Below are 64000 nucleotides of genomic sequence, written 5' to 3'. Positions count from 1 at the left end.
TTTATGAGCTAATGATTATATTTATTTATAGGCTTATTGACATTATAGCAAGGTGTTTGACTTTTTTCTCTCTATAATTATTTGGTTGGGGACTCTGGATACGCATATGTTTTAGGATGCTCATATTTAGACATTCAGTCACTAAAGCACCCTGTCAAATAATATTTTGTCTTTTGCACATGAGGTTAATGTGTATTTTGTTTTGAAATGTACTATGGAATAATTATCTAGGATGGTAGGATAATTACCCTTACTATTTTATTTTAAAGTGTTTATATTTCTTTTAATGCTTATTCTGTACAATTGTAGATTTCAACTATATCCTAACTAAGTTTTGCAAGGGATTTCAACATTTCTGCCCCAGGGAGAGATTTAACATTGTGTACAAGTGCTGCTATGGAGATGCAAAAAATCAAGTAGTTTGGTGACATCTTTGAATTTGGTTTTGTGAGACAGTTTCTTGAGGCTTTTGAGAGAGAGAAGCCAAAAGATAATATATTCTACCAGTCAAGGTCAAACTATGCAACAGTTTTTCTGGGTTATAAAGACTGGGAAAGAGAGTAATATGAGACTGGAAAGATAGGTTAAGTCCATGTTATAAAAAGGATTTATAAGTTAAACAGAGGAGTTTTTATTTTATCCCACAGGCAATAGGAAACCACTGGATTTTATTGAGTAGGAGAGTAATATGGCCAGAGCTATAATTAAGGAAAATCACTTTGGCAAGATGAGTGGAGGATGAATTGGAGTTGGGAGAGACAAGAGGCAAGAAGACCAATTAGTAGGACATCAAAATAATATAGACAAGAGATAAGAGTCTGAACAAGGTAATGGCTGTGCATAAAGAGAAAGGGATCAGACATAAGAGATGTTAAGACAGATATAATATTTGACATGTGGATATGTGGGTTGAAAGGATATTAGACAAAAGGTTGTGCTTTTGATAGAAATTGGGAAGCATGGAAAGAGGGGGTGTATTTGAGGGAAGGGGAAGATTATTTACTGAGTTTGTGATATCTCTGGAACATCTAATTTGAAATATCCAAAAAGTAGTTGATGATGATGTAGAACTGAGTATTAGGAAACAGAATGGAAGATATATAGATTGTGAATTTTGGGAACTGATAAGGTCACCCAAAAAATATAGAGAAGGGAAAAGAACAGAGTCTTGAGGAGTACCCACAGTTAAAGGAAATAATATAGATGATGAACCAACAATGGAGTCATATGGTCAGATAGATAGGAGGAGAATCAGATGTTAGCATCAGAAAAACCCAGAAAGAAGAAAATACAAGAGGAGAGGGTGGTCAACAGTGTCATATTGTGGAGAAGCCAAGAAAGATGAGAATTTTAAAAAAAATCATAAAATTTGACATTTAAGAGTTCATTGATAATTTTGTAGATTGAATGATGTTGGAAGCCAGATTACAAAGACTTGAGTAAAAGGAGAAGTATTAGAAACAAATGTAGAGAACTTTTTAGGAATTTGTGAAAGGTAAGAGAGATAAGGATGATAACTGGAGGGGTTGGTAAAATCTAGTGAACTTTAAAGAAATTTCTCTTTTTTAAATCCTGTATTTAACAAAAAAGAATATTTCAATATTAAAGTAGATTGCCTTTCAAACCACAAATTTGTATTTTGTTCAGGTTGATTTTTTTAACTAATAAATTTAACATATTGTATTTAAAGATATATATTATCTTTGTTTCCTTCTGAAATTCCTTGAATTTACTTCTTTGCATTTTAAAAAATGCTTTAATAATTTTTTCTTTTTTTTAGCAGCCTTATTGCTAACACCTTTTTCCTGCCCATTCTCCCCCAATAGAAAACCCACAATCTTTATAATAAACATTGTGAAGTAAAACAAATCCACACATTTACCATGTCCAAAAACATATATCTCATTCTGCATCTTCTGTGCATCACCTCTTGGTTAGGAAGCAGTACCTAGCTTTCAAAATAGCATTCAAAAAGGCCTGCCAGTTTCAATCATTTCCTCTGTGCCTTAATGTATGTGATAAAAATACACTAAAGAAAATTTTCAGAGACTGGTCTGAGCAAAGGGAAGTTTTTTATTTCATTTTCTCAAGAAAAGAGAGGACTCTCAGGCACACCAAGATGGTGTCTCTCAGAGAGCCTTGCTAAGGCACAGCAAAATTGGTTTATATAGATTATATAGACAGAGAGATTATATAGATAGAGAGATATTATATAGATATTTTATATATATAATCGATATATGATATAGATTATATAGATTCTAACCATAATTCTCCCACCCTAATGCTGGGTATCCAGAGGTACAATCTATTCATGGAAAATGTACCCCAGTAACAGACACAAAGAAAGGAATATAATATTTTCAAAATATGTATCTCACCAGTTGGTGGGGTGATCTGTTACTGAACCCTCTTAGTTTAGTGGTCCTGATGACCTTCATAATTGTTTTGACTAGAAAAAGTGGTATTTTCATGGTCAGGATGCCTCAGTTAGCAAAACAGTCTTATTGCAAAAGCAGGATGTCCTGTGTCCCTTGGAATACAAAGTTTTTCTTGACAAACATTTCTTTATCCCTGAGAGGATTTCATCAGAAATTATTCCACACATTAGCAATCAGTCACTTTGAGTTATTTCTTTGTTCATGGTGACTGGTGAAGGGAGTGGAACCTCTGAAAGGTCGGAATATGCCTTGGCGTCCTGTCATTTCAAAGTTTGAATTTGCAGGCATAACAGCATTGCTATCTCTTAAGTATAGAATGGAACCACCCTTGGTATCCCAGCATTCAAGAGTCCACATTTGAAAACAGTACAGAATCAATAGTCTGAGCAGAAAGGAGTGACCTTTGGAAGTGACCTTCAGGACATCAGCCCAGAGGTCATTGAGATAAATCCTTATCTGTCAGAGATACATGTTTAGGCATGATCTTGGTGCTGACCAATGCTATCTATAGAGGAGCTAAGCTAAATTTTGAGCCTACTTCCCCCAGAGACTGATAGTGTGAGGGGAGTATGATCTTGAGATATTGGGGAAAAACATTTGTGTTTTATTCTTATTATATCACCTAAGAAAACATCCCTTTGTAAAAAGTAATTGATTGGGGCAGCTAGGTGGTGCAGTGGATAGAGCACCAGTCCTGGAGTCAGGAGGACTTGAGTTCAAATTCAGCTTCAGACACATAATTGCCTGTGTGACCTTGAACAAGTCACTTTACCCCATTGCCACAAATAAAAAAAAATTTTAAGTAATTGATGTTAAATTAAATGGAGCAAAGTGGTAGCAACTGGCCCTTAAAGATAGCAATGGGTTAGGGGAGGGGAAAGAGAGGAGGAGGAGGAGGGGGCCCAATTAGAGTAGAGAAGGGTCAATTCTAATCTCTCAGGTAGAACTATGAGGGGCAGAAATAGTAGCCTGGCCTTGAGAGAGAGGGTCAGTGTCAATAATATACTTCTCTAATCTGTTGATGTTATACTCTTTTATATGTGGATTTTGTAAACATTTGGAATTTTGTGGGGTTTTGTGTGTGTGTGTGTGTGTGTGTGTGAGAGAGAGAGAATTTGAGCCTTTGTGTTCATTGAATACTATCTATGTTCATTAGTTTCTATATATCATATCTCTGGTTTGTTCCACTGATGAACTTTTCAGTCAATAGTTTCAAATCTGACACTCCTTGGTCCTCTTTCTTCCTATTTTTTCTCTCTCTATTTCTCTTAAGGCTTTTCATGTTTTAATTCCTTCAAGTTGAATTTTAATATTTTTACCACTTCTTTAATGCAGTCCTTCGGTAGGTTATTTGATATGATAATAAATACAGTTAGTATTGTCATTTTTATGATATTGACCTGTCCCAACCAAGAGCAACTAATATCTCTCCAGTTATTTGGGTCTATTTTTATTTCTATAAAAAGTACTTTATAAGTGTATGCATAAAGCTCCTGTGTGTATTTTGGTAGGTAAATTTCTAAATATTTTATACATTTTGTAATTATTTTGAATGGAATTTTTCTTTTCATTTCTCCCTGCTGGGGTTTGTTGGTTGTTGGCTGCTGATTTGCCAATCGCTAGAAAATTGCTAATTGTTTCAATTAATTTTTAGTTGATACTCTTAGGTTCTCTTTATAGAACATCATGTTACCTACAAAAAATAATTATTTTGCTTCCTCTTTGCTTATGTTGTTCCAATTTCTTTTTCTTGTCTTATTATGAAAACTAGGTCAAATAATAGTACCATTAATGGACATCCCTTTTTTACCTTATCTTACTGGAAAAGCCTCTAACTTACCTCCATTACATAATGCTGGCTTTTTGTTTTAGATACTTTTTCTTGCCATATTAAGGAGAGCTTCATTTTATTCCTATGTTTTTGTTTGGGTTTTTTTTGTTTGTTTTGTTTTTTGCAAGGCAAAGGGGATTAAGTGGCTTGCCCAAGGCCACACAGCTAGGTAATTATTAAGTGTCTGAGAATGGATTTGAACCCAGGTACTCCTGACTCCAGTGCTTTATCCACTACGCCACCTAGCCACCCCTATTCCTCTGTTTTTAATAGAAATTGATCTTATATTTTGTCAAAAATTTTAGTGTATTTCCTGATAACATCATGTGAATTTTATTGGTTTTGCTATCAATAATCAGTAAAGATTTATTAAGCAGCTATTTAGCAGTGTGTCTGTTTTGTCTATTTAGTTTTCTTAATAATGAACCAGTCTTGTATTCCTGATATAAATCCTAATGAGAGAGCTAGATGGTGCAGTAGATTCTGTAAGACCTGAATTCAAATCTGACTTCAGATTCTGACTTGTGATCTTGGGCAAGTCACTTAACTTCTGTTTACCTCAGTTTCCCCAGCTGTAAAATGGATATAATAATAGCACCAGTGAAGTATCATTTGTAAAGTATTTGGCATAGTACCTGGACCAGAGGAGGAAATATATAAAGTTATTATTTATTACATAGCCTAGTCATAGTACACAAACTTTTTGATATGTGGATATGGCCTCTTGGTTACTATTTTATTTAATTTTTTTTGCATTGATATCCATTAAGAATATCAGTTTAGGGGTGGCTAGGTGGCACAGTGGGGGTGGCTAGGTGGCACAGTGGATAAAGCACCGGCCTTGGAGTCAGGAGTACCTGGGTTCAAATCTGGTCTCAGACACTTGGTAATTACCTAGCTGTGTGGCCTTGGGCAAGCCACTTAACCCCATTTGCCCTGGCAAAAAAAAAAAAACCTAAAAAATAAAAAAAAAGAATATCAGTCTAACTAAGACATTGTTGGTGGAACTGTGAACCCATCCAACCTTTCTGGAGAGCAATTTGGAATTACACCCAAAGGGCAACAAAAACATCCATATCCTTTGATCCAACAATACCACTACTGGGTCTATACCTTGAGGAGATGAAAAGGGTAAAAACATCACTTGTACAAAAATATTCATAGCAGCCTTGTTTGTGGTGACAAAGAATTGAAACTTGAGTGAATGTCCATCAATTGGGGAATGGTTTAACAAACTGTGGTATATGTATGTGATGGAATACTATTGTTCTATTAGAGACCAGGAGGGATGGAAATTCGGGGAAGCCTGGAAGGATTTTCATGAACTGATGCTGAGTGAGATGAGCAGAGCCAGAAGAACATTGTACACCCTAACAGCAACATGGGAGTGATAATCAACCTTGATGAACTTGCTCATTCCATCAGTACAACTATCAGGCACAATATTGGGGTATCTGCAATGGAGAATATCATCTGTAACCAGAGAAAGAATTGTGAAGTTTGAACAAAAACCAAAGACTATTACCTTTAATTTAAAAAAAAAACCACTGTTACCTTATTATATAATTTTGCTATCTTCTTATACTTTATTTTTTTTCCTTAAAGATATTTCTTTCTCATCACCTTCAACTTAGATCAATGTATACCATGGAAACAATGTAAAGACTAACAGACTGCCTTCTGTAGGGTGGGGGGGGGAGAAGCGAGATTAGGGGAAAAATTGTACAATTCAAAATAAATAAACAAATTTAAAAAAAAGAATATCTGTCTATAATTTTCTTTCTCTGATTTGAATTTCCTTGGTGTAGTCAACAAGACCATACTTGTATCACAGAAGAAAGTTGGGAGTATTCCTTCTTTTCTTATTTTTATAGTTTATGTAATACTGAAATTAATTGTTCTTTTGAAGTTTGATATAATTCATTTGTAAAACCATCTGGCCCAGGACTTTTTGTTGGTTGGTTGGTTTTTTCAGAGTTTAGTGACTTGATCAGGGTCACACAACCAGTAAGTGTGGAGGCCAGATTTGAACTGAATAAGTCTTTCTGACTTCATATCCAGAGCTCTATCCACAATGGTGCCACCCAGATGCCCAAAGAATAGGGTTAATAAGGGCATGTCTCCAACCCAACCACATTAAGGTATGATAGCAACCATTAAAACTATGTGAAGAAAGAATAATGACACTAGAAGAGAGAACTGTAGGTGGTTATATTAAGACAGCTTATTGTTTTTTTAATCATGAAAGTGGAAGGAACCCTTGTGGATAATGATGAGATTCAACATATAACCATCCTTCTGTGTGACTGAGATAAGAGTCCTAGAGCAAATCATAGGTTGAGAAGAGATTAAGGAATTGTAAAGGAGGAATTAGAGATTTTAAGGAGTGTCAACCTAATTGTTAAAGGGCAAGACTTCATGAGAAAAAAGAAAGTGACTGTGATTGAATGAACTGGAGACATGAATGTCTCCAGGGATGTGTATCTTCTGAGGAATACTCAGTGTGAGCAAAGAGAAGGAGTCTGAGAGGAAAAGGCCCAGAATGAAGAGAAGTTGGTTTAATATAGAAAGAGCATTCCAGAGGGCACATTGGAAGATGATGTGGATGAGAGAATGGGAAATAAGGGCTGGGGACATTTTGCTCTTTTGTAGTCCGTGATTAGTAAGACAGGGATAATGCTGAGATAATACTAGGCGTAGGGGTTAATAGTGGGTGGTGAATGAATGATAAAACTCACAGACCCAAAGGGGCATTGTTGCTGGAAAACAGACAAGGCCTAGGGTCACATGGTCACATGGCCTAGAGGTAGGGTTTGTCCCAGCATCAGTTTTAGGAGTTAGGTAAGCCTCCAGTTATTCAGTCTTCAGGTCATCCAAACCTAATTTTCCATCTTTTCCTGATGCCTACAGAAACATATAAACCATCCTTCTTCCAAAAAAAAAAACCCCAACCCTGACTTGACCCTCATACTCCCTCAAGCTATCATCCCATATTTCTTCTCCTTTTTAAAGCCAAGCTCTTAGAAAAAGCTGTCTACACTTATTTTTTTTCTTTTCCTTCATTCACTTTTTGCAGCTTTCTGACCTCCCCTCTCAAGCAAACTACTCTAATTACCAATGATTTCTTTGATCAGTCAGGAGAGCTCATAATCAATTTGGAGTTTCTTCTCAATCAACTTGATGAAATTACTGGGTATAGACTTTGCATTTTAAGGGAACTTTCCTTAGAGGTGGACTTGTGCACTGGTATGGGGGCTAACCCCAAATTGCTGGTTGCCCTTTAGCCCAGGAGAATATCCCCTCGTCAAAGAAACCCTCCCTTCCATCTGTATGCCACAAGAGTCAGCTGTGAAATGACTCACCCCTTTTCCCTTATCTTTTTCTCCCTTTCTCTTCCTTGGACTTCTAGACAAAAGTGCAATAAAAAATTAAGGGCAGAAATAGTGACTTGCAGGAGCTTCATATGATGACTGACATGTATTTTCCCAGGAGGGCCTGCTTTCTGCCTTTCCTTCTCCATTTCTGAGTCATAGACTAGCAATTCTGAGAATTGGTATTGCTAGCCTTAGGGATTCCTTCCTAAGTAGTCCTGAGTTCTAGAGCTCTTAAGAGAGTGAAAGTTCCTGAGCTGGGAATTAAGAACTGGTCTAGAAAGAGATTTCCAAATGAACTTGATGTTTGTTTGTTTTTATGTTTTGCAAGGCAATAAGGTTAAGTGACTTGCCCAAGGTCACACAGCTAGGGTAATTATTAAATGTCTGAGGCTGGATTTGAACTGAGGTCCTCTGGGTGCTCTATTCACCCCACTGCCTAGCTGCCCCCATGAATTTGATTTTTGGAAGAAGAAGAGAATTGCCAATAGTACTGCCCTCATTCCAAAAGGGGACAGGAGATGTAGACCTTGCCAACCGTCCTGGATATTGCTATGAGTTGAGTTGTTCAGACAACTCAGGTCAAAGTTGAGTGGGAAGAATTGCTTTAGCAGTATAGCAAAATTTCTTGAGTTTGGAGGCTGGAGATTGGATGTCTAATGGGATGAGTGTTTTATATTTCTACATTTGATGAAATCCATAGGTCTGGCTGGCTAGTCATGTTTTCTGTGTAATATCTTTCTTGGGATTGAAATTAGGTACAATGTAATTTAATTAGCTATAATCCAATGGGCCAGTGGGGAGAAAAATTATGAAAAAATAACGGATGTTGACACTTGAAGTAAGCAAGTAAATCTTCTCCAAAAGCCCAGAAGACACTGGGATCATTGACTTTCCTACATATAAAGAGTATTTCCCATACATTTTTTCCTCTCTCTATCTCTAGCTATTGAAGATTCAATTCCAGAATGCAGTATTATGCTTTTTAAAAAAAGTAAACAGAAATTCTTGGTTTCATATAAAATCCTCTTTGGATTGTGCTATGTATATACATATTTCTTTTGGGGGAAAGTATTTAAGTTCAGTATAAAAAAAATTAAAAAACAGAAACCACCAATTTTTCAGTTACAGACTGCTTGCAATTCTCCGCTTTTCCAGGAGATGGCAATCTCTCTCTACCTGCCTGTCATCACCCCATTAATATAAAGGAGAGGAATTTGATAAATTCTTAATCTATAACTTTAAATGGGGACCTTGGGAGAAGGGCTGTGCTCCAGTTTTATACCACAACAAGGTCAACCAACTTACAGAAATCAAGTAACAAAATAAATCCTTGGGATGTCAGTCCATCAAGCTTCACTACTGCTGTCTAAAAACATTTATAGATCATCTTTTGTGTGCAAATTTCCATTTAGGCTAGGCTCTGAAGATGCAAAGATGTCTCAGACCCAATCCACAGACTAGAGAAATGGTCTCCAAAGAGAGGGCTATGATTTCCTGGGTTCTGTGGAATTATCTCAACCAACTGGAAGATGGGAAGATGGATTGCATCCCTTTCTCCCCACACTAAGGGCTTGTCTTCAATACAAAATTATGGTCTGATAGCACCCATTAAACAAAACAATGTAAAAAATAATTGATTTATATTGAAAAACTTATTACTATACCAACTTTTCACCTGTTTCAACCCAACTTTCTCCCCTTTTACCTCCTCCCTACTTCTTATATGTCTGTTTGTTTGGATTTTGCAAGGCACTGGGGTTAAGTGATCACACAGCTAGGTAATTATCAAATGTCTGGTCCTCCTGATTTCCAGGGCTGGTGCTCTATCCCCTTGTCCACCTAGCTGCACCCTCTCCCTACTTCTTAACCAGGTGTTGTACTCTCAGTTAAGACTTAACCTGGGCAGCTAGGTGGCGCAGTGGATAAAGCACCGGCCTTGGAGTGAGGAGTACCTGGGTTCAAATCCGGTCTCAAACACTTAATAATTACCTAGCTGTGTGGCCTTGGGCAATCCACTTAACCCCATTTGCCTTGCAAAAACCTAAAAAAAAAAAAAAGACTTAACCTGGACACTCTTAGCAAAGGTTGTACAGATGCTGCTGAGAAATGTACTTATTCCTCCGTTTTATACTAATCCTCTCCTTCGAATTATCTTGTGGCAGTGGCAAGTCCCTCCAAACTAAGATCTGTGCTCTGGTTTAGTAATGTTTGAGTAAGAGACCTATTCCCCTTCTTTTTAATGTGGGGTGGGACAGGGTCAGGTACCTAGGATAAACAGTGATGGAGGGCTGGTAGTTTGTACTACCACCTCAAACTCACCCACCCCTCTTCCCAAATTCTCTGTTTCTGACTGTGACACCATTATCCTTCCAGTCACTCAGGTTTGCACCCATAGGTTAATCCTGATTCCTTGCTTTCACTCACTTCACATAATCCAAGCAGTTGCCAAATCTGCAATATCACCTGCACCATCTTATTTCAAATGGTCTCCTTCCCTTCAATTCTTCCCCACTCCAATCCATCTTCTACTGCCTGCCAAAATGATTTTCCTAAAATGTAGGTCTGACTACATATTACACTCTACTCAAGAAATCCCAGTGGTTTCCTTATTTTCAAAAACTTTAGTTATCGTTTAAAACTCTTCATAACCTGGTCTCAATTTGCCTTTCCAGTCATATTATTCATTACTCCCTTGGTTCCAGTTAAACTGGCTTTTTAGATAATCCTTGCAGTTATACAAAAACAAACTTAAACCATCCAAACATTAAAAGGAAACTAAGGTATGATGCTATTCATTTAACAGAACCAGGTTAAGAAAGAATGGATTTACATTGAAAATTTCAGATGTCTTGAAATTATAAACAATTTACTTTGCTTCTTTTTATGTTAAGTGTGGTGAATATCTGCCTGAATACATCTGCTGAAAAGCTGTTATTTTCCTGACTGTTATGACTTATCATCTATATATTAAGATAATATAAGGTTAAATACTTTAAAATGCTTTACCTAAATTCAATTGCTGACTAGCTACATTGACCAAGTTAACTAAAATTACTAAAAACAATTATTATTTAATAATCTGCTCTTTGCTTCAGGTTATATAGATTTTTTTTGGAAAATAATGAAACATTCAATCACATTCTCAAGAAAAGTTTTTTGGAACAATTAATCAAATAAATTTAAAATGTTTCATCTTTGTCTCATTCTTTTAAATTCATATTTTGTATATGTTTTTATCATATATCTGGCATCTTAGTTTAATTTCTTATTATTTATGAATAAACAAATATATATATTTTAGGATGTATATGCTCAAACATTTTTTACTGAAAGGAGAGGACGATCAAAAAAAATCTGTAATCGACTGCTCTACAAGACAAGCTGCTTATGATAAGTGATGAATTAATGATAAAAGGTAAGAAGTATATAAGTGCAGAGGATCTGGATAAGGTTATTAGGGAAAGCTTACATTTTTCCTCTTTGCTGGTAAAAAACAAAAATTTCAAGCAATTGCACTGATTAATCAATCAGGTGGTATTGTTTACTTTTAATTAAGTATTTTAAATTAAGTATAGGGGCAGCTAGGTGGCACAGTGAATAGAGAGCACTGGCCCTGGAGTCAGGAGTTCTACCTGAGTTCAAATCCAACTTCAGACAATAATTGCTTAGCTGTGTGACCTTGGGCAAGCCACTTAACCCCATTGCCTTACAAAAAAAACAAAACCTAAAAAAATATTGTTTTTTCAGGTTTTTTTTTTAACTATGTATGACTCTACTATGTATGACTCTACATAACCCCAACTGGAATTTTCTTGCCAAAGATATTGAATATAGTTTGCCATTTTATTTTCTAGCTCATTTTAGAGATAAGAAAATTGAAACAAAGAGGATTAAGAGACTTGCCCAAGGTCACACAGCTAGTAAGAATCTGAGGCAAAATTTGAACTCCTGTACAAACTGCCCTCCTGTATAAGTATACTTAGAATAAATATAAAGAAAAATAAGTAAAATTACAGTGAAATTTTAGAGGGAGGGCACTAGCAATTGAAATCATGGAAAGGGTAATGTACACAATGCATCTTGCAGGATTTTAGGAAGGGGTGGCAAGGAGCCAGTGCATTCTAGGCATAGTAGCCAGCCAATGCAGAGGCCACAGAGATGAGAGATAAAGTGTTATGAGAGATGAGAAACAGAGAGAAGGGAAATTCACTTTGACAATAGCCTATAGGATGGTCTGGAGTGGTGAGAGATATGAGCCCAAGAGACCAATTAGGAGGCTGTTGCAATAATCTAGGAAAGAACTAAGATGGTAACTCAGAGAGAGTAGAGGGCAGGGGTCAAATACAAGAGATATTCTGAAGGAAGAAACAGCAAGATTTGGAAACTGATTGGATATATGTGATAAAGACAAAAAAGGAATCAAGGATAAGGCTGAGATTATAGAACTGGGTCTTTGGAAGGATGTTGATGTCTTCAAAATAAATTAAGAAATTTGAGAAGGGAGAATTTGGAATAAAAGTTAAGTTGTTTAGAGTCTTTGATTTATTAATTTTCTGATTGTTATGACTTATCTATAAATTAAAATCATATGGTTAATTAAGGACTTTAAAATTCCTAACCACGTGACCTTAGGCAAGTCATTTAACTGTTTGTCTCAGGTTTCTCTTCTGTAAAATGAGCTGAAGAAGGAAGTAGCAAGCCATATTCCAGTAACTTTGCCAAGAAAATCCCAAATGAGGTCACCAAGAATCAGATATGACTAAACAACAATGTTGAGTCTGGTACATCTAACTGAAACTGCCAACAAACAATTGGTGATGTGGAACAGGAGCTAATGAGAGAGAATATGTCTGGAAAGATAGATCTAGGAGGCGTCTGCATAAAGATAATAATTGAACCTATGGGAGTTGATGAGATCAGCTAGGGAAAGTGTGTAAAAGAGAACTCAGCTTCCAAACAGATAGGATTTAACTAGGGAAAAGTAACACAATTGAATAACAATTGAACACAAATGTTCAATCTAAAACCCTCAGAAGTAAGTTAAAGCTTCTCTCATTTTCCCTATTACCCTGTTAGTGTGACTTAGTTACTTCTCTCCAAGACTAATTAATGGAACACTTAATTCCCTCTTTTCCATTCACTTCTGGGTAGAGATCTCAGGAAATGTCAGCAGAATGTTAGATACTCTAACTCTCCAGGGAAAGACCTCAAATTCATTATTATATATATAATAGAAATAGTCTGTATATTCCACTTCATTCAAATTTTCACTCCAGAGACACTCTTTTCCTGACTTCCTCTTTATTCTAACCTGCCTTTCTTAATATTTATAAAATCTCCCCTTTGAATAACAGAATAGTGTATTAAGTCTTTTCATGGACTCATAGAACTTTAGATGGGGAAAGGCACTGGAAACCATGTGTTCTAAGGGTTCTTTATTTGAAGTCTATGAACTTGTTTTTGAAAAATGTTGACTCATATTTCAAACTAGTTGGTTTTCTTTGTAATCTTATGCATTTTTGTATATTTAAAGCATTATTCTGAAGCTTCATCAGACTGCCAAACAATTTATGACACAAGAAAAGGCTAGGAATTCCTGATTCAGTCCAACTGTCTAATTTTACAGATGAGGAAATTAAATCTTAGGGAAAGTGATTTGTCAGAACTACAACTCAGGTCTTCTGACTTCAGTTAAGCACTAAACCAAGCTATCCCACTTTAGAATCATCTGATATCTCCCTTTCTAGACTCGGAGGAAACAATTAGATAAAAATGTTTTATCCTTCAACAGGGCCTAGCACAGGAAATAAAATTTGTCAGAGAACTTGACTGGCATAATTGGTGTGATGAAGGAAGGTATGGAAGACAATGGGGATTAAAAAAAATCCTTTAAATCTTGTCAGATTCCATGACTGAATAATATATTTCTTCATTACTCTCTGAAAAAAAAAAACAGCCCAAAACTCAATGAGGGAGGCTAAAAGCTGGAAGAAACATGAAAAAATAGTTTTTGCCTGGCACAAGGTAGTTCCTAGCCTTTATCTAGAATCTATCCATCTCTACTTCGCATTCATTTATTTTATTCATTCATTCATTCATCTATTTAGTACTTTAGATCTTTTGTGACATTATAAGCTCCTCTGAATATTTTTAAAGGCATAACAAATTAGTTAAGAATACAAAGGAAACTAGTATATTGAAATTTTTGGAATAAAGTTTAGAGACCCTAAGTTAAGAACCCTATGTGAGATGCTTTCCACCAGGCAAGAAAATCACTGTGTCGGAATACATGTGAGTATCGTTTCTTGGTCTTCAGAATCCCCAACCTCCCCCACCCCCCAGCCAATTCCCTCCCTTCCAGACTTGGACTTCTCAGGAGTCAGTGTCTGAACCTCTTCAGAATTACTAGAAGATACTCCCCAGGGACTTGGGGAAAGCTGCTTTGGTGGAGCTTAAGCCAGACTAAGTGGATTTTCTGAGAGCAAAGGGTGAGGCTCCCTTAAACAAAATTGTCTCCACTCATTGCCCTTGAAACCAAAGGATCTGGCATTCTCATTCTTATCAGGTAAGTGGCTCTGAGAATCCCACAGACCCTTCTCCCAACTGACTGCTTTCTGGGCTCCAGCTTCAGAGCAGTATGAATCTAGTTTGTACACAATTGTTTGATTTTTTTGGTCTCCTGAAACTGTTTTTGCCTTCCTTTGAAACTGGTATTTAGTACATTAATAAATGCTTCTTCATTTGAATGATTCAAGGAATCTCAGAAAGTAGTTTGCAAATATAGTATTCAGGAGTTCCTGTCAGTTCCTTTCCAACTTTGGTTCTACTCCACCATCAAGTGAATATTCCACACACAAAAAAAATAAACCTTTGTTTTTCTTTTTTTTGTTTTTTTATTAAGGGTGCTCTGGAAACTAATCAAGGAGGACCATTTCTCTTTCACCCAGTTGCTAAAGAAAGCTCCTCAGTGATGGAGGGCATAGTTGCAGTAGAGACCCCTGAGACAGACAGGATGCCTGTGATGCATGTCCTGCCCTGCTGGAAGCCAAGAATCTCAAGTCCAGCCTGGGGACTTCCAGAATCCCCAAGCCGCCAACGCCGTCACACGCTTCCAGCCAGTGAGTTCCGATGTCTCTCACCAGAAGACGCCATCGGTGTGTTTGAGATTGAGCGAGAAGGTAAGCAGTGGGGGATGGGGGGTTGGATCTTTTCTTTTTTTGCTCCTTGAATGAGATCCAAATCAATACCTTGGAGATTGTGAATATTGAGGCAAGTAGGGCCAAATGGTAGAGATGAGACATCTCAGATTTTCCTATGGGCAGATAACTGGATGATAAAGTGAGACAAAAAATTAACTGTCCAATCCCTTCCTTTTAAAGAAGAGGAAATCAAGGCCTAGGATCACAAGTGAGGGCAGAGTTGGGATAAGAACCCAGATCTGACAGTACTTTTTGATAGTATGCAGTTAAATGAGCCCATTCTTAAGCTCAGACTGGTTGGTCTTTACTTTTCAAATCATTTCGTATTGAAACATTACTGAATGAAGTACATTTCCTTTCTTTCCTCCCTTCCCCTCACAAATTCACCTTTATCTATTTTCTAAGTTGGCCTAGAGTTCAGTTAACTTACAGATGAATCTGTTCTGCCTCCTATCCATAGCTTTCATCTCTGTCTCTGGCAACTGTCCCCTGTACATAGATGAGATTCGGCACTTCCTGACCCTATGCCCAGAGATGTCCCTGGGCTGGTTTGAGGAAGGTCGGCTAGTAGCCTTCATCATTGGCTCCCTCTGGGACCAGGACAGACTGACTCAGGTAAAGTGTTGGGAGTGAAAAGTGGGGTAAGAGAGAATGGAAGATGTGGAAAAGCCCAATTCCTAGGAGAGGTGTCTTCTTACCCAACTTGGTCCCACACTTTTTTAAAATGATGGTTACCTGTCAGACATATTTATCCAGAGTGAGAAGAGAAACTGATTTACATATCCTCTCTCAGCAATGAACAGAGGAACAAACCCTTCCCACATCTTCAAATTTCCAAGGCTAAAATAAGGAAACTGGAATTATATCTTCTTGCCCCAATACTTAGGAGTACACTTAGGAGTACAATAGGATTCTCCAGAGATTTCCCCCCAAGAGATTATCCCAATTTCCCAATTACTCATGTAGTCCCCTAATTTTTGGGACACATTATTTTTCCCCCTACCCAGGGGTTTTGGTCAGATAAGAAGTAAAACCCTTAGGACTTGGTAGGGGGAAAAGAAGTGAGACAGATTTAATTTCTTCCCTGTTGGCCTACAGGAGTCCTTGACAATTCACCGGCCTGGGGGCCACACTGCCCACATTCACGTGTTGGCAGTACATCACACCTTCCGCCAGCAAGGCAAGGGCTCCATCTTGTTGTGGCGCTACCTACAACACCTGTGCTACCAGTCATCTGTTCGCCGGGCTGTGCTTATGTGTGAGGACTTCCTGGTACCTTTCTATCAGAAATGTGGCTTCCAGACAGTGGGGCCATGTGCAGTCTGTGTGGGTACCCTATCTTTCACTGAACTCCAGTGCCCAGTTCAAGGTCATGCCTTCCTTCGAAGGAACAGTGGTTGCTAAGTATTCCTTCCCTCCAATACTTTTCTCTTTCCTCTGAAACCCAGAGTCCTGGATCCTGGTAGATTCATATCAACCTTTTGGTGACTGGGAGGAAGTAGATTTTAATAGCAGCAAAGTCCAGTCACACAGGCTTTCCTATTATTCCCTCTATCCCTCTTCAAGTTCCATCCCAATTAAGCTGGTGTTCAAAGAAACATTAAAGGAATTCTCAATTGTCAGTGTTGGGCCTGGACCAAACAAAGATGGCACCCTTCCCTCTCCCAAGATAATTCAGCCCAGGTTCAAATGAGAGACCAATAGGAACCAATCTTGAAGGGATAGATAAGAAATTCTCTCCAATATTATATATTTTCCATCTCTAGGAAAGGCCATGAGATAGAAAATAGTAGGAAATGCTGGTTTGGATCAAAGGCAGTTTCCTGAACAGGAAGGGATAACTTTTTCATGTGCCATGACCGCTTTTGAATCCCCCTACATAAGTGGGAGTAAGAGAATGGAAAAAGAACAATACATTTTTAACTGAAACAGACCAGGAAGACAAACTTTTTTCCGTAACCTTTTCTCTTGGTAATCAAAAGAGGGCTCTCCACTTCAACCCTACAACTTTCTCCCAAATGTAAAACTTTTCAGGTCCTCTTTCTAGCAATGACCCCATGAGCCACCTCAGCTCCAAACTCTTCAGTTTCTCAATTTCACTTCCTGGACAAAATGGTTAAACTAATGTGTTCTTCCTTTTCCACTCCTCCTCCATCTACACCCACCTTGCTGTCAAATAAAGCAGTTAAGGCCCCACCAATCCCAATCATGGTTTAGTTTTATGCTGCTATGTCTCAGACTTCACTTTAAGTTTCTGGATTTAAAATAAACACTCTTCCAAAGAATGAAACTTTTACTTTGTTTTCTATAAAGAATATTTAATTAACTGGTGATACTGTGTCCATGACAGTTATCACTAAGCTGGCATAAATTTTAAAAATAATTCCAAAATGAACCAGTAAAAAAACAAACAAACAAACAAACCCAATTCTCCAAATCTGAATCAACTCTCCAAAGCTAGCCAGAATCCATCCTCATCACCAGGTATGAGGTAGAAAGCTATTGAGGCTGAGGAGTGTTGCTGAAGAATCTCAGTCATTTGAAGGGGGGAGAATGGGGAAGAAAAGGTTAAAGACAGAATCAGAGGAGGATCCAGTCCATTCCCAGCTAAACAGTATTTTTCCCCTTCTTAATCTTTCCTTCTTTCTGTGTCCCTACCCTTTTCTCTCCCTTAAGGGCATCCATCAAATGTTCTAGTATGGAATACATCTAAGAAAGGCTTACAATCCCAAGACAACTCATCAGAATCCCTGGGGGTAATGCAGTAAGGCAGGGGAGATGGGAAAGGAGGACAGTCCCATTGAAAATTTCTATGGGAATCTGGGATTGGGAGTTTCAGATAGGGAATCTGGCTCTTCATGGTCTAAAGTAGCTTTGGCAGAAGGAGAGACCTTGCACAGAAAAGGTTCTTTCAGGCTGAGAATGAATTAAAGATAGTGAAGGGAGAGAAGGCACCAGAACAGATTATGGCTAGGCATAACCAAAGACCTGGGAGGAAAAATCTCAGATGGTCTTTAACAAAGTAGCTCCCTGGGTGAGAGGGGTCGGGGTAAAAGATTACTTGGCTTCCAAATAGTGATATAGGGGAGTGAAGGGAATCTGAGTCTGTGTGAACCAAGTTCCCTAGGAGTTGGCTATCTGAGCCTCCCCGAAGAGACCTCAGTCAAGAACATGAGGGTTTAAAAAGTCCAAAGTACCAACGGAATCCTGAGGAGCCTCCTCTTGCCTGACCTATCCACACTGGTGAGTGCAACCCCAACCCACTGCCAGGAATTACCAGTGAGTGAATGTCCTCTGACTCCATGAGGATTTAACCACCACATTCATGTAAGCCTCCCAACAGTGGGAAAGGAGAACTCCATGGAGCTCCCCTAGGAGAAACCATGTTCTCCCTTTCTCCTCTATGGTCCAAAACTTTGGTGGCATTAGATACCCAAAAGGGAGCATCTCCTGGCTTCCCATCCTTTAGCAGACCTGGAGCCCAGGATAAGTGAGAGGCATCAGTGTAGCACTGGGTCCAGGTCATATTTTTCACAGAACCGGCTGGTGAAGGGGAAGCAGGTGAGGTATTCAATCCAGCGCCAGTTGATGGGGTAAACATACAGCCAGATGACAAGGGAGGCAAAAAGACCCGCAAAGACGACCAGAGACACCAGGATCATAGCTCGCTTGCGATACTTGTCTCCCGTGCCAAAGGTGATGTAGGGCAGGAAAGCAAAGGAGAGTAGCAGGCCACTAAGGAAACCAAAGATGTGGGCGATGTTGTCGATCCAAGGCAGAAGTCCACAGATGAAAAGGAAGAATACGATGCCCGACAGGTTCAGGAATGCCTTCCAGGGATTTTCTAGGAGTTGCCAACTCTGAATGAGCTCAACAAACAGGCAGGCAAGAACACCAAACTGGGAGCCTGCAGGGCCCACCTGGAGAGAGGAGGGGCATAGAAACATCACTCAGCCCCTTAAAAGGCTTAAGAGTCACAGGGTCAGCCTAGGCAGTCAGGGAGCAATCAAGGACGAGGTCAAAGAGTCCATAAAGGTTCTCAGGTGAGTCATCATCATCATCTGCTGCTCCCTCCCTCACCCATGGGGATTAGAGGGCAGTCAGCTAAACCTACAGGATTAGACATCAGCCTGCTAAGCCCTGAGACGGGGAGACCAAGGAGGGGAGGAATATGGGAGTCAACCAACCACAGAAAGGGGGTCTAGAGGATGAGTAAGGGCAGAAAGCAAAGTTTTCTAGAGAGAAGCACATTCCTCATGCATAAGTATGACTGGAATGAGGCACAAAAGATATGATGTAACCCTGACCCAAACCCTTCTCCTTTGAGATTCTCCTTCTTCCTGAAGCCAAAGCATTTAGACTTCATCACCTATCTTGAGATATTGTGTAGGGGATAGTCAGTCCTTCAACCACCCCAGGAATCAAGGGGACAGGATATAGTAGACTCTTTCCATGCCCAATCATTCTCCAAAAGAATCTTTGTCCATTTCCAAGGACAAGATCACAGAATTCAACTGGACAACATGTCTCTGGGTCTCCTACCTCTGCCCTATATGGGAGGAAGATGGCGCTGGCTAGGTTGCCTGTGATGCCACTGAGGATAAAGATGATGGCAATTCGGTGCCAACCTGCCAATTTTTCCAGGTCCCGCAGGATGGTCATTTGGAAAAGCACAGATACGAGACAGTGTCCCAACCTAAGACAGGAACAAAATATCTTTCTTCGTCATGTTGGATCTAAGAATCCCTAAAGGCTAGGATCCTATGAAGGACTCTTCTCCCAAAGATCACCATTCCAAATTTTATTTAGAACTATGATGGGTAGTATAGTACATGGAGTACCAGCCCTGGAATCAGAAGGACCAGAGTTCAAACCCAGCTTTTAGACGCTAGCTATATGATCCTGGACTAGTCACTTAACCTGCATTTCCTCCAAAAACAAAAAGTACTTTGGGGCTGGGTAATTTCTCTAAATTTTTACTTCAATATGACTTCCCAATCTACCTCTCATCACCTTGGGTTCTCAACCAATCCTACAGTCCTACATCCAACAAGTCCTTCCTAAGGCCCATTTCAATTGGGCTTATCCCCAATTTTAGTCCATCTACCATGTCCTACAAAATTCAGTTTTCTTCTCATCAAATGCACTTCACCCTCTTGAAATTTCTTGGTGTCCTCCCCTCATAAAAATCCTTTTTTTTGATATTCTTAGTTTTGTTCTCACTCTTGTCTCCTTAATACTTTGCATTTACTTATTTGAGGGCATGCTATATTCTTATCTGTAATGACACCCTAAAGTAGATTAGAGAGTCTTTGGTGGCAAAGACCAATTCATTTTTTGAATGAATCTTTCTTCATTTCACTACTCCTGGGTGAATGAATACTGCCAGGAAGTCATAAGAGCAAGCTGATCCCACCCTCTACTATCTTCCTGAGAATATACTTGCAAATGACCATTCATTACTGTTTAGCAATTTCATATACCATTCTCTGAAACTACAGTTCCAAACCTTTTTGACTCAAACCCTTAACCATATTCTCTGCTTGCTATCCCCCCACTAAAGTTCAAGCCATTTGAAGTTTCATCAAAGCACAGTATGTTAATCCAGATCTCTTCTTCCTTCCCTCTTCTGTCTTGGAAGAAGTAAAATTCCCCTCTTACTTGCTAAGGCTAATTCCCTTGTCTTTGCCTTCAATTTCCTTTGTTCTCACTTCCTCTAGAATCTCGTCCTACCTAGCAGAGAAGTCAGCCTCTCCTTTATGTATCTTAAATCTCTTTCCTCTTTGTTGGCTCCTCCAAATCTGCCTACAAGTGCATGTAAGGTCTCCCTAGTCCTAAAGAAAAAAAAATCTTTACCTTGATTATTCTATTCCAGTTATCTTACTACTATTCCATTTTTCTTCTCATTTGATGCTAAACTTTTTGAAAAATTTCTCATATTTAAGCACTTTATTGTAATAACTGTCCATGACTATCATGATCAATTTTATGCTGCTCATCTTCTATCAGAGAAAAGTGATGGACTCAGGGTTGCAAAATGAGACATATTTTTAGACATATGTGTGGAATAGTTTTGCTTGACTATGATTCTGTGTTTATTTTTTTCTAACATAGGAGATGGATTGAAAGGAAGATAGGAGTGAGTGGTTCAGAAATGAAAGTTATTGATGCAGTTATTTTTAATGCCCAGAGAAGAACAGAAAGAAGTACAGAAGGAAATAAAGACAAGCAGGATAGCTTTGAAAGTAACAGGTTAAATTTATTATTTTAAAAAAAAAAGCAAATTGCATGTAGTAGAGACTCAGTTTCATATATAATCATTTTTTTTTCTGTTCTACCTTGTATTTGGAAATATTCTTTTTTTGGTGGCAAGTTAAGAATAAAAATAAAAAGTTGTCTATACCTAACATCTCCACTTATTCATGACTTCTCAATTCCTTATAATCCTGGTTTCCTCCTCTACTACTCAATGTAAAGCACTCTTTCACAAATCAATAACATTCTCATAAAAAAAAAAAAATCCTTATAGCTAACTCCAGTGGCTTTTTTAGTCCTTATTCTCTTTTGATCTCTGCAGAATTTGGTATTGTTAACGATTCTACCTTCTTGGATCCTACTCCTCTCTTGATTTCAGAGATATCACCTTTTGTGATTTTCCTATTTCAATTAATTTTTCCTCCATCTTCTCTAGAAGATTCTAATCACGTTTTCAATCCCTTAGTGCGAGGAGTGATTCATGTTCTGTTCCTAGCCTTTTGCTTCCCTCTCTATTCTATCTTTCCCTTTTTTGTCTCTTATTTGATCCACTGACTTCAATTACTACTTCTAAGCAAACAACTCCTAAATCTTTACCTCCACCCTGATCTCTCTCTCTCTCAGGTTCTAGTCCTGAATCCCCAGTTAACTACAGGACATCTTTTCTAGCTGTTCTATTCCTATCTCAAGTTTAACAAGGGATGAGTTATCATCTCTTCCCCCAAAAATGTGCTTCTCCTTTTCACTTTTCAGTTCTGTCAATGGCGACACCAATTACCATGTTCAATTGTTTGATGTCAACTATGATTCTTCCATCTCTCTCTTTCAACTTTCAAACCAATCAAAATAACCATTCTCACATAAATTCTGTCACTGAAATAATTCTCCCACTTTTCCCCTGACTTCTATTTCCACAGCTACTAGCCTTGCAGAGGTTCTCATTACTATATGCCTATAAGTTTGATATAGCCTAGCCTTCTTACTAGTCTTCCCACCTCCACTCTTCTCCCCAACTTCTAAGTCCATCTCTTATATTTCTATTAGATATTTCTTCTGTTTAAAGATTTGATCATATAATTTTTGTGCTCAAATCCTTTCAGTGGTTTCCTTTTGTCTAACACAATTACTTATCCCAAAAAGGAGCCCTCAGAGAGGTCACTGTCTTAGGATGAGGGACAAACCTACAGTGGAGGAGAGACTCTTACCCAGCATGAAGGAATAGAGATAGCCAAAGTCTATAGAACTGATCAGGGACCTCAGGGTTCAAGAATGGCAGAAGCCCACACACTTCATCCAAGCAGTGTACCTGAGAAAGGAGAATTGGGCAGAAGGTGATGGGAAGATTGAATGAATAGCGAGTGGAATCAAAGGATACTATGGTCCAGCCAGGCCACTGGATGTATCTATAACCATGGGGGAGGTCTAAAGTGAGGGGCAGGGAGAAAAAAATGGGCTAATAGTTAGATCTGGGTTATCTTAGGGGTACCAGTCCAAGGAAAATGACTAGCTAAGTTTTTGGCTGCCGGAGGGCCATGGATGTCTGTCTCTCATTTCCTGATCAAAATATTCCAGTCCCCCTTTCTGAGGCCTGAAAGTATTTAGTTTTTGCTGGTCCTTGGAGCTCACCTGAGAACAGAGTGTTGCTTCTTCATGGAAATAGCCATGCATGAACTCACAGTATTCCCTGGTTGTGATCTCACAGCTAGATTAGAAGGAGTTAAGACCATGGTATAGTTTTTGCTTCCCTTTGCTTTCCAACGAACCTTTCTTTCCCACCCCATTTCCCACCCCATCCCCACCACTCTTCCACTCCCCAAGTCTCCAACTAGCAACCAAAGACAGATATGAAGCTGCCTCTTCAGCCAATAACCCTGGCAACCTTCTCTAAGGAAGGATTCCCTCTGATCCATCCTCTTAGACCTAGGAAAGTGCCAGGAATAGAAGAGGGAGAAGAGAAAGGAAGCAATTTTAAGAATAGAGAGCTTCAAAAATCCTGGGAGGAAACCGATTATCTCAGAGGAACTAGAAGGAACTAGACCTGGGAGAAGATCCCCTTAAAATTTGGTCCAAGTTGGAAAGAAAATGGTCATTGTATTCACCTGCCCTTTGTGCCAATGCAACATGGGCGACCCTTGATCTGGCAGTCCATGTGAAGGAAACCAGTGTGGTTATTCTTGGCCTGATCCGTGCAAATCTAAAAAACACGTATAAGAGATAGTTAAGAGTACATGTGCTCTCTCACATACATGCATGCATACATACAACCATTGAACCACAAGAAGTTACTCACTGGCCACTTGGTGATATCATCTGGCCAAATATGGGCACCACTAGAGGCTGGCTCCTCACATGTCCTATGAAGGAGGGAGAAAAAGAGACCTGAGTAGAATGACCACAGCACAGTCCTGTCAATACCTGAGGGCAGGCAGGAACCCAGGCCACATGCATGAAAGCAGTTTATCTGTCTTTGGTATCTCAAACAATAGTCCCTGCACCCAGTAAGCACTTAATAAAAGTTGAATCTAATGGCCAGAACAAAGAGAGAACATTTAGGGTCTTGTCTCTGTTCCTACTGCCACTTAGAAAACACAATATAGAGTACACATGTTCACAGCCTCAGTTCTGAGGGCTGGTCAAATTTGTACCTAGGGTCCTGGTGGCAAACAGGCCCTGATGTCCGCCTCAAGTTTGGGTCAGACTGGTCCAGGGGGAGACCAGTGTCATCTTGCCATTTAGTGAAAGTAGCCAAAGTCTCCTAGAACATAAGAAGAGGGGCAGTCATACCTAAGAAAGAGTCCCATCTTTCTTTTCCCAAAGGTTGAAGGCCATAAAAGGTCTAGACACTCAACTATAAAAGGAGCTCAATTTCAGGTTCTTTGGAAACTGAGAGAAGTTAAGCAAAACTGATGGATGAAAGACTCTTGCATGCAAAGAAAGCTCTGTGGTAAGTATGGTGGAGTAGGAAAGAAGACAGAGGTCTCAACTTGGGGGAAAGCCTCACCCAAAAAGGTAAGAAACACAACCAGAAAGACAAGAACATTTACAAAGAAAAAAGGGCAGTAAAATGGATACTGTTAATGATACATGTTCAAATCTTGTCTCTGACATTTACTACCTGAGAGACCCTAGGCTCTTTTCTAGGGCTTATCTCACCTATAAAAAATGAGAAGGTAGAATGAGATGGTCTCTCATTTTTCATCCAATCAGAAGTAATAATTCTACCTTACAAATACTAAGAGGAAGTGACCACTGAAGATGCCCAAATAATCTCTACTTTCCAGATCCCACCTCCACTTCTTCCCACAAGCCTTGGCCCAGAAAGGTGCTCCCTCCCCACCACTTTGCTCTCTCCATCCCCGTACTGAGCAGTCTGCCCGCTGGGTCTGGATGCAGCCCGAGTTGTCATTCTGGACACAACAGCCAGAGTCACGTTCCTGATCTCTTTCACGCTGGATCAATCTCTCCACCTGCTGATCTTTCCGGATACATGGGGAAAACTTGGCTCCCAAGTGGATCAAATCAATCTGTAATTGGAAACATGGAGATAAAAGAGAACTAAGCCTAGAGGAAAGAGGGGGATATGCCTGCCCTTATCCTTGAAATCTCTTTCTGGAAGGAAAGGGAATTGGATCTCGATTGGTCGATGCTAGACTTGTGAACCAGAGAGATCAGAGTTTGAATCCTGCTTCAGACACTTGCTAGCTAAGTGTCCATGGGCCAGTCACTTCATCTCTCAGTTGTAGAAAGAGGATAATGAGACTTCCCCATGGCAGTTGAGGATTTAGTGATAGAATATTTGTATAGTACATTACAACCCTAAAAATGCCAGACATTATTGCCAGATATAGTGTCAGACATTATTATTGTTGCAATTGTTATGTAAGAGATGGAGGATTTGGAAGATCTAAGGTTCTTTAAATCACCTAGCTGGGAGGAGATAACAGTCTTGGGTAACCAACAAGGGGAATCTTTGGTAGACAATTCATGGCAGAAAGGATCTTCTTTTGTCTCCCCAGTCAATAAAACACAACCCCTTGGTAAGTAGTCTCTTGAATGTGAATTGAATTCCAGTAACCAAGACCAGTGGTTCTGAATTTCCTACCGAGCCTGGGCCAATCCAGAAGTTCTCTTGTTGGATGTACTTTACACTCTCATACACGCCTTTATTCCTTAGTACCTGCAGGGAGAGGGTATTGAGAAGGGTTATTACCCTGCCAGATATCCTGGGGGGAGGGTGCTGGTTGAGATGACTAGCTCTGGTCAGCATTGTATTGCCAAAGGAAGGGCTACTTTGGGCAATGCAGCAAATTTTCACTGGTACAATAGGAAAATTTAGGACATTCAAGGGCAAAAGTTAAAACTGTCAACCCAGACCACTTTCCCCACTAGGTGGTACTGCCTAAGCCTGTACTCCAGTTCCAACTCACCAGCTGGGTGGTGACGTGTTGCGCGAATCCAATAGGGGCAATGCCATAGGTGCCAATCACCAGGAGTGTGATCAGGATGTGCACAACTGTTAACCAGTAAGTGAAATATGGTCTGGGGGCAGAAGAGTGTGTTGTGTGGTCAGTAGCAGTCACTGATCAGAGACTCCCCCCACCAAAGAGCACTGAGAAACCTCTAGATCACTACTTTTGACCTCTGCCCTAGACCAAGGGTAAGGGAGACACCAAGAAGCCAGAGATGAGCACAAACAATGAACAGAGGAAAAAAAGGAAGAATTTTTTTCATAAACTAAAACTGCCTGATTTTTATTGTTAGCAGCAGTTGTTGATTTTATTTCAATGTGGAATATATTTACATCACTAATTTAAAACTTCTTATATATATAAACTGAAAAAGTTTTAAATACACTGTAGTCTAAAATTAAGATGGGGGTTATTTTAATGAAAAGCATATATAGCTAGATGGTGGAATAAACTATTAGAATTAGAGTCAGGAGAACTCGAGTTCAAATCCAACTTCAGATACTATCTGTGTGACCCTGGGCAAGTCACAATTCAGATTACTCAAAAAAAAAAGCAAATAACCTATTAGAGGAAGACAAAAGTAAAGTTTCCAAGTGAGTATTTAGAAGGATTTCATTTACCCCAAGAAATCTAATATTGACATTATTATATTAATTTCATATGACTAGGATCAAGGAAGGAAGAAGGCAAGGAAGAATATAAAGCTTTTAGTCTTACATATATATAAGGTAGGTTTTTAATAAACATTTATTGAACAAAAGAGCTGTCATCTACTCTGACATTCTTATCTATCTTGACCCAAAATGGCAATCCAATGTCCTCAGTTGACTCTGGTCAGCCTAGCACAAACCTTCCATACACTGATTTGCCATGGTTCTGAATGGTTAAGAGCAGTTATATTCAAGTTTTTGTTTCTGTCTTGAGTAGCCTCAGCATATATATGCCATCCTGCCTTCCCTAGAAATCAGAGGTATCCTGGATCAGGGCCTGACTCTCCTCTACTTTCTTTGTTCATGGAGTGCCCAAGGTCTCTGCCGAAAGGGACACTTGTTCAATCTATGCTGACTAAAGAATGCTGATAGGTACTCATGATGCTCTGGCAAGGTTACACCCATCCCTTCTGCTTCTCACCGGTGGCTGCTGAAGTTCTCCAGCTGGTGCTGTATGGTACTGCTGATGCTACGCCGGTAGCTCCGGTTCAGCCAGCTCCCTACCACACCCAGCCCATAGTGTCGCTTTTTCCGGTCAAAGGCAAAGTGTTTAACTTTGGAGGCGATGCGTTGGCCCCGCCTGGTGACTGGGGCTGAAGTCTGGGTATATTCCTTCCTGGAGTAGGGAGGGAAGGATGACAATCAGATTTACAAAGGTTATCCCACCCCACCCCAAGCCCAGTTGTTCAGTGACAGCCACTGGGGTTAGAAGATGCTTTGGGTGAGTAGAAGGATCCAGTACTGTCCCCTTTTTTTCTGGCTATGTCCCATCTTGGAAAGGAGTAAGGGGGCAGAGTAACTGCCCTGGATAGAATTTTGCTCTACATCATTTATACTCTGAGAATCTTCTCTGGCTGTCCCTCATGCCTTAACATTTGCCTTCATCTCCACCTTTTGGCTTCTTTCAAGTCTCTGCTTCCTGAAAAAGTTTTCCCCAATCCCTTTTAATTCTAATGCCTCCCTTCTGTTGATTAGTTCTAGTATGTCCTATATATAGCTTGTTATTACTTAGTTGTTTCATGTTGTCTCCCCCATTAGACTATGAGGCCCCTTGAGAGCAAGTACTATCTTTTGCCTTTCTTTGAATTCCCAAAGCCTGGTACATAGTAGGCTTAATCAATATTTACTGACTGACTGACTACAGCATCCCAAACAATAGGATGAAGCTGGCTTCTGAGCAAGGGGCTTTGGTGACCTCACCAATCCCTATGTAGTCTCATTTCTTCCCTTCCACATCCCACTAACAAACCTCACTTACATGATAATTCTAGGATCTATACTCACAGGGGAATATGAAGCCCCTCAGGGGACTGGGGGGAAGCAGAGCGTGGGACCGCTCGGAAGTAGTTGGCAGAGAGTGGGGGTGACTCAAAGACATCATCAGGCATAGAATACATCTCCTGCATGTCGATCTGGAGGAGGGGTACAGAGCAGTGAGACAGGGTAAAGAGTCACTTCCCAATCCTCTCAAGGCAAATCCAGGACTAGGATTCAGCTAGGGAAAAGAACAAGTAGGATCTGCAGAAGAGACTAGAAGCAATGCCCCTGCCCCATTCTGAGTATAGAGATGGGAAGAATATTGCATGAACAAAGCTCAGGGTTCAACTGTTAGGAAAAGTCTAAATAGTTGACATACCAACCCACTGATTAATGGTCTGATCCTTTGGCTCTCTCTCTCAGGGTACCTTAGCACCAGAGAAAGAGAACCTTAAACTCCAAGTCCATCCCTCAGCTTCCCCCCAGGCCACTATCCCATGCCAGAGATAGGAGGAACCCAGACCCCATGCTTGCCTTACTAAAAAATGAGGAGTCAAACGTGTCTCCTCCATCCACCACATCCTCCTCATGGAAACTGGGGCAAGCAAAGCTTCGTTTGATCACCCGGCGCTTCTGGCCTGGGGGCTCTAGTACAGATCGACCCTGGTCAGGGGAGAGAAAAAGGATCAGCACATAAGCCTCAGAGCTCTCTCCCGCTACTATTCACTCAATGTCAGCTCACACAATATCTAGGCTTTTCCTTGCTCCTATTTACTCCCCTCTCAACCTTTTACATCTGTTTAGGAGAGTGCAGTCAACATCTTCCACCTGTAGCCCTCTTCTCTCATCCTGCCTAAGGAACTGATAGTCATTCTCCATTAATTAAACAGTGGCAACACTTTAGTGGATGAAATATGGTTGGAAGGGGGGAATAAATAGGGAGGTGGAGGGAGGCTTCTAGGACATCCCTCAAATATTTCTGGGGTGGACTGGAGGGGGACCACAAGGAATATTAACCTTGACAGTCATTCTGCTCTGTGGGTCTCTTTCCCCCATTCCTCCCCACCCCCCATCTCTCCATTCTTTCCCAGGCATTGCTTTCTCCTCCAAGAACTGATGCCACAACTTTTACTGGGTAGCTGGATGCACTACCACTGCCCACACCTGTTAAGGAATCCCCACAGTCCTATATTTCTTCATTCCCAAGATTGTATCCTGGCTCTTCCCCATCAACAACTGTCTTTTTGATGAAAGAATGGAAAGTAGTTATGGGAATCAGAGAGAGGAGATATCAAGAAGATATCTGAGAAGAAAAGGTGAGGAAGAACTGGGAGTAAAAGTTAGTGGGGGGAGAAGTCCAGTTACAAGATGCTAGTACCTCATTATTGCTGCCTAAGGATCTGATAACATACCTAGGGGCCAGTGTACAGAGTAAGCAACCAGGTATGAGACTAAAGAAAGAGAACAGGGAAGAGGAGAGTGTGGAGAAGGTGCTGACCTGAGAGAGGAAGCAGATTTTACCCAAAGAAATTTAGAGCTGGAAGGGTTCGAAAAGCCCTCAGCCATCACCTAATTTAACCTATATAAGGAAACTGACAAGGTCCAGAAGTAAAGTCACTTGGTTAGGAAGAGACCTGGAATAGAATCTGAGCCCAGATCTTCTAAAACTAAAATCCAAGGTCTTTCCACCACACCACAGTGAATCAAGGACCTGGCAGAGGGATGTGAAAAACTTACCTTGAGGATAGCAGCTGCAGCATGAAAGCTCATTTGGGCCACAGACATCCTCTTTCGACGGGGGAGGTGTGAGTAGCCTGACCGGACACTGGTAAAAGAGCTGAGGGATAACACACCTGGGGTCAGTGGTGGCAGTGGGGGGTGGTGTCTGTCCACCTCATCTGGGTGTCGGAATGCCCGACCCCGGGCTAGTGGATCCACAATCTGAAGGTGCAAAGAAAGCAAGTATGGAAAATTTAGGCAATTACACAATAAAAATATCACTAGAACCCCCAGAAAGACAGACATACACCCACACCCCCTCAAACTCTATTTCCATCTGGTATCTAATCTGGAAATTCTCTGCTCCTTGAACAAACAGTAAAACTAGTTCAAATGCAATCTCTTTGATTCCCTGATTCTTCCAAACCTCACACAGTATTTGCTCTTCTCTATTGCATGATCATATATTAGTGTGTATTATAGCTACCTGCATCTTTCCCCTCATGAGTAGCTCTCTACTACCTCTCAGATAAGAGACAACCTCATGAGTAACAAGTAAGGTCTTTTATAATCAGGTTCCGATCTCTCTTTCCAAGTTGGTTGATTCGACATTAATCCTCTTCACACATTTTATGTTCCTGATAAATTGGCCCACTTGATAGTCCTCATATGTAATTTGATCTCCTGACTATACCTTTGCACATGCTGTCTCTTGGATATGAGAAGCTCTTCCTCCCCTTCCTTATCTTTGCCTCTTTCGACCAATTGCTTGTATTTACTTTATACACAACGTTTACTTCATCGTTATCATTATGGATTTAGAACTGGAAGGGATCTTAGAGATCTACAGTCCAAGTCTTATTTTGCAGATGAGGAAACTGAGGTCCACAGAAGTTAAGTTGCCCACAGACCCAGAAGTAGTAAGCAGAAGAACAAAGAATCAAACCCACGTCCTCTGAGTCCTGATCCAGTTCTTTTTCCTCTGCAATTTTCATACATATTAACTTCTCCCAGGAGAATGTAAGCACCTTGAGGGCAGGTACTGTCTTTTGTTCCTTTTTTATATAGTTCTGGTACTTAGTGTCTGGTACTTGGTTCACTGATTGGTTCTTTAAGGACAGATCCTTTTATTTTTATCTTTGCCTCTGTATGCTCAGACCCTAATACCATGCCTGGCAAACAGAAAGTTCTTAATAAATGCATTTTTTAAAAATCTGGATTTTTTTTTATCTAGTGTCTTGCATTGATCTACTTTCACTTGAGATACTTGATAAACATTTGTTGCATTGGATTGTACCTTGGGCATCTTGCAGGTTTTGGGGGACTCAATACCCTGGAAAGAAGGCACCTCCTGGCTGGGGAGTTCCAGGTCTCTTTGGCAGGAGGCTTTCAGTTTCCCATAACGCACACTGCAGTGGTGGAGACTCTTGCGATGCCAATTCTGTCGCTTTCCATCCCAGTCCTCACTGACACCAAACCACTGGGCAGTGCCCCTGCAGGAACAAACACAGATCTGCTGCACATGTATACACAAGTCCCTTTGCAATGAGGTGTTTTGTCCCTCACTGATCCAGTTAGAAAGGTCTCAGGTGAAAAGAGAAGAGGAGGGATGCACATGGAAGAGTTTGTCTGTGTGTGTGTGTGTGTGTGTGTGTGTGTGTGTGTGTGTGTGTGTGTGTGTGTGTGTGTGTGTGTAGATAAGAGGGATAAATCCCTCCACAGAAGCTCTTCAATAAAAGGCTGACTCTCTCTTTGAGCCTATGACCTCATCTCTGGCATTCTGAAAGACTTTAGGGAGGTTGTTTACCCTCATTGAGCTTCAATTTTCCTATAGAGAGAGTGGAGTTACTTCCTTCAGAGGAATGTCATAAGGATAAAGTGAAATAATGAGAATCAAAGTACTTAGGAAGTGAGAATGATATATAAACACCAGGAATTATTAATATTCACTCCTTAGAGACTTTCTAAGGTTTTTTCAACATCCTAGGGAGATACGTAATAGATTAAAGCCTGGTGCTCACCTTCGGATGCTCTGAGACAGGGAGGCCTGACGGCGAAAGCCAGGACGACGATCTGAGTTGTTTTCCTGCCATCGCCCTCGAGGCTCCTGCATACTGACACTCTTCATATAGGTTGGATTTTTAGGTCTCTGGAAGGGGCAAGGAGGAAGCAAAGGAGTCAGGAAAGGCATTTTAGTACTTTAATAATAATAATAACAATAATAATATAATAATGATAGTAATAATTATCATCATCATCATAACCAAACAGCAAGGATATTACAAAATTGGGGGATGGAAGAATGAAGGAATGAGCTTCAATCTCAGGCCAGATCCCTTTGCTGTGGCCTGTGGCACTATGATGGGGAAGGGGTTGCTACCCAGAGTCCTGAACCCTATGAGAGGAAGAGAAGGATGCTGAACTTGAAGTCCTTGGTTAGATGTAAGAAGTGAACAAAGGAGCAAGACATCTTCGTCTAGCTGTGGCACGTTTGCTTAGTCTTGTGAACACATTTGTTATCCATTAGGAGGTAGTCCTCTACCTATAACATGGTGCCAGACAAGCTATGCTGAGGTCACAAGTTAGTCTGGGTAACATCTTCCTCCCCAATCTCTCCTGTTCCCGTTTACCTCAGGTTGAAGCATGCTGTCCTGTTCACCTGTGCCTGAGACCTCTGGGGGTGGGATAGTGATGGAGAGGTTGGGTGGCTTTCGGCTTTGTAGACGGCTACTGGAAGAGACACTTCCACCATTCTGGTCACTGGAGGCCATTGCAGGACAGAGGAGAGAGGACTCAGAGACCTCAGTGGACTCTCTGAAGAACAGATAAGGGGAGTGAACATTAGATGTGGTCAGACTGGATAGTTTAGATAACCCGGCTGGGAACTTTTTAGGACAGACCCTGAAAGGGACAGCCAATTTGCCCAAGAGGCAGCAGGGTTGGATAGAGACCTATGCCAGCAGTCAGGAAGACCTAAATTCAAATCCAGCATGGACACTTACTATCTATATGTCTCTGGGCAAGTTATTTAACCACTGTCTACTTCAGTTTCCTTAACCAGTGAATCCACTGAAATGGGGATCATAATAGTGCTACCTCTCAGGGTTGTTATGAGAACCAAATAAAGTACTTGGTCCAAAGGAAGCACTTAATGGCTTTCTACCCTGCCCTTTTCAGATGGTTACTAGCAGTGTGACCCTGGGTAAATCCCTTAATCTCTAGCTTCTTTAGTTTCTTTAAGTGTAAAATAGGGATAATAATATTTTTCCTTCCCAGGGTTGTTGAGAAGCAGATGAGATAATATGTGTAAATTGCTTGACACAAGTGTGTTTTTAATAAATGGTTGTTTTTCTTCGCTTTGACAAGAAGGACCATGAATCAAACCCTTGGGATTAAGGTGGCGATTCAAGTGTAGGGCAGGAGCTGGGCTTGGGTTGGGGGAGGGGCAGAGAAGGGTGGGGAAAGGACACATAGGATAGAGAAAAGAAAGGTGAATAATTTTGTCTTTCTGTGACCTACAACAAAGACTGAGTGGGCAATTCTTTTGGCAAAGGGGAAGAGGAATATCTAGTCCCCAGGGAGCTGGTAATAAATATTTGTTTTTGCTTCTTTTTTCCGATTCCCAGTGATTAGCACAGAGCTTGCTACATAGTTAGGGCTTAATAGATGTTTATTGATAGATTTGACTGATAGATTTAGGCAGGGAAAATCCTCTCCACCACTCTCTCACTGACTTGGCTTTGGATCCTTCCTCCCCTCTTCCTTGACTAAGGACCAATTATGAAGTAGTAATAAGGGAACCAACTGTGCTACCCCCATCCCCTGGTCAGAACCTTGGCAACAACAAACAGTGGGGGCAGATTTCTGTGTATATGGGGAAAAGAAGGACTATTTCTACTTTTCTCTCTGTAGGCTGGGAGGCGGAGGTGGGGGAGCCTGGCAGTACAGAGTAGGAGGAGGGTCGTGGAAGGGGAGGGAGGACAAAAGGGGAAAGGAATCCTGGGCGACCCTATTTACTGAGCCACAAACAAAAAAAGCTTCTGTAGCTGTGCCCAGGATCTGGTTGTAGATTCCCTGGACGGGCTGATGTGTAGGGAGAAATAGACAATCCTAAGAGAATTTCCTGCTCTGTACTAGGAAGTGGTGGCTCAGTTCTCATTCCTAGGGGACATGCACAACTAGCCTAAACTAAATTCATTTATTTCTGACTCCTGTGGCCTCCTAGTTCCTATTTCAAGTTGAACTGAAACTGTCAGATGTCCAAGTCTTTTTAACTCTCACCCCAATACTCTCTTGTTACATCATGGTTGATTTCCCCTTCTTCACCCTTTTTACCATCCCCTGATGATTTTTCCCCTCAGACTACCCTGTTCGTTCCTCTTTGCAATATCCTGAGAGAGAGGAAGCAGACTCACCAGGCTGGGGTGGAGTGACTTGCCTGACTATGAAAACTGAGCAGATGCAGATTTAATCAGGTCAAAAACCTGTCCCCTTTCTACTCCAAGCCCTTGAGCTGGGGCAGCTTTGGAATAGAAACAGTGAGCCAAGCTGGGTCAGGCTTGATTCTAGTCTCTCCTAAAACAGGAGCCAGTTTCTGTCTTCTCTGCTCTCACATAAATGCTTACTGAAGTCTTGGCAGGGTAATCTATTTACTAAAGAGGGTGCCATATCTGGTCCCCATGTGTGTAACCTTTGGATTGGTATGGAGGGGAAGAAGTGCCCCCATTAGATTCTAGGATATAACAGTGGTACAGAACAGAGTAGGAAGAGGACACATTTTGGGGGAAGGGTGAGAGAGGAAAAGGGTTACTGTGCTCTCTATATCTCACTATCAAAATGGGGGCCTGTCCAGCAAGCAGCTTCTTGGGAAGCAGGTGTTCTCAGATTGGGTGAAGTTGGCTGTGGTCTTCCTCCTCACTCAGCATGTGTAACAGCACCAAGATCAGGTCCTGAAGAAGAGACAGACATATACAGGTCAGTCTAGGATAGCTTCTTTGTGATTCAGTTACAAAGAGCTCCTGAAAATGAAAAAAAAATGGGAGGAGGAGGAGGAGGAGGAGGAGGAGGAGGAGGAGGACAGAGAGAGAGAGAGAGAGAGAGAGAGAGAGAGAGAGAGAGAAGGGAAGGATGGGGAAAAGCCAGATTGAACACACAGCCACAAAGCCACAGGGGCAACTAGTCAGTAAAGGGGGTTGGCCTGAGTCCTAGTTAGTCTTCACAACTCCTCCAGTTTCTAGCTAATACAGATCTCTCTGCACAATGAATGTGTATAATAAATACTTGTTGAGTTGGAACCCAACAAGGTCAATAGAGGAACTTGCTTAGACCTTGAGAAAAGTGTCTCTTTGCTCTAAGCCAAAATACTATCAGTTGGGGAGAGCACACATATCCATTATGGATGGGTTTTTTTTTTAAGACAGTTGGGGAATTGGGGAAGGAATCCAACTATCCTTGTAACCCCAAGAAGTGTGAGTAGTACTAGAAGGGAGTAAGTAAGAGACCAGGGGATCAAGGAGCCAAGCAGACAGTCTCACTTCACTCTTAAGAGTATTTATCTTCCTCATTAGAATGTAAGCTCCTTAAGGGCAAGGACCATTTTTGCCTTGGTCCTCTAAGGACGGTTCTAGTTGCATTAAGAACTACTTAATAAATGCTTCTGAATGAACCATGTCACTTATGTTACTCTAGAATGAGACATATTTTTAGGTATCACCTAATGTGGGAATTCATCCTGTTTCCTTGTATCCTTTCAAGATCAAGCCAGGGCAGGAAATCATGTAAGTCTCAACTCATCTCCTTGGGCCAATGTCTTACTCCTTTATTCACTTTGTTTCTGAATTTATATACTTAAAAAGACCCTGACCTCTGCCTCCCTCACTCTACCCCCAATTTCCTAAACCACAAAAATTAAATTTATGTCCTTCAATCAGACTGCTCTGCTCTATGGGGCAAGCACAGGAAAATGTGAACCAAAAGCTCCAGAAAACACTTGTGTATAACTGATACCATATTACTTGCCTTCTCAAAGGATGGGGAAGGAAAGGGAGAGAAGGAAGAAAATTTGTAACTCAAATTTTTTTTAAAAGTTAATTTTTTAAAAAATGTAATTGGGAAATATTTAACAAAATAAATAAACAATATAATAAGCACCAAAAGCAAAACACCCCAATTATTTCCATTGCTGTTGAGAGTGCAAGAAAAGATGGCAGCATGGTATAAGCAGAGAAAAGATTGAACCAAGAGTCAGTGGGTCTAGATCATCCTCTCTGGGTCTACCTCCTCAACTATAAAATACAAAAGATAGGGTGAATAATTTATAATATTCCTTCCAAGCCTAAAAATCCTGTCAGTCTTTTGCTTGAATTTTGCTACTGCTATTCAAAATCTATCAGTGAACTGTAGAGCTTGAAGAGTAGCTGACTGGGACTGAGAAGTCTCCTCCATCACTGCATGGAAGCTTCTAGAGCTCAGCAGCCCAAGTCTGATGAAACCTGGGAGAGAGGGAGCCATACCGGCACTGCATTTGAAAAGCACCTCATGGTTCAAGTTTACTTTTTGTTTCTCCTGGACCAGGAGCACATAGATCTTGATCCCAAAGACTCTGTGGTATTACTTGGTTGTTATTGTTGAGTCATTTTCAGGCGTGTCCTACTCTTCATGACCCCATTTGAGGTTTTCTCAGCTGAGATACTAGAGTGGTTTGCCATTTCCTTCTCCAGCTCATTTTACAGATGAGGAAACTGAGGTAAACAGGGTAAACTAATTTGTTTTAGGGTCATACAACTAGTGAATTCCTGAGGTTAGATTCAAAATCAAGAAGCTGAGACCCCGGCACTCCATCTACTAGTAGGACCACTTAGCTGCCCAGAGGTTGGTTATTATCCTTTTCCAATTTATTCTCCCAACTGGCTAGTCTCCATGGCTAGTCCTCCAAAATTTAGATTTCACCTCTATGCATAGAGTATTCTCCCACCTAACTTTTATCTCTTGGAAGTCCCCAAATCTTCAATAATTTTCAAGGATCCATTCAAGAGTTATCTTCTTCCTGACCCCCCCCATTATTGTATATTCATCATATATATCTTTTACATACTAATCTGTGAATATTATAAAATATAAATTTTTTGAGGGCAGAGCTTATTGAGTATTTTGTTTTAAGACTTGGTTCTGCCCCTTCAAAAAAAAGAAAAAACTTGGTCTCACTTCCTTCAGTCTAGAAGTATAGACAAAAGTAGGCAAGTTTAGATTTTCTGGTCTTTGATCCCAGCCTACCCCAGCTTTTCATCTAGCTTTTCTCTCTAATACCTAGTCTCTCAGACCCTTATCTCCTCAAAGAATCCTGTTTTTTATGCTAACAGGATGGAGCACAATAAAAGGGAAAGAGTACTGATTAGAAAGTTCAAAAATTTAGGTTGATATGAAGTATAGAGGTATCACAGAAAGGTGCCTTGACTTTCTCCATTTCCAACCTGGGCAAGTTCACCCCTTCTTAGGCAAGTTGGTAGCTACTCCACCCTCCTTCCCTGGAACTGAAGACTCAGATGCCTGATGACTTACTACAGATATTACTATCAGCAAAGCCCACTGCATCTTGGAACTGTTAAGCAATCCATCAGCCTCAGCTTCCTTCAGAGCTGGAATTGCAGGAATACACCACCATGCCTAGCCTGTTTCATGTTTTGCTTTTGCATGTTCTCTACCTATAAGTAAGCTATAAATAACGATTTGCTATTAATCAAATGATTGACAATCAGCTTGAGGTGTTACCTGTTTCATTAAGAATAAAGATGACAGACTCAAGTTTTTCCTTTCTCTGACACTGTATGCTTCTGACCCAGGAGAGACAGAGTACTTTGGGGTTAGGGAATTAAAACCATCTCTCCCTCCATGCTGAGCTGTGCTCACTATGCCCCATAAACTGAGTAGGAAGGCTGCCTGGACCCTCAACACTGTCCCCCTCCTCTCTTCCCTCCTCCCCACCAGCTTGTATACTCTAACTTACCCTGGGGGCAGCTTTAAGACAGTATCTCTAACTAGGACCTCTTCATGGAAAATTTCTTGGCTTGGCAGTGCTTTCTCAAGGGCTGAGCTGCTGAAGGAGGGCAGGGCACAGGAGGGCAGCAGCAGGCAGGCAGGGCACAGAAGCCACCATTGTGTGGGCACACACTGGCCCCAGTGCAGTGAGGTCAGACAGATCAGGGCAGTGAGGCATTCTGGGTAGCCCCCACCTATTTCCCTTGGGCTCTGTTACATTCACTAGGCAGCCAGGAGTGAGGATGGGAACCTCTCTATGTAATTGTGTAATCATCTGTTCACTCTCAGTGATTTTTTTTTTTTTGCTGGTAATGAAATGGATTTCAGTGGGGTACAAACAGAAAGAGATCTAGATTTGGAGCCAAGGCACCCAAGCTCAAATCCTAAGCCCTACTATTTCCTGAACTTGGTCAACACCTAGAATCACAGGGCTTTAGAGCTGGAAAAGGAAGACTAGAAAAGTTAAATTATGAAGGTTAGTAAGTCCAAGATTTAAATCTAACTCCAAATCTCATAGAATCACTTAACTTCTCTATCCCCATGCCTGTTTCCCTATGAGGGAATGTTTAATATTTCTACTACCTATTTCACAGGATTGTTATAGGGATTCAAAAGAGAGTATCAAGCTAGAAGGGTTCTTTCATTTCTTGGCTACGGATGCAGCCCCTGTCCCCAGTCCTGAATGACAACAGTAGACAAGTTTAGATTTTCTGGTCTTTGATCCCAGCCTACCCCAGCTTTTCATGTAGCTTTTCTCTCTAATACCCTTATCTCCTCAAAGAATCCTGTTTTTTATGCTAACAGTATGGAGCACAATAAAAGGGAAAGTACTGATTATAAAGTTCAAAAATTTAGGTTGATTATGATCAAATTTGGCCTCAGATAGTAACAGCGATCCTCTTCATGTCACTTAATCCCTATCTGCCTCAGTTTCCTCATCTGTAAAATGAGCTGAAGAAGGAAATGAAAGTCACTACAATATCTTTGCCAAGAAAACCCCAAATGGGGTCTTGAAAGAGTCAGACACAACAAATGACTGAAGAACAATTAAAACAACAATTGCTACCTCTGAGGCAAAGTCACTTATCCCTCCCAGCCCCCAACCAATCTGTAAAATGAAAGCAATTGACTTAGATGGCCTAAATTTCCTTCCAGATTTAAAACGATGATTTATCTTATGACTTGGCCACACCTACTGAAGAGAGTAAATAAAATAAAAGGTTAACACATCCGGATCAGAGACTCTTTGGCCAAATTGGGTTAGTTCCATGAGAAACTCCTTGTATTATAATCCCTCCCTACTCTAGCCAAGGCTCAACCTTTTGTAGGGGTTATGTTGTGAAAGGTAGGAGGGAAAAGAGTTTGTATCATATGAAACAATGTGATATAGTGGAAAGAATAAATATTTTTAAAAATTTTTTGAAGAATCTTTAGTGATGAAAATAAAAAGAATGTTGGAATTGAAGTGAATTCCACATTAAAAACTTATTACTAGGATGGCTAGGTGGCGCAGTGGATAAAGCACCGGCCCTTGGAGTCAGGAGTACCTGGGTTCAAAGCCAGTCTCAGACACTTAATAATAAAAAACAAACAACAAAAAAAAATCTTATTACTTATATGACCTTAAGCCAGGCAGTTTACTACTCTATATCCCAGTTTCCCTGCTTATAAAATGAGTTGGAATTGTTTGCCTGAGTTCCCTTTAAAGTTCAAAATCAGTAATCTGATGGGGTTTTTTTTGAGGTTTTTGCAAAGCAAACTGGGTTAAGTGGCTTGCCCAAGGCCACACAGCTAGATAATTCTTAAGTGTCTGAGACCTGATTTGAACCCAGGTCCTGACTCCAGGGCCGGTGCTTTATCCACTACACCACCTAGCCGCCCCTAATCTGATGGTTTATTAAAAGCAAAAAACATTTAAATTCTTTTCTTACTCAATCACTCTTCCAAAATGAAGAGAAGAAAAGCCTCTGGACTGGCTATCAAAGGACCTGGGTTCTTATCCCAGTGCTGCCATTTTGTAATAGTGTGAGCCTGAACAGGTCACTGTCTACTTTTTTTTTTAAATTTCATTTTCTTTAACCGTAAAATTAGGAGAGGACAATTAAAGGTGGCACAATAAATAAAATAGTGGGCTTGGATTTAAGAGAACTCAGATACTAGTTGTGTGACCCTGAATCTGTCACTTAACCCTGTTTGCATTAGTTTTCTCATCTGTAAAATGAGCTGAAGAAAGAAATGGCAAACTATTTCAGTAGCTCTTAGCTAGAAAATTCCAAAGAATTGGACATAAAATGAAGATGACTAAATAGAAACAATACCACAAATGAGAAGGGTTATCCAACTCTCTTAGGGTGGCCTCCTTGATGTGAAATTTGGAAAAAATATCATTTAATGTAAAAATATACCCTTCTTTTTCACTAGTCATAATTTGTATGGACATTCAAAGACCACCTAAGGAAATCCAGCAAAAAAGGGGCTGGGTTATGGATACAGGAATGCTACTTCCTGATCCTTCTAGAGGCAGAACTCTGAAAGTGGTTCAGCTGGCAGCTTCACTGATACTCCCTGCAAAGATGATGGCCAATGTTGCCTAACGCCCCCACCCCCCTCATCCCCTAAACACAAAATTTGGAGAAGGCCAGATGGCAGAGACAACACAAAAGAAAGTACCAGGATGCCTGGGGTAAAAGTCCCTGCCCTGAATTTATCTCTCTCACCCTAGAAGCTATTGCTCACTGTAGAGGAAATTGCAACATCCTGGGACAGAGCTCTACCAGACTTGTATGGCTCTTCACATGACTAACCAGGCACCCCATACAACCAGAACAGAGGACCAGGGAAGAAAGAACCTGTTTCTCTACATTGCCATCCTCATCCTAACCTAGAAAACTTTCTCTCTCTCGATCTTTCTCTTCTTTCTTTCTTTCTTTCTTTCTTTGCTTTTGCCTCCCCTCTCCCCACCCCCCTCTACCTTTTTCCCTCCCTTCCTTACATTTCTTCTTTCCTTCCTTCCTTCCTTTATTTTAGCAACTTTAATTTTAACAATTCTGAATCTCCTCCAGGAAGGAGTTCTGGGATCAAGTCACAGTATACTTAGAGTTGAGCAAAATGATTTTAGATTTGGAAGGAACATAAGGGGTCCAAGTTCATTTTATAGAAGTGGATACAAGCCCAGAGAAATGACTTTCCCACAGTCACATAGCTATGGAAGTAGAGAGTGAGAACAGGGATTATAGGGGGACAGCCTTCCCTATACTCACCATGGGGCTCACTCTAGGAAAACCTGTTGTTATATAAGTTCTGACGGAGGAAGAAGAGCAACGGAGAAGATGTGAACTAGGGGTCAAATCACCTGGAGGGAGCTATTCCCACATTCCCCTTTATAAGCATTTTCATCTTTCTTTTTTCTCAACCCCCCTTCCCCCCATCAAAGTCCTAAAATCAAAACAATCCACACTGGCCCGGCTTCAAAGACATGATAGCCCCATGGTCCCTAGGCTGTGATGCAGTAGACAGGTACAAGAACCACCCACTTGGGAGAGCAGGTTTTCCAGGAAAGGGTGGGGCTAATTCTACCACTCCCAGTTCAGTTGATCTCAACATCTCTGGGCCACCAGAAATAGCTAGGCAGGCCCAAGTTCTGCTAAGTCAGACACTGCTTTCTCTTGAGTATCCAGATCTCCAGGTCAATCTCAACAGGGACAGCTAGTGGGTATAGATAGAGAAGCCATAGTACGACCTAGCTTTGGATTATTGTACATGAATGAATTCCCATCTATCACCAGGAAGAAAGTTCCTCCAAAGCTTTTCTCAGATACAAATTCTTACAAGGTGATTAAGTGGGTGAAAGAGAACATAATTTTTCAAAAATTGCCTGTTACAAAGATAATATTGATATCATACTCTACATCTTTGGGATATGGCCAAAGCAGTTCTTAGGAAATACATAACACTGGCTACCTATCATTAACAAGAAGAAAATAACAGCAAAGCATGTATCAACAACACATAGAAAAAATGAAATAACTAAGATCAGAACAGAGATCAATGCAATTGAAAAAGTCTCTTTTTGGTTGCAGTTTTTACTCTCCCTGACAATGTCTGGCCTCATTCCACAGGTTCCAGGGGCCACCCAGTAGGATATGCTCTACTGAGAGCAGAACAAGAACAGAATTGAGGCTAACAGAAGATCAAATATCTAGGTGGAATGAAATGAATGAAGAACTGATAGACCATAGAAAGGGATTTGAATACGGGGGGGGGGGGGGGTCTCCACTCCACCTTCTAAGGGAAGTGAAGAGGAACCCAAAGGGAGGTGTGAGGTGTGGAGGGCCTAGAAGGTCGGGATGCTGTCACCTGAAACCAGAAAGTGAAACTACGCTGATTCCCAGGTCAGCTTCCGAGTTGGGGGGGAGAGGATGAGTCAGCAAAACCCCTGGGGGATGGAGGCCTGTCTGGAGGGGAAGCGGGATGGCCAGGGAGCCCAACCTGGCCCAATCACACAGGATGACACCAGAACCCCAAAACAGGTACTGCCTCAAAGGTAAACCCGACTCCCTGGCTGCTTCCCCACCACGGAAACCGAAACCGGACTCCCTCTAACTCCCAGTGGCCTTTCTGGGAACCCAGGCCGTTTTTAGAACCCTGCAAAGAGGAAGCGGGAGCCACAACAGCGCACACCCACTAGCTTTCGGCAGTAAAGCTCAGTTATGCTGACCTCATGGAGTGGATCCCAGGACCCCCCTTCAGGTTTCCCCCACCCCCACAGAAAAAAAAGCCGCTTTGGTCGTATGACCACCCACCCAAAGCAGACCCGGGGCATTCTGTCATTCTGCAAATAAAAATCCTTTCAGCTTTCGTGGGGGTGGGGAGGGCAGGAATGGAGAAAAAGAAGGGCAGGAGTGAACCTGCCTTTCAGTCCTATTGATCTGTCTGGATTCTAGTATTTGCATTCCCAAGTGCTTAGCACATGCTAAAGGCTTAATAATAAATATTTGCTATCTACTAGGGAAGAGAACAATTTAGATGCCTAAACTTAGGGATTAGGGGTGGAGGGAGAGTAGGTGGCAAGGATGTCCACTTAGGCACTAAGCACAATCAATTTGGAGATTATAAAAAGAGGAAGAAAAAAGGATCAAGGTTGGTGGGAAAAAACCCCCAAAACCCAAGCAGACAGCAGCCTCTAGGACCTCCCCTCCTTCCCCCACCTCCCCCATCCTCCCCACTAGCACCGGGCCTCCTAAGAGACCAGCAGGTTTGCCTGGCTGTGAAACAAACACATCACCTCTCACTCCCCCTGGGGCAGCCACTCCGAGAAGACTGGCACAAGCCCTGCCTCCGCCTCTGTCCATACCCCATCATCCCAGACCAGGCAGGAAACGTGCCTCTGAAAGGGGAGCCCTTGATTGGCTCAAGAGTCCCAGGCTCTCAGAGGCTCCCAACCTCTGCCTGTCTCAGAAATAGGGCCAGAGCCACAACAGACCCCGTGTGACTGGTTCAGAAGGATGCCCGGACACTGACCCACCTCAATGCCCTTGGTTCTGTGTCCGGACTGACCCAGGACTATACAAGACAGAAGACTCCTGAACCCAATCCACCGCAGCCTTCCTATAATGCTCTGCAAACCACATGTTGCAAACGGCAGACTGTGGAGGAAACGGGTGAGATGTCAATCTCCCGGAGTCCCAGTAAACAGTGTGAAGGGGGAGGGGAAAAGGAGTCACCTACTTTTCCCATTGCCCCTTCCCTCTCAGCCATGGGCCAGGAGGCTAGGCTATCAATTCTCCAAACAGCTCAGTCCTACCTCTCCTAACCCAGTTTTGAACTGGATATTTAATCAATCTGGCTTCCCCAATTGGACTGTGAGTTCCTTAAGAGAAGAGGAGGGGAAAATTTTTTTTCAAAAAATTTAAAATAACAAAAGAAAGAGAAAGGGGAGGAACAGTAAAGATTGTTTTGTAAACTTCTATTTCCACTGCTTAGCATATACATTTAATAGATGTTTATGGATTTCATTTGACTTAGCCAAGTATTCACAAATGAAACAGGGTGACTGGAAGGTGATGAAATTTAAAACACAACCCCTCCCCAACAGTGCCTCAGACACTAATTGAGCCAAGGGCAGCCACCTTGACCTCCAATGGGGTTCCCAAATCTGCTTAGGTTGCAGTCACCAGCAATATCTGGAACAGTGGCATGAAACTCAAATAGAAAAGCAGGCTACAAATTGACTTAGAAAACCACAAGTTAACATTATCTACCTTGTATTGGTTTTTATTTATTTTGTGAAACAGCCCAATTACATTAATCTGATCTAGAATCCAGTTATTACCACAGGAGCATAATTAGGGAAAGTTCTAGGGACATTGTCCACAGAAGGCATTTGGATGCCTAAACTCCACTCTACCTTTAGGAAACCCAGCCCCTTATCCTGTATCCTTGCCACCAGAGTCTTCAAGAATTTGGTACCTTTAAAAAAAATATTCCAAGGGACAGGTAGATGGCAAAATAGATAGTACACTAGTCCTGAAGGTAACTCTTCAGGAGGCAATGGTTTAAAGTGACTTTGCCCAAGGTCCCATAGCTAGGTAATTACTAAGTGTCTGATGCTCAATTTGAACTCAGGTCATCCTGACTCCAGGGCTGGTGACCTATCTACCACCTCACCTAGCTGTCCCTAAGATTTTTTTATTTTTGTTTTTGCAAGGCAATGGGATTAAGTGACTTGCCCAAGGTCACACAACTAGGCAATTATTAAATGTCTGAGGCCAGATTTGAACTCAAGTCCTCCTGACTTCAGTGCTGGTGCTCTATTCACTGTGCTACCTAGCTGTCCCATAAGACTTTCAAGAGACTCAAAACAAGCCCCAGGAAGACCACAGCTCCTCACTTAAGTCTTCTTCAATTAGAATAGAAGCTCCTTGCTTTTATGGGGCACCTAGGTGGTGCAGTAGATAAAGCACGGGCCCTGGAGTCAGGAGTACCTGGGTTCAAACCTAGCTGTGTGGCCTTGGGTAAGCCATTTGCCTTGCAAAAACACTAAAAAAAAAAAAAAAAAAAAGAAGCTCCTTGAGGGCAGGGTTTTAGCATTACCCTATTTAGCATTACAGTATTTAGTACACTTTGGCTAGTACAGTTAGTGGCAAGTTAGTGTCTCAAACACTAATGATGTGATCCTGGGCAAGTCATTTAACTTCAATTTACTTTAAAAAAAAAATATTCCAGAAATATATTCTCTACCTCACCTTCTCCCCCTTGCCCCCCCCCCAATATCTTGGAGCTGGGGAGGTCCTGCAGTTTAAATTATTTCTATTGCCAACAGAGGCTACATTTTAAAGAAGTTTTCTGAAATGGGGTATAAACCAGGGGAGCCTTCAGGATCTTTGGACAGGAAGGAAGGTCCTTCAAACCCAACCCAGGGAACCAGGTCATTCTCATGAGTGCCAACTCCTAGGAAGAAAATTCTAGTCTTTTTTGGGTCTCCTGCAACAATTCCACCCGCCATCCAGGGAGAAATGGAAACCTGGGTTCAATTGCTGTCTCTTTTAACCTACTGGCTGTGTGACCCTAAACCTAATTAACTCTTCAGATCCCACTTTCCTTTTTCCTGTAAAATGGATATTCTACAGCTCTAGCCATCTCACAGAGTTAATGGCTATCAAATGGGTTAACATGGGAAAGTGCTCTGAAATGTCATAAAAATGTAATATGAGATTACTAACCTAATTAAAACAGCTGTTAACCACAGAAAAGGCAAGCAGTCACTGTCAGTCAACAAGCATTTTATTAAAAGGCATAAAGTAGCCAGGCCCTGTGCTAAGCAATAGGGATGTAAAGAAAGGCAAAAACCCAAGGAGCTCCCAAATCAAATTAGGGCCCAGCCCAGGAGAAAGGACAAATAAATGGAAGGCCTGCTCTCAAATTCTGACTCTTCAATCTGTGCAAGCCAAGTTACCCCCGGGGCCTTAGCTCTCTCATCAACAAATTAGAGGAAAGTTGGACAAGAATATCACTAAGGTTCCTTCCAGGCCGAAATCTTGCACCTCTCCTCCATGTGAAATGATTCCAGTTCCTTCCTACCCAATTTGTAGAAACTTGTTATGCTTTATTGTTGAAAGGGTTGTTTTGCTTTTTGCCTTTTTTGGTGAAAGGGAGTGGATGTACAAAGGAGAAAAAATAGATTTTTGTTAATTAAAAAAATAATTTTTTTTTTTAGGTTTTTGCAAGGCAATGGGTTTAAGTGGCTTGCCCAAGGCCACACGGTTAGGTAATTATTAAGTGTCTGAGACTGAATTTGAACCCAGGTATTCCTGACTCCAAAGCTGGTGTTTTATCCACTGCGCCACTTAGCCACCCCCAAAAATTAAATTTTCCCTTCTTCCTTCAGAAATAAAAGTTTGCTCAAAAGAGAGAATTCTAGGTGGAGATCGAGTTCTTCCTATGATTTGGCAAACAATCTTAACAATTTCTCTTTATACCCACTCTACCTAGCTGGCCTCAGATCCCTTCTACCTGCCACTGTGTCAATCAACATTTCCTTTTCTTCCTTTACTAGGAGAACAGTAATCAATACTATCATAGCTTCTAGGAAGGGCAACTTAATAAACTGTCCTATCATTCTACTCACTTTCCCTAAGACTTTTTTTTCTTTTGTTAAGTGACTAGACCAAGGTCCCATAGCTAGATAATTACTAAGTATCTGAGGCTGGATTTGAACTCAGGTACTCCAGGGCTGGTGCTCTATTCACTGTGCCACCTAGCTGTCCTGATAAGACTTTCAAGAGACTCAAAACAAGCCCCAAGAAGATCACAGCTCGTCATTTAAGACTTCCTCAATTAGAATAGAAGCTCCTTGAGGGCAGGGCTTTAGCATTTATAATTTCAGAATTTAATACACTTTGGCTAATACAGTTAATAGGCAAGGTAGACAGATTGCTGGGCCTTGAATCAGGAAGACTCATCTTTCTGAGTTCAAAATCTGACCTTAATAGCTGGGCAAATCACTTAACCTATGTACCTCAGTTTCCTCATCTGTAAAATAAGTTAGAGAAGGAAATAATGACTAGCTTAAGTTTCTTTGCCAAGAAAACCCCAAAAGAAAATAGTCACTGACTGAAAAATAACTGAACAGTTACAACAGCAAAGCAAAGGCATAAATGCTTTGCCATTAATTCATTTCTTCCCTTAAAAAGAATTCTGCCAGACAAACACATGTTAAAAAAAAACTCAACTTCCCAGAATACTGCCTGGGGCTGGTTGTTTCCCAGAATAAGTCTTGTCAGTGACAAAATTCTAACTGAGAACTAGAGCAGTGAATACAACGGCCCCAGCTCAGTTTTCTTCACACAAGCTTTCCTGGAGGACCTGGCTTTGTCTAACTGCGCCACTAACCCTTGAGTGTCTCAAACATGGAGAGACGTGGCATGGTAGGGAATGGGAACTTGACTTGGAGTTATGAGACTTGGATTTGATTCCTACTAGTTTCTACACTTACTACCTGGCTGATTATAGTGATAAAATCACTTTTCCTCTCTAAAACTTCAGATCAACTTAAAGCTTACAAAAAGCTGAATGTTGAAAACTATCTTTGCTTATTAATTGGAAAAAAATAAAAACATAATAAAAAAGTTTCCTGAGGGTACTACACTTCAAATTTTTTCCCAATGACGGGCAAAGGTATTGTATTGATGGTATTCTACTCAAATTTATAAATGAAAAAATATAATAGCTAATAATAACTAACATTTACAAAGTGCTTATTATGTCCCAGGTACTGTACTAAACACTTTACAATGACTACATTATTTGAATCTCATACAGTCTAGGGGAGGAAGGTACTATTATTTTACAGATAGAGAACTGAGGCAAATAAAGGTTTTGTTTTTTAAATGACTAGCTTAGGTTTATACAAATGCTCAGTGTCTGAAGTTGTTTTTGGACACAGATTTTCCCGACTCCAAGTCCACTGCCCGAAATGAAAAGAAAGAAAGATAGGATGGAAGGATAGTTACTATAGAGGAAGACAGTCAAGATCCAAAAAAAGCTAGAGCAAGCAAAATCAAAAAATTCAATATGGACACAGATCAAGTTTTATACTTGGGTTAAAAATCAGTTTCATATATTCACAAGTACATGATTAAAGAAGCATGATTCAGCAGTAGTTTGTCTGAAAACGGCTGGTGGTTGGGGATTGTACTTCAGACTTATTGAGTCAGCAATGAAGGGTGGCATCCAAAAATAACTAACATGATCTAGGGCCTACATAGCTTCCAGGAAGAAAGAGGTTAAAGGATTGAGAAAAGGGACAACCTTGAGTCCATGTCATATGAGAAATCAATTGAAGAAACTAGGGATGTTTGACTTGGAAGATTGGAGGAGGACAGTGGGAAACATGGTAACTATTCAAATATGTTAGAGGGTCCCTAGCTGAGAGGGATAAATCTTCTGTTTCTCCACAGAGGGAGGAACTCAGAGGTAAATATAAATTTCTCATCAAGTTGCTGTTGTTGAGTTGTTTCAATTATGTCTAACTCTCAGTAACCCCAATGGGTTTTTCTTTGCAAAGATATTAGAGTGGTTTGCCATTTCCTTGTCCAGATAAGGAAACTGAAGCAAAAAGATTAAATGACTTGCCCAGGGTCACATAGCCAGTAAGTGACTTAAGGTTGAATCTGAACTCATGTCTTCCTGACCCCAGGCTCTATACATTATGCCACCTAACTGCCTCCTAACCATTAGAGAAGTTCAAAAGTGGAACAGACTGCCTAAAAAGGCAATGCAATTCCATCTCCTTGAAGCTGAGGATAGATGACCCCTGATTAAGTATGTTATAGTGAGAAATCCTTTCAGATATAGATTAACTTAACTGTCCTTTCCACCTTTCATACTCTGTGATGCTGACAGAGGTAAGGCCTAGGTATATAGATTTTGGAATCAAATGAAAAATGGGAGTTCGGTCCATGAGAATTGGTGAGACCAAGAAAAGCATATTAAGAAAAAGTAAACAGAGAGAAAAGGGACTGGAGAGGCAGAGCCAATATAGAATGGTAAATAGTGAGCTTCCCTCCAAAAGATTCCTGCAAAGAGATCTAAAAATGCACCAGAAAAAAAAATAAAAAAATAAAAAAAAATGTACCAGACCATATCCTGATGGGGAAAGCCAGAAAAGGAAACAGTGAATCATTGGTTGAACTCAGTCTGGCATAGGGATCCAGACAGAGAGGTCTTCAGAAGGGTCAGGGGAAGGGTCAGATCCTTGTAGGAAGACTTCAGTATCCTGAGATCCTAGGCCATATACTGAGGCACCATGAGGGATGGGTGCCAACTGGCAGCTTTGTCACCCACTTCCAGGCACCAGGTCACAGATCCAAGGCAGAATGAGAAGGGCACTTGCATAGGGAAGGGAATGACATTCCTAGATAGGAAAGGTTTTGATCTATATATGGTAAAAGAAAAGTTCAGAAGCTAGGAGTAACAGTGATGCACATCAGAGCCCAAGCTCAGAATAGGGTCTCAGTTCCAGCATCTAGTCCTATCTATAGAGGAATAATCAAGGCAGAAATCCCATACCAAAAGAAGGCTACACTTCTGTAACTCTGAATCAATAAAACTTTTCATCTAGCCAATAGGGCCTAAATCCAACAGCAGTCTACCAAACCCAGATCAGGAACTTACAGAGGTCAAATGTTGAAGAGAAAGAGAGGAAACAATCATATTTTGCCCTGGATCAGACCACTTTTGAAGCACTGAAAACATGCAGGTCTCCAATCAGTTCCCAAGATCCTGGAATAACACAATAAAATGATATTTAAAAAAATTCTCATCGTAATAAACTATTATGGTGGCAGAGATGCTCAAGACACAAACACAGAAGAGAATGACTCCAAAACATTTATTAGCAATTTTTCAGAAAAAGAACTCCCCCCCCCCCATCCACCCAGCTTGGACTCAAATTCAACAATAATTCCTGAAAGAAATGAAACAAGAGCTTTTTTTGTTAAGTTAAAATTTTTTTGGGGGGGGTGGTAAATGAGTTGAAAATGATTGAGGAAATTTTGGAAAAGAAATGAGTGATGATAGAAAGAACAGAAAAGAGAATTAACAACTTGGCAAAGGTATAAAAACATTGTTTTCTCAAAATTCAAATGGACCAAATAAAAGTCCATCTTCATAAGGCAATAAGCAATATGAAAACAAGGTCAAACATCTTTAAAAAATAGAAGAAAATTAATATATCTCACAGGAAACATTAAAAATTAAATGACCTAGAAAACAGATTAAGGAGAAAAAATTTAGGAATCACTGGTCTGAGGGTGGCTAGGTGGTACAAGAGATAGAAGGCAGGGACTGAAATACTGAATAGCAACAAATTGTTTCAAAAATTGTGTTTAGCTCTTTGCAACTTCTCATTTCTCCTGGTTCCTGCCTCTGTGGATAACAGAAGAGGCTTTATCCCTTTCTTATCCAAAGACCCGCCAAAAGACTCATCTTGTGAGTTCAAATCTGGTCTCTACCATTAACTAGCTGTGTGACCATGAGCAAACTGTTTGCCTCAGTTTCCTCATCTGGAAAATAAACTGAAGAAGGAAATGGCAAACTATTTTAGTATCTTTGCCAAGAAAATGCCAAATGGGGTCATAGAGAGTCAGACACAATTGAAAAAATGCCTCAGACTATCTGAACACCACACACACACACACACACACACACACACACACACACATTTCAAGAAACCTAAAAATAAAATCTACTTCTATCTCTTAAAACAAGAGAAACAGTCAAAGTAGAGAGAATCTACAGGTCTATTCCTGAAAGAAATCCCAAAATAATCCCAGGAGCTTCACAGTTGAAATCCAGAGTGAACAGGTCACAAAATAAATACTGCAAGCAGTCAGAAAGAAAGAATTCAAATACTGAGGAGTCAGAGTCAGGATCATACCATATTTAGTAGCCATATAAAGAATGGAATAACTTGCCTTAAGGCAAGGGATTTAGGTGTATAGCTAACAGTAATGTTACCTTCAAAACTGACTATATTGCCACATGGGAAATAAATGGTCCTTTAATAGAACAAGGCTTCCAAATATTATTCTTCGTGTATAAGTGTGAGGGAATGTGGTTAAGTGACTTGCCCAAAATCACACACAAGCTAGTATCAAGTGTCTGTGGATGGATTTGAACTCAGGCCCTCCTGACTCCAGGACCAGTTTATCTATCTCCTATACCATGCAGCTGCCCCAATTTTAAATATTCTTGATGAGAAGTTCAGAGCTGAGGAGAAACTGAAGTTCAAAGACAGGAGTGAAGAAAAACACAAAAAGGTAAACATAAATGAACAGTATAAAGAAACCAAGGATAAACTGCTGACATTCAACTATGAAAAGATGAAGCATGTGTCCCCTCTGAGATCTATCATCATCAGAGTTCATATAGAAAGTCCAATTAAAGAAAGCCTGGGAGGGGTTCTGTTATGTCAATGATTTTAATCATGAGAAAAGGAATACGCTGGTGAGGAAGGAAGAGGAAAGTTAGGGGAAATTATCTCCTGTAGTCGAGTTGAACAAGTAGACATCTACACAAACAAGAAGCGGGGAGGGGGTAAGAGGAGCAGCTGACACTTGAACCTCACTCTTGTCTGGACTGGTTTAGAAAGGAAGAACACATACAGAAAAATATATTTCACTCAATCAGGAAATAGGAAGGAAAGGGGGAAATGGATTTGAAAGGCAGGTAGATTATGGGAGGGATTAGTGCTAAGCAAAATAAACAAAATTTTTATAGCTTTTTTTGAAATGGCAAAGAATGGGAAACTGAAGGGGGTGTTCATAAATTGGGAAATGAATAAACAAGTTATGGTACATAAATGTGATGGAATAATAACTATTGTGCTGACACCATATAATGATCAACAAGGATATGATTCCAGAGGACTAGTGATGAAACAAGCTACCCACCTCCTGAGACATGGCCTTAGAATGCAGAATGAGTCAAACAGTTTTTGGACATAGGCAATGTGGAAATTTGTTTTGAATGACTCTACATGTTTTTAATGGGTTTTGTTTTTTCTTGTGTTTTTCAATTGGGGTGGGAAGATGAGAAGACCTTGGATGACTAAAACAAATATAATATTAAAACAGAAAGAAAGCGAGTCAGGAAGACTTTAATGGACTCCTTTTAAGTTTATAATAAATAATGATTAAAACAATATCTTACATTTCTATATATACCTTATTTTAATAGCTTTATTTTAATATTATAATTAATACTAATAACTTATAATAGCTTACATTTCTAAAGTACTTACTGTTATTAAGTATAATGTTTAATATATTGTGTTTATAGCTCCAACACCTTTCCTGGCACATTGTAGGCACGTAATAAACACCTGTCAATTAACTGGGTGTGGGGTGGGAAGAAAGGCTCCAGGAAATCACTCTAGGGGAATATCTACACCTAGGGAGTGAGATATGGAAAATGACCCTGCAAATGAGACTAAAGAAGACTGCTGTGACAGGTAGAAAGAAAACTATGCCAAGGTAGCATCACAAAGACTCAGGGAGTGTCTGAGGAACTGGTGGTCAACAGTGTTAAATGCTGCAGAGAAGTCAAGAAAGATGACTACTGAGAAGATTACTGGATTTAGCAATATAGGGATTACTAGTGAGCCTAGGGAAAGGTTTTAATTGAGTGATAGGGATGGAAGCCAGACTGCAAAACATTGAGAAGTGAGTGTGTGAAAAAAAAGAGAAAGACCAAGTATAGACTGCTTTTTTCTAGGAGCTTGGCTGTGAAAGGGAAGGAGATAGAGTGATAATCTGAGAGTATGGTAGGGTCTGGTGCTAGTGTTGTGATCTCCTTTGTAGAAAAACAAAAGTGTAAACAGCTCAATAAATCACCAAGAAAATATGCTACCATCTTCTGGGGAAAATTCCAGTATTTGCCTTCTAGGGACCAAGTGGCAGAGCCTATCCTAAGAGTCCCACACAATGGGATTTATCTGTTGACATAGGTGGGCTTCCCTAAAATCTCTAGTTTTAATGTTCTCATCTTTTTAGGAGAAAGTCAAACAAAAGCTGTGTGTGAGGTCAGTGCGAATTGTATGAGCTAATAGCCCTTCCTCTCCATCTCTAGTTAAGCACAGATGAGCAGGAAACTGGGGAATGCTTTTCTCCAATCTGGGCATGACCTCACTCTGGAAATTCCCAGCCTGTGACCAGGGTAACATTGTTGACTTCTTAAAAGTATGTGGGTGCTGCCTAATTCTAGGGTATAAGGGTAGCAAAGAGGATGGAATCCCACTCAACCCTGTGTCATGGAGAATAGGGTGGTCAGTCACTTCCCCCCTTTCTTCCAGCTAGGCATAAGTAATCAAAGGAAATAGTAATTATATTGTTCTAAATCACTGGATATATGGCTATCCTCTGCTGAGACCTCAACCTAAACTGACTTAAGAAAGGAAACCCTCCTTCATAAAGTAATTTATACTTTGGGACCAATGCTGTTCTCTGTTCTCTCAGTTTTGACCCCGCAACTCTTTCTAGGAAAATGCAAACAACTCTGGTGACTCCCACAACCCCTCTGCAAATGCCACAGGCCTGCCTTAGAGGGAGTTCCCTTTCAGTAGAACTTACTTATTTTTCCTTTGGAAAGAAAAGAACATCCTTTTGGTGGCAACAGACTATCCCAGTGTAGAATTGGTCTGATTCATTTCTTTTAACTGAAAAAATGTGAGTTTTGTTCAGGACTTTTATGGCACATATTTTCAACCAAAACTCAAAAGACTTCACACATTTAAATGCTCCTTATTCTTCTTTCAATGAAGAAGACAAAGTAGTGTTACATCAGGAAGTTAGATGATTTAGAGACTAGAACACTGGACTTGGGAGTTAAGAAAATCCATGTTCAAACCCTGATTCAGATGCAAGTCTGTACTGTGCATCTATGAATATGGATAAGTCATTGTTATCTGAGCCTCAGCTAATAGCACCTACCTTACAGAACTGTTGTAACTACCAAATGAAATAACATATGTAACTCTACATATGTAACATGCAACATTAGTTGGGTGAGCCTAGGCAAATTACTTTCAACTAAAACAGGGGAAAACAACACCATAACCTCACAAGATTTTGCTGTGAAGCCCAAATATGATAATTATTAGTGCTTTGCAAACCTGAAGATGGGGCACCTAGATGGCACAGCAGCTAGAGCACTGGGTCTGAAGTCAGAAGGTCCTGAGTTCAAATCTAACCTCAGATATTTACCCTGGACAAGGCCCTTATCTTGTTTGCCTCAGTTTCCTTATCTGTTACATAAGCATAAGGAGATGACAAACTATTCCAGTATATTTTAAGAAAACCCTAAATAGGGTCATGAAGAGTTATACACAACTGAACAGCAACAACAAAACCTTAAAGTACAATATAAATGCTATATTATTGTATGAAAGGAAAGGGAGGGGCAGCATTATCTAAATAATTCACTGGTATTAAACTCAAAATAGAAACAGCCACTAAACCTTGGTTGTGACTTATAAAATCACATAATTAATATCATCTATTTTCTATGTTTTAATTTGTTTTGTTAAATATTTTCTAATTATATTATAATCTGGTTCTAGCCACTTTAGAATGTTGTGGCCAAGTTTGACAATTCTAACCTAGAGCAAGCATTTCTAGAAAATGGGGAGGTAGCAGTTGTGACATGAACACCTAGGAAAAGTCACTCTGGAATAATATGTTCAACCAGTTTCATTCAGAGCTGAAAGTCTGTAAATGTTTATTACTAAGCCAAGCACTGGGTATGCAAAGAGGCAAAAGACTCCCTGCCCTCAAGGAGTTTACAATCTAATAAGGGGAGACAAGCATATTAATATGCTCCAACAACTACTTAGGGGATAAATAGGACACAATTAAGGCACTAGAATTAAGAGGGAGTAGGAAAAGTTTATAGTAGTCGAAGGGATTTTAGTTGGGACTTGAAGGAAGCCAGGAGATAAAGATAAGAAAAGAAGCATTCCAGACAAGAGGAACAGCCAGAGAAAATAGGTGGAGTTGAGAGTGGAGTGTCTGGTTCATGGAACAAGATGGCCAGACTCACTGGACTGAAGAGTATCAGGGAGGTACAAAAATACTGGAAAAGTGTGTGGGGGCACCTTGGTTTTATAGAGCACTGCGCACCAACAGGGACTTTGACATCAGATTGGATATGAAGGGTGGGGGTTATGTGTGAGAAATAGTGAAGGATCAAGGCTGATACCTAGATTTTGAGCCTGAGGGACTGGGAGGATGCTGACAGTAACAGGGAAGGTTAAGAGGATTTCAAGGGAAAGATGAATTCTGTTTTAGACATATCAAATATTAGATGTCTACTGGACACAGATGTCTGAAAAGCAGTTAGATATGTGAGATCAGAATTGGAGATGGCTCTGTACCTCCTTTCCTTCCCACCCCCAGCTATGGGAAGATTCCATGACCCCAATCTAAACAAACTTGAGTCATACTTCTTAGGAGAGCCCACTAGCCTGGGTTTCATTCTTCTTCCACCCACTAACAAACATCATACCAAACTAGAACCCCTACAAGCAGGAGGTATGACTAAATATGGGACTGTCTCTAACCTTTACCAACAATTTACTTCTGGGCTAGTCTGTGTGAGCCTACAGTTTATACAGTCAGAGTGAGCCTTTTACCAACAGGCTGGGAGCATTAAGAAGAGAGTTTAAGACCCACGTTAATAAAAAGCTATTACCTAGTGCAGATGAATAAGTCAGTCAACAAGCATTTTTTAAATGCCTACCATGTGCTTGTCCACAGCACTTTGAGATAGAGATGCAAAAAATAAATAAGGCAAAAATAATTCCTGACCTCAGGGAGCTCACATTCTCTAATGGGAGGGGCAGGTGGTAGACAATAGGAAAAGTTATTCACAAACAAAATCTACAGAAGAAAAATTGGAGATAATCAAGGGAGAGAAGGCACTAGTATCAGTGGGAATTTGGAAGTGCTTCTTGTAGAAGGTGTGATTTTATCTGGGACTTGATCTTGTATAAGATTTAAAAGCTCGGACAGCTATGTCCCAGAAATGCAAATTTCTACTGGGTTAAGATGGCAGTTAAATGACTCAGTGGATAGAGAACCAGAGCTGGAGTTAAGGATGTCCTGAGTTCAAATGTGACCTCAGACATTTACTACTGTGTGGACCTGGATAAGATACTTAACCCTGTTTGCTTCAATTTCCTTATCAGTAAAATGAGCTGTTGAAGGAAATGGCAAATCACACCAGTATCTCTCCCAAAATGGGATCATGAAGAGTCTGAGGACTGACAAATGATTCAACAACAACAATGGGTTACAAAGTAATCTTTTACTCTCATTCTCCTCTGAGGGGCCCAGGATTCACAGGTTCACATTTAGAGCAACAAGGGACCTGCAAACACTATCCAAGGTCTCTTTCTCCTCTGCCAGTATTATGTTGAAATGGACTGTCTTTCTCTTTCTGTCATCTAAGTATCTCCAAGTTTAGAGAGTCTTATCATAAGAATATTGGTCACCAGATGATAAAATTTTTTTGTTGGTTCTAACAATTGGTATTAAAGTCCAACAAAAATGTGAAGGCACTAATTTGTACATAAATATGCCTGAGGGTCACATATTAACTCAGTTTTCAAATGTATTATTATCTAAGTTTTATTGTATTATTAATTTTGTTCACTATTTCCCAATTACATTTTAATCTAATTCAGGCCTTAAGAGTGTTGTGGGTGGGCAGCATTCCTCTGAGCTACAAGTACAAGGCCCTGTCATTCAAATTTAGGTTCTATTGTTTACTACATATTTGGCCTTAGGCAATAATCATTAAAATCGGCTAGTAAAAAAGTGAGGTTGGGCTAAATGAAATATGAGTTCCCTGATATTGCTCATCTATAATCATACTAAGAAGTGGAGAGATTTCAAATATGTATATGTGGAGTGAATTTGCAAATGATAGAACTTCAAATCTTCACAGGTACTGAAAAAAGTACTCAACTACAGATGCTCCCATCAGTCATAGCAGGCTGGTTCTGAGGTCTTTGGAAATATAGACCTACTTACTGCTCTGTATAAACTCTACATAAACCTCCCAAACTGTCACACTTAAGTTCCACACTGGAAGTCTGATTATAGGGTGGTCAGTCAATGGTTAAACAATTATTAAGGGCCTACTATGTTACAGGCTCTTTGCTCAATGCTGGTAGATGTTAAGTATCCACTGATCTGTTTTGGTATTTCTAAACTCTTTCTCAGTTTTTCTGGACTGATGGGATGTAATCTAGTTTCTTCCAGGCTCATGATAAAAATACAGAAAGACAATCTTATCACATGGTTCTCAGTTTTTCTGACTGAGGGGATATAATCTAGTTTCTTCCAGGCTCAGGATAAAAATCAAGAAGGACAATCTTATCACATGGATGAGTGAATATCTTTGGAAGGCTCTTATTTGCCATTATCACTGTCTTTATCTACTTCTTTATGAGGAAACTGAGGCACTCTGAGTCACAGGAAGGATCATTATATTAACTTGAATGACTAGAAGAATGAATGGAAATAAGGAAATTAAGAGATGAGAATTTGTTAGGAAAAAATTACTGAGTTCTGTTCTGGACATATCAAGTTTGAGAAAACAATTAGATAACCAATTAGAAAATTCTAATAGTTGGTAAAGCAAGACTGGAGCTTAAAAAACAATTCTCATTTTGATGAAAATTGAACCCATGGCAACTGCTGAGATCTCCAAGGGAGTATAGAAAAAGAAAGAAACGGGAACATTTTGGTCATAATCCTATAGTTGATAGAGCACCAGCCCTGGAATCAAGAAGACCTGAATTCAACTCTGGTCTCAGACTTTTGACACTCAAAAGCTGTGTGACCTTGGCCAAGTCACTTAACCCTTACTGCCTCCCATTCAGGGCCATTCTCAGTCATCTTAATCTATATCTGGCCACCAGATCCAGATGGTTCCCTAAGAGAAAGTGAGGCTGATGACTTAGCATAGTACCCTCTCAATCAAATCCAATTCAATTGCTGGACTTCGAAAAAGGACAAATATCAGAGCACTTTACAAACCTTAAAGCATGATAAAATTTCAGCTGTAACTGCTGTCATTGTGATAACTTGAGGAAATAGATAGTAGAATCAAGTGAATATAAAAGGCATATTACAAATTACTAGTTCTTTGTCATACTAGTATATAAATGCTGCAATATACCACATAATATATTAAAGCATATTTTATAAAATATATAAAAGTATATCACACAATAAACAGTTGTATGTACATCTTATATGAACATATGCTTAACATCATAGCTATATGTGCATAAGTTTTTAAAAACTCCCATCTTCACCATATATTCCTTCCACTCCAAAATACAGCTATTAGGTGCTTTTCCTTTTTTCCTTTTCCTCAACACTTTTTCCAGGTTCTTGACCTGTTCCAAACTGCTCTCCAGAGGATAGAGGCTGAGTATTACAGCCTGGGAAAATGTACATAATTTCCTTTTAGTATCTTTTGGGTGGCTGAATAGCAAAACGATCAACCCCCCCTCCTCACCATTAGCTATAGCTCTTAATCACCTAGTATTCAATTACTTCCCATCCGGATGAATGGTATCACCCCTGAATTATTCCAAAAGAGCAAACAGATTACTACCAAGACTGTGGGAAGAGTACTGAGGAATTTCATTAACCCCAGGCATGGCACCGTTACATGGGAGAGCAGACCCTAACCTAACCATCTCTCCCCCTACCACTTTCAATTTCTAAGAAGAGCAATCCTAGATGGAGAAAAACGCTGTTCCTATGTGTGAGGATGACTTATTATAACTTTTAGTTTTTTTCAAGGCAATGGGGTTAAGTGGCTTGCCCAAGGCCACACGGCTAGGTCATTATTAAGTGTCTAAGACTGGATTTGAACCCAGGGCCGGCGCTTTATCCACTGCGCCACCCAGCCGCCCCTCTAAGGTTTCTTTTAAAAGTTACCATCAAGGAGCGGCTGGCTGGCGCAGTGGATAAAGCGCCGGCCCTGGGTTCAAATCCAGTCTTAGACACTTAATAATGACCTAGCCGTGTGGCCTTGGGCAAGCCACTTAACCTCATTTGCTTTGGAAAAAACGTAAAAAAAAAAAAGAAACCTTAGAAAGTTCCAGATGCAAGAAAGTGGGGGAATTGCAGGCGTGTTGGAGCTGGGGCTCCGGGGCTTCCGGACCGCATGCCTAAGTTCTGCCGCGGGCCGCGGAGTCAAGTCCGCGCGCTGTGAGCGCCAGCAAGGGGAGGCTCGGCGGGCCGGTCCGAGCCCCAGGTCTGGCCCCTGGAAGCGGGTGAAGCGCGCACCGTCGCCGGTCTGCGCTTCCTCGCGGGCGGGCTCTGACCGCGAGCCCGAGGGGAGGCGCGGCCCGGGACCCCGCGCGCCCCGGCCCGGGACCCCGCGCGCCCCCCGGCCCGGGACCCCGCGCGCCCGGGCCTGCGCCCACGTGGGACCGGGGGTCTGGGGTGAGGGCGGCCTCGCGGCACGTCCAGGGGGCGCGCCCCGCCCCGGACCCTGGGCCGACCCCAGCGCCCTCCCGCCGCCCCGGGCCCGACCCCAGCGCGGCCCCCGCGGTGCCTACCCTCGCCTGCCGCCGCCGCGTCCGACCTGGGCTGCCGGAGCCCGCACGGCGCGGGGCGCGGCCCGCGGGGCGGGGCCGCACCTGTGGGGGCGGGGCCGAGGAAGGCCGCCCCGCCCCCCGGGGCCTTCACCGCGGGGAAGACTTGCCGGGAGGGAGAGGCGCGGCCCCTCCGCTGCCCGGGCCGGCCGGCTGCCGAGGCCCCCCCAGACTCCGCGCGCCCTTCTGGGCTTCGGCCGGAGCCCGGGCAGCCCGCCCCGGACTGGAAGGCCCTGGGGACCCCGTCCTGCGCGGCTCGCTTTGGATCTCGGCCTCTTACGCGTGGTTTTTTCCCAGGCACTGGGGTTCAGTGGCTCGCCCAAGGCCACACGGCTAGGGCCACCTGGCCGCCCCCCACCACCACCTCAGGCTCTCGGGAGCCTCGAGAAACCCGAATCTGAAACCCAAGGACGGGTGGCTGGGGACGGACTCCCAGCCTGCTCAGAAAGCGAAGGCATCCGAATTGTTTTTCATAACCTAGTAATAATTTTTTAAAAAAAGGGGATTGCACAGGAAACAGCAAATCTGTTGTTTACAATTTGCCATCCCTTTCCAAAACATTATAAAGTTAGCACGTGGGGCAGCTAGGTGGCACAGTGGATAGAGCACCGGCCTTGGAGTCAGGAGGACCTGGGTTCAAATCCGGACTCAGACACTTAGTAATGACCTAGCCGTGTGGACTTGGGCAAGCCACTTAACCCCATTGCCTTGAAAAATCTAAAAAAACAAACAAATAAAGGTAGCACAGACCTTTCTTTGTTTCTTCTTCCCTTCCTAGCCCTAAGGAGGGAGGGAGCAGACAAAGGGGATTTTAGTTGGAACTTGAAGGAAACTAGGAAAGTCAGGAGGCAGAGATTAGGAGGGAGCATCCCATGCTAGGGACATAGAGAAACTGCCCCAGGCTGAGCTGTCTTGTCTTGTTCATGGAACCACAAGGAGGCCTAAATCACTGGACTGAAAAGTCCCAGGGACCCTGGAAGGAGAGTCAAGTGAGACACAACAAAACTACAAGGGCAACTAGGTTTTGAAGGGATTTTTGTATTTGATGCTGGGGGTCATAGCCATTGCATTCTACTGGCTCAGGGTGGTAATTGGAGGAGAGGTGACGTGGTCTGAACTGCATTTTAGGAAAACCACTGATTTGATAGGTCAATGGAGGATGGATTGGAGTGGAAAGAAACCTGTGACAGGCAGACTATCTAGTAGGCTGTTGTAGTAATCCCCAGTCTAAGGCTATGAGATCCTGTTTCAGGCTAGTAGCAATTTATGAAGAGAAAAGGAGAGCTGGTATAAAGGTGAAATGACAGGCCTTGGTGATGGGGTGAGGGACAATGAGAAGTATAGGTTGTGAGTTGGGAGGACCAACTACCTGCACTCACATGTTGCTCATTAGTTCTCTTCTCAGGGTTCTAGTGATGACATTAAGGGATTTGCTTCCCAACACAATCATTCATAAGCTCCTACAGGTATACAATTTACTGTTAACCAACCAGTTGAATTCCTTTAGATTTTTAGGAAAGTGATTTCCTGAAAAAAATACTTCAGGAATAGTTGTCCCACCAGTGTACATCTTTCCTTGAATACTTAAGGTCTATGAGGAGAGTAGTACAAAGCAGTAAAAAATACAAAGGTAGTAGATTCATGTGTAGAGAATATGTATGGTGGCTAGGTAGTGCAGTGGATAGAGTACAGCCCTGAAGTCAAGTACCTGAGTTCAAATCCAGTCTCAGACACTTAATGATTACCTAGCTGTGCGGCCTTGGGCAAGCCACTTAACCCTATTTGCCTTGTAAAAACTAAAAAAATGAAGTACCTCCCAACTCCTAGTCCTAGAAGTCCTTTTGTGGGTGATAAAAATACACTAAAGAAAATTTTCAAAAACTAGTCTGAGTAAAATAAAGCTTTTGTTTGCTTTTCTCAAGAGAAGGGCAGACTCATGATCAAAGAGCTGCACCCAAAGGACAGTCAAACAAGGTTATATAAATCCTACACAGGTCCCCCTACCTAACCACCTTCTCTCATTGGCTTAGTCTCCAGAGTCACAATCTTATTCATGGGGAAAAAACCCAGCAACAGACACAGAAAAAAGAATGAAATGTTTTCATAATATTTTCCCCACTAGATGATGAGGTAACTTGGGACCTTCAACACTATCTTAATAAAGTAATGTCTATGGTTAGACTGTCCTCCCAGTTTGTAAAAATAGTTTGTCATAAAGCAGGTGGCTCATGAGCTTCTCTTTTGGAATGCAAAGTCTTTCTAGGAATAGCCCAATAACAATATTGTTTTTCTTAATACTTCTTATCCCTGAGAGGACTTCACTAGGAATATTAACCCGGTGAGGGTTTACTGGGAATTTTCTACTTACTTTTCTTCCTTTGTGGTACCTTCATATAGTTCTCCTTAGGCATAATATCTCTATTGGGCTTCAAGAATAATTATCTTTCTAGAGTCCATAGACAAATTTTGGCTATGGACTCTAGAAAGATAATTTTTTCATAAAACCTCAAAATTCCTAAAGCTTCCGTCATTGTCAAGTGGCTAACTTTCCATATCATTTATAGGCATGTCTTCTGTTATTGATCACTTATATTGGTCACTGCTACAGCTTCTTTTTGCCACTGAAACTTTTTTGTAGACCATCTAGATCATCTGAACACACTGAATCAACTGGGCATTCCAATTTGAATATTTATTTACTTAAGATCAAGAAAGAATAAATAGAAAAGAATATGAGATGTCATTTGTGCATGGTACCAGGATTTCTTTGAATTATCCTGTAGGAAAGGGGATGCTCTTACTAAATACCAAGAAAGAAAGAGACAAAGATGGGCAGGTCACATCTTAGTATGCACACTCAGTTCTGGTTTAGCAGTTCCTGAGCAACTACTCATATCTTCTAGCTACATGGTCAATTAGAAGACTTTTCAGGAACTTTTCAATCCAGATAATATTCTCTCTCTCTCTCTCTCTCTCTCTCTCTCTCTCTCTCTCTCTCTCTCTCTCTCTCTCTCTCTCTCTCTCTCTCTCTCTTTTTAGGTTTTTGCAGGGCAAACTGGGTTAAGTGGCTTGCCCAAGGCCACACAGCCAGGTAATTATTTTAGCGTCTGAGACCCAATTTGAATCCAGTTACTCCTGACACCAGGGCTGGTGCTTTATCCACTGCGCCACCTAAGCCAACTCTTATCCAGACAATTCTCTCATGAATTGTATGTCCTCCCATCTTGATGCTTCTCCACTGAGGATTCTACTCCCACTTCCCCTTAATCTAAGCACTAGAAATGAGGGCAATAACAATAATGCCAGAAAATTTTAATTCAAGATAATTGAAATTGTCTTTTTTATACTTCAACAATGCTCTTCCTTATAAAAGTTTAAGGTCTGATACTTCTGAATCCACATCCTTTACCTTTCCCCCTTGATTTTTATTTTTTTTTTTAGGTTTTTGCAAGGCAAATGGGGTTAAGTGGCTTGCCCAAGGCAACACAGCTAGGTAATTATTAATTGTCTGAGACCGAATTTGAACCCAGGTACTCCTGACTCCAGGACCAGTGCTTTATCCACTGTGCCACCTAGCAGCCACCTCCCCTCTGATTTTTTTTGAAGTTCCTGACCTTTAGTGTTTCCAAATGAACTTTATTATTAGTTTTTTTAACTCAGTAAAATTTTTTTTGTAACTTAATTGGAATGACATTGAATAATTAGATGTTAGATAAAATTGTCATTTATAAAATTATATTGGTTTTATCTACTGTTGTAAGTGGCTCATAATTATAAATACTTAGTCCAGAGAGATTAAAGTAGCTTTTATTAATAAAGTTCTCTATAGAGGAGGACCATTTCTCCTAGTAAGGAAGGCCTCCAATTACTACAATGTCCATTTTGAAAGGCTTATTCTTCCCATTTATGTCAATCATTGATCATAATCTGATCAATACCATACTCTAATAATATATTTTCCCTGTCCTGGTCATTATTCTTTTTTTTTTCTTTTTGCTCATACAATGAGATTATTCCCTTTAATTCTGTCAGAGAATGTTCACACAATACAAAGGGATCAAGGTATTGATATCTATTTTTCTCTTAATTATATTTTTTTTCCAATTACATGTAAAGATAATTTTTAACATTCATATTTTTTTTTAGATTTTTCAAGGCAATGGGGTTAAGTGGCTTGCCCAAGGCCACACGACTAGGTAATTATTAAGTGTCTAAGGTCAGATTTGAACTCAGGTACTCCTGGCTCAAGGCCGGTGCTCTATCCACTACCACCTAGCCGCCTCCTCTTCATTTTTGTAAGATTTTGAGGTCCAAATTTTTCTCCCTCCCTTTCTTTTTATTTTTAATTAAAGATTTTATTTGAGTTTTACAATTTTTCCCCCAATTTTACTTCCCTTCCCCCACCCCCCCACAGGAAGGAAATCATCAGTCTTTACTTTGTTTCCATGTTGTACATTGATCCAAATTGAGTGTGATGAGAGAGAAATCATATCCTTAAGGAGGAAACAAAAAGTATAAGAGATAACAAGATCAGACAATAAGATATCTGTTTTTTCCCCCTAAATTAAAGGGAATAGTCCTTGAACTTTGTTCAAACTCCACCATTCTTTTTCTGGATACAGATGGTATTCTCTATTGCAAACAGCAGAAAATTGTCCCTCATTGTTGCACTGATGGAATGATTAAGTCCATCAAGGTTGATTATTGCCCCCATGTTGCTGTTAGGGTATACAGTGTTTTTCTGGTTCTGCTCATCTCACTCAACATCAGTTCATGCAAATCCCTCCAGGCATCCCTGAATTCCTGTCCCTCTTGGTTTCTAATAGAACAATAGTGTTCCATGACATACATATACCACAGTTTGCTAAGCCATTCCCCAATTGAAGGACATTTACTTGATTTCCAATTCTTTGCCACCACAAACAGGGCTACTATAAATAAATACAAGTGATGTTTTTACCCTTTTTCATCATCTCTTCAGGGTATAGACCCAGTAGTGGTATTGCTGGATCAAAGGGTATGCTCATTTTTG

The 64000-nt window shown here is 40.9% G+C and overlaps 2 protein-coding genes across 7 annotated transcripts; one reads left to right on the top strand and one right to left on the bottom strand.

Annotated features, from left to right (window-relative positions):
• Window positions 1-13986: 13986 nt before the first annotated feature.
• Window positions 13987-17050, top strand: AANAT (aralkylamine N-acetyltransferase). The gene is made up of 3 exons (XM_074224495.1): window positions 13987-14824; window positions 15306-15460; window positions 15944-17050. The coding sequence occupies exons 1-3, from the start codon at window positions 14617-14619 to the stop codon at window positions 16247-16249; spliced, it is 669 nt and encodes a 222-aa protein (XP_074080596.1). The 5' UTR covers window positions 13987-14616; the 3' UTR covers window positions 16250-17050.
• RHBDF2 (rhomboid 5 homolog 2) lies at window positions 14016-59007 on the bottom strand. 6 transcript variants are annotated; one of them, XM_074224493.1, is made up of 20 exons: window positions 58933-58950; window positions 48963-49070; window positions 34085-34204; window positions 31886-32069; window positions 31277-31404; window positions 30553-30748; window positions 29274-29477; window positions 28071-28199; window positions 27564-27691; window positions 26701-26895; window positions 25528-25639; window positions 25203-25277; window positions 24463-24624; window positions 23746-23855; window positions 23391-23454; window positions 23200-23294; window positions 22727-22802; window positions 22306-22406; window positions 19388-19541; window positions 14016-18765 (listed from the first exon to the last, which is right to left on the bottom strand). In XM_074224493.1, exons 4-20 carry the CDS (start codon window positions 32024-32026, stop codon window positions 18346-18348), a joined length of 2490 nt encoding a protein of 829 aa, XP_074080594.1. In that variant the 5' UTR covers window positions 32027-32069; window positions 34085-34204; window positions 48963-49070; window positions 58933-58950; the 3' UTR covers window positions 14016-18345. The 6 variants fall into 6 exon arrangements, with proteins under 6 accessions (XP_074080594.1, XP_074080591.1, XP_074080592.1 ...); XM_074224490.1 differs by lacking the exon at window positions 48963-49070 and adding an exon at window positions 42814-42934 and having other exon boundaries at window positions 58933-58948; XM_074224491.1 differs by lacking the exon at window positions 48963-49070 and having other exon boundaries at window positions 58933-59007.
• Between the last annotated feature and the right edge of the window lie 4993 nt (window positions 59008-64000).

The sequence above is a fragment of the Macrotis lagotis genome, chromosome 2, assembly GCF_037893015.1.
Source record: "Macrotis lagotis isolate mMagLag1 chromosome 2, bilby.v1.9.chrom.fasta, whole genome shotgun sequence".
NCBI lineage: Eukaryota > Metazoa > Chordata > Mammalia > Peramelemorphia > Peramelidae > Macrotis > Macrotis lagotis.
Note: the sequence above shows the minus strand (reverse complement) of the source record. Positions and strands in the feature narration are given on the sequence as shown.

Bases quoted from the DNA above. Each gene is read 5' to 3' on its own strand.
- AANAT (XM_074224495.1), top strand. From the start codon at position 14,617: ATGGAGGGCATAGTTGCAGTAGAGACCCCTGAGACAGACAGGATGCCT. The intron at 14,825-15,305 runs GTAAGCAGTGGG...TCCTATCCATAG, and splicing joins GTTTGAGATTGAGCGAGAAG to CTTTCATCTCTGTCTCTGGC. The intron at 15,461-15,943 runs GTAAAGTGTTGG...GTTGGCCTACAG, and splicing joins ACCAGGACAGACTGACTCAG to GAGTCCTTGACAATTCACCG.
- RHBDF2 (XM_074224491.1), bottom strand. From the start codon at position 32,026: ATGGCCTCCAGTGACCAGAATGGTGGAAGTGTCTCTTCCAGTAGCCGT. The intron at 30,749-31,276 runs GTGAGCACCAGG...TTGTTCCTGCAG, and splicing joins CTGTCTCAGAGCATCCGAAG to GGGCACTGCCCAGTGGTTTG. The intron at 27,692-28,070 runs GCAAGCATGGGG...CCCCTCCTCCAG, and splicing joins ACTCCTCATTTTTTAGTAAG to ATCGACATGCAGGAGATGTA.